This window comes from Ylistrum balloti, unplaced genomic scaffold, assembly GCF_031769215.1.
Source record: "Ylistrum balloti isolate Yb309-2 unplaced genomic scaffold, AGI_CSIRO_Ybal_v1 Utg370820, whole genome shotgun sequence".
Taxonomy (NCBI): domain Eukaryota; kingdom Metazoa; phylum Mollusca; class Bivalvia; order Pectinida; family Pectinidae; genus Ylistrum; species Ylistrum balloti.
In genome coordinates, this window is record NW_026782474.1 from 65,402 (window position 1) to 137,490 (window position 72,089).

Consider the following 72,089-nt stretch of genomic DNA (forward strand, 5'->3'; position numbering starts at 1 on the left):
CACAGTCACAATGACTAGTAAATAGAACAAAGTATTAGTGTTACAGCTAGTATATAAAAATAGAAATATTAGTGTCAAATGTCAAGAGTTTGGAAAGTAATATTCATTTAGATAAAATAATTGAAATAATTTTGTATAGAAAGTTAAAAGAAAGTTTAAAAGTTTGAAATCACTGCTGTTTTCGCTTGCTAAGATCAATATACCTGTTTAGAACTATGTTCAACTCCTATTCTATCTGTTTCTCTGTGAAAACTTTAACACCACTCTGCTTAGAAGATTTTGGGATTGGAATTTCCTATCAGGACTGTATCTATGTAAAACTACACCAGAAATGCTATAAGATGGACAGCTCAAATAGTTGAAGTTTTGACAAAATCAAATTTAAATTTCATCAGATCTTGGTGATCTTATTGCTGTGAAAGTTGGCGATAAAAATGGAGATGAGTTCTGGCACAAAGATCTAGTCTACGGATAGAAAAGCATGCATGAAATTTTGTCAAAAGTTCAAGATTGCTATCACATATTTCAATGCATTATACGTGAGGTTCCTGGCAGATGTGTGCCTAGCTGTATACGTTGTTAAACAACGATGTCGGATCTTAGATGTATGTGAAATTCTCTTGTCAATGAAACAAGAAAAAACTGTCACCTTTTGGAATCATGAATAAAAAAGTAGGTGTTTTACCTTACACATAGGTGAGAAATTGAGTTTAGGTATTCAATACTATCTACAGGTGTGTTGAAAGGTCACCGTTAACTGTCTGATCCCTGAACACCTGCGAATGCATTGATTTTTCATTGTCACCCAGCGGTACATTTATTGTACAAAAGTTCAAATCTGATGGTTGATTCAAAAACCTGTACTTTCATTCCCTGTTATTTGTTAAAGGGGCTGGCTGCAATATTGCTAAAACACCTGATGGCATTAAAATTGAATGTGATCGGGGAGGTCTGAATGAGGTAAAGAGAGTCAGTTACCTTGCATGATGGTCTCTAAGTTTGTTATATTTCTTGGCTTTATGGTGACAGTTCTGCAATACTTATAACCATGTTTAAGGGTAAATTTCATGAATACAGATAATTATTTAATTTGTTAAAAGTTCGTCACAACCTAAAATTTCATTTTGTTAATGGGATGTTGTCTACTACAGGCATATATTTAGCCAGACATGGGAGCCCTGTGTTCAGGAAGCACAATTAGAAAGAGTCTAATGCCTGGGGTTCTTTATTTTAATTGGTACCAATAAAACAATTTTGATATCAGTTGAGTAAAGTTTATTGCCCAATGATCAGAACTTTTCTAATAAATCAGATTCCTTGGTTTGGACCTTAATGAGTTTTCTGTCTAAAATAATTACAATTATCCATATTATTCTTGAAAAGACATGAAGGGTTCTTGTTTGTGGACATGTGTACGGAATATTACAGGAATAGGCATGGCAAATTGGATTTTTAATACAAGTCAGTAATTTGATATTAGATAAGGATTTATCTGGACAAATTTTACTACTGGAAAAGGGTAGTATTCCCCAGGCAGTATGTTTTCCCCACAGAATATAAACAAATTTCAAATCAAGAAAAGATACTGAGGTTAATAGGGACATTTCCTAAAGTAGGGAAAATGTTCTCTAAAACAGAGCTAATTAATGCGTTTTTACTTTCAAAATATGCAAATCATGAAAAAGAAATACCAATCTAACCTCAACCTTGTCATATTCTATTCATGTAATCTTCATGTATGTTATAGATTTAAACTCTATCCTTCTTTTGAATGCTGATCAGAAGGGCTTTCCAAAATTTCACATTTCTGAAAATAATCCCAAAAATTCCCCCTTTTTTCAATGGGTAGTATCCCCATATTCTAGATTAATCCTTGTTAAATGGGGCCATGATGGCTAGAGAGCGTTGGACTTAAATGCAAGCTCAAATGAAGATCTGAGGTGTTTCATGTTGATTCCTACCTATCCTATAGCTGTTTGTGTTGTTCAGAAGACTGAAATTATGGACCATATGTACAGTCATAGTACTGATACTTCTGGCTTTCTGCATGAGCGAGGTAGCCAACTGCAGCTACTTCTTACAAAAGGATTCCCAGTGTTCAAAATGACACATAGCAAACAAACAATAGATATAACACAGCCATATCAAATGCTGGACAATTCAGTATATAACATAAACATCCTGTAGGTCCTATACATTGGTAACTTCTGTTCGTGAGAAAATGAATGTCAATTCAGAAAAGATTTAAAGAAGAAATTTTGAAATCCATTGATTAAACTTCTTGTTAAATGATTCCTCATTACCACATGAACAACTCTGTCCTTCAATACCATTTTGTAATGATTCCTTACTAACGACAACACTTTTTGATATATCATAATATAACACCAAATGTCATTGTATAGAACGCTAGTATTGTAACAAGGTTTATGTTTAATTTTTATTTATTATTTTTTGTACAAAAACATGGGGGAAAAATCAATTAAATTAGATGAAATAGGCCGACAATGATATAATTGAATAGACAGGTGCTCCATCTTTACTGACATGAAGAAAACCAGCGTTATTATAAATGTGGACTTGTCAGCTGTAGGATATGTGGACTTGGCTCAATGTTATCCTTTATGGATCTCCAGACCACTCTGTCATCTCATTGCTGTCTTGTGGCATTCACTGGGAATTCCAATCATTTGGTACCAGCTGTCCAATGCCCAAACCTGTTACAAAAAGAGTGATGGTTCTATTACAACAAAGGAAATATATATTTGTAGTGCAGAGTTCACACAGAGCTTTGGAATCACTTTTCATCATAGTTATTTTGGAGAAACGGAATGCATGAGTAATTATACACTAATTAGGGTGTACAAAATATAATGGGCTTAATGCTACATAACCTTTGCCTCTGTTAGTTTAAATTCAACTCTGAAATCTTCAGTTAGTGATTATACTCAGTGTGTTTAGATCTGATGGATTCATTCAGTAATTTTCACCCTAAAGGTGTATTTCACTATCTTGTTCACAGTAAGATTTTCTCAAGTCCTGAGATAAGACATGTTTTTAGAGAAGCAGAGTTAAAATAAAAATGAATGTGAAAGTTTCTTTTAATGGTCATATATGGGGTTTACCTGTTGTATTTATGAAATCAGTTACATCCTTTGCAGCGTAACCAATGTAGAAGTTCTACCTTATTCAAGTGGCAAACATAACAACTATGAAAGCCATCGCCCATCTGTTGAAATCATAATCAGCATGGTTTCATTATTGTTTGATTACATAGATACAATGGCCAGACACCCCCAGGAATTTATTTGGTATTTGTTTCAACAACCATGAGCAATAGGAGTAGATTTATTTCAACGAAACAAAAAAAACAAAAAAAAAATATTGAAATTTCTGTGAGATATAAGAGTTGAAAGTGCATTTTGGTGAAAGTGTTAGATTTGATGAGATTGTGAGGAACGTGGGTAGAAAACAAGTGGTTAGTATAGTGATAAGTTGAGTGTATACCCAACATTGCCAGACTTATATTCGGTTAATTATTTGATTAGGTGATTTAGGTTGGCTTGCTCCAGTTCAGTGGTATAAGGCGAGGTCTTTGAGTGTGATTAATGTGCTATCTCCTGCCACTTTAGGATCTCTACCTCATAAAAATCTTGTGTTTTTAGTTTATATGCCAAAATTTTTACTTTATAGAAATTTTGTTAAATTCCTGAAACAGTGGAAACGTCTGTCTCTTAATACTTTTTAAAATTGATGTTTTGAAGATAATGATGTAAACTTAGATGGTTAGGTGCAGCAGTGGTAATGCACAAACCTTTCATCTAGTGGTCATGGGTTCGATTCCTCTAGTAGATGTGAAGGAGTAAACTTTGGAATCACCTGCCCTACAAGGGGGGCTTTCTCCATGTACTCCAGTTTGCACAATAAGACCCCTGAGGCCGAGCACATGGTTAACATTCCAACCCGGCCAACAAGAGTGATTAATATAAGCTGTTAGCTTATTTTCCACTTTTTGAAAAATAAGAAAAGTTTATATTAAATGATTTAAATTAGGGGCAGCAACTTCATTATAAAATAAAACAATTTAAAAATGATTATGAAAAATAATCAAACATTCCTAGGACATGTTCTTCAGGTCTTTTGGCCCATACAGCTGTGAATTTGGAAAAAGGGTGACAAATTCTATAACGGGGAAAAATAATAAAACAAAGACTTACGAAATGAACTTTTTTGATATAATTCTTGTATTGAGCAAAGCTATTTTTGGAAAGGAAAATGATATTTGATGGAAAAAATTTGGGACACCTGTTAAGAGATCGTGACTTGCGACCTTCAACCTGGTGAAATCAGTAATTGGAAGTAACAGCAGTTCGAAGGATCATTGAATTGGCGAATGGTCAAATATCTTACAATGATAGCACAAAACTAATCACCAATACAAACCCTATCGTGTGGTCTGACCAAATTATACCTGTCAAGTAGCGGTCAGTGTCATTCAAAGTCAGGCTTAGAGGTTCGATAATATCATTGACAATGGATTCACTCGTCCAAATCTGTAGGGAACTACATCTGTGTTCAATTCAATGAGAAAAATTAATGTCAGATAATCAATCGGGTGTTTTTACAACCGGAGTTCATTTCCTAAGGATTTTGACATTGAATAGAATATACCACATGTCTCCAGTAAGAAATTAAAGACCTGATAATATTTTTTTTTTTCTAACATTATTTAAAAACAAAACATATTTTGTGTCTCATGAGCCAATAAATTGTTAAGACAGTGTTATTGTGGTAGATTTTTTTTTTTACAAAGTTGTGTAAAATGTTACATGTAAATATTTTGTTGTTGTATTAATTAGCATATTTATCTGACATTAAGCCCTTATACCTGATAATATTAAAATCCTCCAATATCTTTTTTCTCTTCAAAAGAATTAAAACGATCAATTTCTCATTATCCTTCTATAGCAACAAACTGCTGCCTCAGATTTTAGTAAAATGTTTTGTGTTGTCCTAAGGCACAGTGCAGAGGGAGTGCAGTAAATTAATTACGTTGTATAATACATTGTTCTTATAGAAGGAATGTTTTATACACCAATGAAATATATGATCAATGCATTTTGACACTGTTTTGGCATACTGCAATTAAATTTTTTGTCGGACACAAAAGATTTTAAATAATTTGTCTAATAATCTATATAATATGCTCAAATTGAAATTCCTGGGGTCTTTTTTTCTGTTAAGTAGCAATGCAAACAGTAATTTGGTAACTTGAAATCGGTCTTATTTTATGTTCACTAATGAATGCTGGGTGTCCGGTAACATAATTGCACATAACCAGTAAGAAAACTTGTATAATTTAATCAATAAGATATATTACATGTTATTGAAGTAGATCTGGTTCATGGTTCTATAATGCAAAGCAATACGGTAGATTAGGTCTCAAATACAGACCAAACACGCCCTGCCGTCGTACCATGCACACCAGTTGTTTTAAACTTTGGGGTGGTCTATTCATAGATATGATTTACTTTCCTTTTTGTAACTGTGAGTCTGATTACAATTATACCTACAATTATATATGCCCTCCTTTGGGATAATTAAGTAGGGGGGGTAGTGTTGGCGACATATCTTTATGTATCAGGTAGGGGGTATATATAGTATATAAGATATACATTCTACTTGTGATGTAAACACTTAAACACCTGGCCCCCTCATACATCACATACCTGGCTTACCGTAAATGTTCTGTGCCTACGATAGTTTTATCCTGTTCTGCTTTATTTTTTCAGGTAAATTTTCCTCACGTGATCATTTTCATGCTCCTAGAAAATTTTCAGTGAAGCATTTAGTTGCTACCTTGTCCATCTGTCCGTTTGTCTGTCCGTCATTTTGTGTCCTGGGCATAACTTTGCCCACAGTTAAGCAACCATCATGAAACTTGGTGTATACATTAGTCATACTTACGAGCATGTGCAGTTTAGCAAATGTAGGGCCTGCAACCCCTTAATTACAGAATTATTGCCGTTAATGGCTCACTATTGAGTTACCGTATATATCCTACACTACAACCAACCTTAATGGCCCCCTCCCCTCCCCTTCCCATGTATTCAATTTGTAAAGGTAACAGATATTCTTCAATTTGATATGATTAAATGAAGAAAACTTGTGCTTGAAGAGTCTGGCAAATTGATTTTTTTTTATTAAGTCATCAGAAACGAAATGTTCTTAGTCTGAAGGTAATATTTTCTGGTGTGGTACCTACCTGTTTGTTATACAGCGGGCTAAAATCAGATGAAGTGGTCTGCAGTATTTTAAAGGGGTTGTCGGGATATTAAGATATGGTTAGTGATACCTGTAATCCTGGTCAATCCCTCGTTCAGGTGGGAGAACAGGTGTATATACCAGTCTCCAGTGACATGTTCGTTGTTATGATGACAGGATACAGTAACAAAATGGGGCATCACAACATACGATTTTATTTCAAACACGTGATATTTGTAAAGTACAGAATTACTACATGCTTGTGTAGAATGACGTTGGAGTAAAAGGCTCTATGGTTTCTTCATGACCTTGTGTAAAATAGATGTCTAGATACTATTTCTAATGGCCGAGAGTGTTGAATTCTGATACAAAGGTGTCCATGTTAAGTACATAGCATTCAGGGTTTGTATGTACTGTCCATTTACAGTGGTGTTTCATAAAAATATGATACCAAATCTTATCAATTAGCAGCACCTGTTTCAGACATCAAATTTCACACTTTTAACAGCTATATTTTTCTTTTTATATCGTGTTTCAATATTGATATATAGCTTCGAACACAGTTGGTGTGTTATTGATACTTCAGAGATGTATACATGTAATAAACATGTATTAAATGAGTAAACTTTAAGTGAAATTTAAAATTGGTCATTTAATCTTATTGAGATGGAACATTTAAGGGACAAATTTTCCTTGCCAGATTTTCAGTATGTATTACATGACAACATGTGGGAGAAAATATTTAATGTTATATATTAGTTTTCTGTTGTCAGGGACCTAGCTTGAGCTCATTCAGTTAAACTAAACCAACTTACATGGCTTGTGATATATACCCACATTCTATCATAATTGTGAAATTGTGTTAATTTTGTCACAAGTTGTCATATACACTTATGAATTTGTTTCTATGATTTGAAAAAAAATTATTACAATGTATTTTTTCTTTGATGTTTAGCAAATATGACTTAACACTGTGTTAAAGCAATTGTAAGCTTAACACCAAGGGGATGGGAGAAGGTTAGGAGTCGCGGGAAGGGGTGGGGAGGTTTTGGGGCTGAGAATGCAGTTAATATTATAAATGTACACAGTTTCAACAGTTGAAAGGAATCATGAGTGATCACATAACATATATTTCATCCACTTCTCTTGCAAAATCTAATAGTCTTGATTGGCTGAAGTGACATAGAAAATGTGTTGGACAAGTAGGTTTATCATTTGTAATGAAAGCCGCCCTTAGACAGGTGGGGCACACAGTAGGTAATTGAGGTTAATTTTTTCCTGATGAATGAACTAAAAGACTGGTATAATATCACGGAAGCCCATTGGTGCAAGATAAGAGAAGTGGAAGAAATATATGTATATTGTAGCATACTAATTTAACCATCAGCTAAGTTAATATTTCAAATTAGCTATTTTCTAAAAAAAAAAGTGTGGATTTTGATCATGCACTTTGGTGAGGATTATATATGTTATGTGATCACTAATGGTTCCTTTCTACTGTTGTGACTATTGTGTATTAATCGTAGTAACAGAATTCTCATATCTACTGCTGTTCGGTGTAGTAAATGTATACTATTTCAATGTCCAATAATAAGCCCACCCTCCGTCTTTGAGTGCTTAGGTAATGCGTTGGCTCTGATGGATTTTTATACCCCTATTTGGATCCAAGGGCAGTTTTACATCTATGTTGTGTCCATCCTTCCACATGTTGTGTCCATCCTTCCACATGTTGTGTCCATCCTTCCATCCTTCCACATGTTGTGTCCATCCTTCCACATGTTGTGTCCATCCTTCCATCCTTCCACATGTTGTGTCCATCCTTCCACATGTTGTGTCCATCCTTCCACATGTTGTGTCCATCCTTCCATCCTTCCAAATGTTGTGTCCATCCTTCCACATGTTGTGTCCATCCTTCCACATGTTGTGTCCATCCTTCCACATGTTGTGTCCATCCTTCCATCCTTCCACATGTTGTGTCCATCCTTCCACATGTTGTGTCCATCCTTCCATCCTTCCACATGTTGTGTCCATCCTTCCACATGTTGTGTCCATCCTTCCACTATCTTGCCCAGGTTCTCCTACACTTTATAGTTACTGGAACTTTATACTTAGGTATTGATTCACCAAAACTAGGTCACTCTAACCTACATTTTGACCTTTGACCTACATCAAAGAAAAAGTCAAGGATCTGTCTTCTACACTGCTAGCTTGTATATTAAAAACAAGACCTTCAACCAATGTCAAGGAAAGATTTGTTTTGCATGTAATTTCACATTTGGTAGGGGACTGTAATTTACTGAATTTACAAGTTAAATACAGTATGAATTAAATTTTGAGCTGATTTGCTCTTAAAACATCCCTAAATAAGGTGATGGTTTTCCTTCATGAATAAACAATCTGAAGATAGGTGTTAGTTTCTTGAATTTAGCAAAGTTTAATTTTTAATCAGCTTTCTATTCTCAAATGACCCGAAGAATAATCCACCAAATTAATATTGACCAAATGTACAGGTGCTTTTCAAATGATAATTCTTTAGATAACTGATAATTAAGAAATCTTGCCTGTAATAGAGCTGAAGTTTCTGAAATGTTGTAACTTCTTTTCTAGTCAAGGTGAAAAAAGGGTAGATGAGTTGTGCTTTTTGGAAAGTTACATTTACTTAAACCGTTAGAGTAGATTATCTGTTGCCAAGAACAAAATTATGGGAGATTAGGATAAATAAATATATTTATACCCTCATATAGAACTTGAAGGTGTGACATTACATTTCATTAAAATTAATTTCCATGATAATACTTCCTCCTCTCAACATTTCTTGTGATAATTAAATACCTTGAATTGATTGTCATGAAGCTGCTTTTGCCATTAATTGCTCATCAGCGACGCATTTACACACGTGCTACAGAGTGTTTTACAGGTTTTTGCATGTTACCAGTCATTCTGCTGCCAAAAGCAATATATAAAACCCTCAGATACCAAACCTCTCGTATGACACGCATCTACGAATCTTTTCACCACAAACACTTACACAAACAGATTACCGCATTTCTGTGGAGCAAAAAGATGTTATCAGAAACACTCTCAAACAATGGCGATGGATGGTTTTGGACCAAGTTATATTTGAGTTGCTGATAGGTAATATGCACAGTTATCACTAGTGTGCAGATGTGCATCAACGAGGTCTTGTTTCATATTGATGTAATGATAGATTTTCCCCTTAGGGGGAATGCATACTGTGTCCACGTTTTTCCTTTGAAATGGATTTTTACTTTTAGTGCCAGACAGTAAATCTCTGGAGTTTCTCCGAAGAGGATACGAATGAAAACACAGATGAAACATTCACACAGCTTTTTTTTTTATATTTGAAATATCTGAAGTTTTATTTCTATATAAATGTTGGTATGTGCCTGAATGTGATAGGAAGGCTTATGCTTGCTTTAGTGTGGGAGGGTCATGCAGTGTGTTATGGAAGCCTAATCCAAACCGAGGTAGCATTCTTTAGTATATACTGTGGATTCATTTATTTTCGTTGGGTTCAATTTTCGTTGTTTCTACAAATTAGACAGTTTCGTGGACTCATAAATTCGTGGATTTTTGATTCTGTGGGAAAAAATAAAAACGTTAGAATTTTCTCTTTTTGCTTCCAGTCGAATTTTTTTCTGTTTGTATTAAGGCTATGTTCACAGGAATTAACACTAATGACAAGAATAAAAGAACGTGTTTATCGCATTAATATCAAACCACAAATCAGTATATATCCTGGCGTGTAATCAATCGGTAATTATCAGAAACAATTGTTTTCAGTGGATAAACATTGTGTGCTGATCAGTCGGTGTACCGCAGTCATATGAAAACACCACGCGTATCGATGGGACCATGTGTGTAAACAGGTGTGTAAACAAGATCTGCATTATTAATAATTATTGTGAACCTGTAGTCGGATAGAAATACGGATCCAATCTTCAATCGACAGGATGGTCCGATCAAGCCTAGTGTCCACAGTGTCGCTAACGACTGCGATCCCATCATACTTAGCATCACAATGGTACTTACCCTTTGTTATGTTTAATAATATATAATCATATATCGTTGACACCAATTTAGCGTATCCATGTACTACCCGACTCCCGACTAATTACGGGGCTTCTGTCATTACCGGTGGACGTTTCCGGTGTCGGCAAAGATTACTTGGTCAAATTTCAAAATTACTTTAGTAAGTAGTTCATATTTCGTTGTGTTTTTAAATTCGTGGATTTGCTCATTCACGAAAACAACGAAAATTGGACCCCCACGAAATAAAATGAATCCACAGTACATCACTGACATCTTTGAGACAACATTAAAATTCTTGGATCTTGGGATTAAAGAAATATAAAAACACGTATTAAAGATATAAAAAAAAATGTTTTTATTTGTTTTTATTTTTTGTGATATTCTAATGTTGTTTATCACCTCTTAGTTGTCAGACAAAATAAATGAAAACTGTGCCAAAGATATTTATATAAAGACAAAAACAGGAAATCCACTTTAAAAGTTATTAGTGCTGAAAAACCAGAAAGTATGTCGCAAGTCTTTAGAATGTTACCACATTTACAGCATGCTTTTTATCTGGCCGGAGTGATCATCCTGCTTAGGACTTTATATTTTACTGACTTGTATGTTATATGGTCTTTTATCTTAGTTTGTCCTGTTGTCTGACAGTTATGTACTTCTCTATAAAATACAGTAAATTATAGTGAGTACATTTCAAATCGAAAAAAAAAACAATGTATAAAATATTTTAAGATCAAAGTAATCATATTGAGAAAAAAACTGAATAGATGATAGTGCACGTGTAGATTTAGCGGCAACATATACTGATATGTTAAAACATTGACATATCAAGGTTATTTGAAGGTTATCAGTAAAGATCTACAAAACAGACAATGGTTTCCTTCTGTTCATAGTGAGTGTGATTGGAACTGACAGCTCAAACCATAAAACAGATCACAACTGTCTGAACTGTATATTCCTGTTTGTTTCTGTTAAAAACTTTGAAGGTCGGATATAGACAACAACATCACATCTAAGCTGGTGTTAAATGGAAGTCTAGATGCAGAACTTATTTGCATGGAAGTTTTTGGCTATCAGATTTTACATGTCTGTATAACCTTGAAATCATTAAAAAAAGAAGACTTAGTAATCAAATGCGTTTTAATTCTGACTCATCAGTGATGGAAGTTTGAAATTTCTTTTAAATGATGACACAATCACTGTTCAGTTCGAGAAACTGATGGAAGTTAATATTTTTTCACCCTTTTGAATGTAACGTGATATATGTATATGCACAGACTCTTTAATTAAACTTCAAATTGGGTATATCATTTGGAGTATGATTGTTTGACTGATTTTCAACTTTTTATAGAATTTCATTTTCAGTTGCATGTTGGAAATAATAACTCTTGATATCCATATATTTTATATCAAAGTCTGTAAACTACATCTGGTTTATTGTTGACCAACTTTCACTTTATTAGGATACAGTATTTTGGTATTGAGCTCGGTTTACAATGCGATATATAACTGCCTCGTTCTTTAAGCCAGAAATGTATCAACCTTCTGCCAAGTGCGTGTTTGTTCTCATCTACTGAATCTTAAATTTGATAATTTGATGTATTATTATCAACCGGAGTTTATTGTGATAAAGTATTCGTCTAAATATTTTTTTTTTTTTAGAGGTGGATGTAATAAGTTTTATACTATAACATATCATGCAGCTGCAACATGGTTTTTTTCCTTTTTTTTTTTTCTCCAGAGTTTCAAAATGTGAAGAAGCACAAAATCTCTATCTATTTTGAGAAGGCAATAAAAGCTTGTGTCTTGAATATGTCAAGTTGTTAGAAGCAGTTCTTCTGTAATTAACTTAATGGATTTTGATTACAGAATGTGCACACCTCCTAATTAATTAATCACATATGCATGGGGAGTTTAACAAGCCAGAGAAGTTTTACTTGTGTTGGCATTTGTTATTGTGTGTAAAGCATTCTTGGCCTAGGGAACATTGAGTCGCAGCCTGCAGTGTATAATTATGAAGTCTAATGGAAAGAAGCTACAGACCTCAAAATGCTGCCTGGTGTTCCTGACATGTGTAGAACTGAGTTTCAAGGCTTTCAACAAGTTTCATTACTCATATGATGTGAAACTAATTGTTGTATTATGTAAACATTTGAAGCGATGGCATCCAGATTTGACCTCATTGTTTCACATTTATAAACGTATGTTACACCACAGTGTCACATGCATGTTGTTTCCACAAGATGGAGAAGCCCCGAAAAACCAGCAGATGTTTCAAAGTAAAATCAAGTTATCCTTGTTTATTGCGATTAACCCCTCATCATGGTTTGTTTCCTTAAGAGATCTACACAAGAATTTCTAATTTTCTTTTGAATCTTGATGAATATGAAAAATGCATTAATAACTGGCTTGTGGGTTTAGGGGGGGATTCATTTCAGTACAAGATTTCCTGACACTTACTTAGCATGACATTGAAAACAAATTTTTATATCGACTACTATTTTGATGTTTTTTTGTCTTATTTTCCAGTTGCAACTCAAAATCTGTTTAACTGATCTCATTTAAACTTCATATGAATATCAGCCTGGTGCTGCTGTTGCTATTGGTGTGATCTCAGTTTTGATATTTTCTCTGTTTCAGTTGTGGTAATGTACAACGTACAAAAAAACTTAATGTGCATCTTGTGCATACATCATGTGCATGCACACGCTATACTGTATGGTGCGCACAACTATGCGATAGGATCACACATTTTGTGCTGTTTGGTAAAAATGGTTGGCTAATATTATGAATTTAAAAATTATGGAAAACTCTTGTAGTTATTACAAAATAGCGATCACAGAAATATTGAAATAGATCGGTGATTACATCATGATGAAGGGAGGCAAGGGTGAAACCGGTAGATGGTACTAAATAAATAAAAGTATGTACACTGATGCTGTTGTGATTGATATTTCTGACTTGATTTCCCCTACTGCTCAGCCACCCTGGATACTCCTGGGTTTCCAGCTGAAGAGTTAAGGAACCTACAACCTGTACTACTAATACGAACAGCATTGAGTCTACTGCCTAGATCCTTGTATAATGTATAATGAGTATACCTACTCTTAGGCTGGTCACGTGTGGCACTTTAATAAAAAAAAGAAAAAAAATTTTAAAGTACGAGTGTATCTAACAATTCAGTCTGTATCTGATATATCTTCAAGTGTCCAACCTATATTTTAATGGCTTAACTAGGAATTATACTTAGTTGTACTTATGTATATTTAGAAAATAAAAACCCTATCCCACGCATATCTGTAAATCATTTCTAAATGTATATTTGCCATGATAGAATGGCACATTTGTGTGATAGAACCACACAAAGCGCGCACAAATATGTGATAGCTTAGTTTTTCAAGTTTACTACTGTGCGCACATTGTGCAGACATGCGCACATTGTGCAGATATCGTATGCACATTGCACATCATGTAACATTGTGCAATTCCACAACTGCAGAAGGGAAACATAGTCATTTTAACAAAATTTTCTGTTTGCAAGCTTTTTCCTGGCAATGACTTGAAAACTATTAAGCTAATCAGTACACATGTTTAACACCAGCAATTAAAGACACAGAGAATCTACATCAACATGTTAACACAATATAAGGTAGACTATATATATATGATCATTTGTCTGTTTGGATGTTAATAGCCAGGTGCAGGGGATAATGCTTTGCTCTACTGCTCCTTCTTTATCACATTTTAAGCTGTGCTCATACTGCTGGACCAATCAAATTTCCCTACATCTGTCGTCAGTCTGCCTTCCTGATAGGCAACCATATTGGGTTTTGACAATTAAAGTTTGTTATCAATATTTTTTTGAGAAGTACTGGATCTTTCTCACATTTCATATGTAGGTTTTCCTTCATCTTTAGTTGTAGCTGTTTGATTTTGGGATAGGCAGCCATCTTGAATTTTGAAAAGGAATGATTGTTATTGCTGTTTTTTTCAGAAGTGCCCAGTTGTTACCTAGTTGTGCCTGTTGGATTTTGGGTCTGATCAGAAAAATAATATGGTTGATATGGAGCAATCTTGGATTTCGAAAATTGCAATTTTCTTCTAATCATTTCTTATCTTATTTGTTATTGCTAATATTACTTCACAAGTAATGTTATGTCTTTTTCAAATTTTACAAAAATTTAGGACAGTTCAGAAAACAAAACAGTTGGTGGTAAAATCTTGAATTTTGCAGTTTGATATCATTTTTTGAGAAGAATTTTCAAATTTCATATAATTTAAGGCAAAAACAGAGGGAAATAAGAAAAATATGTGAAAATATGAAAGTTTTAAAGTGCAAAGAAAGATCAAACTCCGATGGGATCTCTTGTTAATTTGAATATATCAGCTTTATAAAAACTAATTAATGTATCGAAACAATTATTGAGTCATTTTAGGGTTTAGTTTCCTATTACAATATCTCACTTAAAGTGTATAAAATGTAGGTTCAAACAAAAGGGCTCTGTGTCATGACATAAATGCAGATAAATGTAAATGAGAATGAGCAATGTAGGTACTAAACTGAGGTCGTTTTGATATTGATCATGACCTTTTGCCTTTGACCTGGAATAAGATTGAGGTGGTCTGGAATGAAAATGTAAGTTCAGCTGCCATGGACAGATATACATTTATAAAGGGAGATAACTAGAGCACTTTGATAGCAGTGAATTGATGATTTAAAATGGATGTAGAGGTATCTGTATAAAGTTACCTAAAGAAACGGCAGCAATGTTGGATCTACGGTTGATGCAGTATTGACTGTATAATGTAAGGTGGATCATAGGCACATGTTAACAGTCTGGATGAGAAAGTGATGTGTCCTACACAATTAGTGAATTGGCTTGCATGTTGCTGTGTAAATGTCTATTGGTAATTGCTGTACTTACTGGTAATAATGTATAATTGATTCACCATTATGCCTGTGTGGGTCCTTGGATGACCCATATCATTTACTTTTACTGCGGACTTGTCATTGACCCCAGTAATTTACCTGTTAGAAAAATAAATACCAGTTGTTATACATTATGGTCCTGATCATTGTCTATTTCTCATTCAAATGATGTCTGGGAGTGTCTAAACCAAATACTTTACCACTGATTAACAAACTGTTGCATTAAATAGATATGTCATGTCAGATTGTGTTGTAGCAAAATTTAATTTTCACTCTCTAAATGTCATAACATTCAAGTTCAGTGTCAAACTGCTACAACATTAAACTCCCAGTATTTCTACCTTGAAGTTTTAAGCTCTCAAATGCTAGAAGGTTTTTACCAGCTCTATAATCTTTCCAATGTTTATGGTACCGGTTGATTTTTACAATTCATCGCCCCAGAAATACAGCCTGAATGTACATCTATCATCCATTGATAAGCCAAACTGTCATTGATGGTGTTGGTGAGCAAAAATGAAGAAAACTCCGATATCCTAATGTAATAAAAGTGTATCTGTGTAATTACTACTGTCCTTCACCCAAATGTATAAACAAGTTTTTTATTGGGAAACCTGCCAATGTATTATCTCAATTTGCAGTGAGTATATTGCACTAAGCATTATCTCCCTTGGCTCGGTTCAATTGTTGCGTGAAACCTAAGCCAGTAGGTCATGTATGTCTTTGTTGATGCAACATCGAAGGTGTCTGATGGCTTTTGTATGAGGGTTGGAGTCAGGCATCATCTTTCCTTTGGTGGAACATGATGGGCTTCAGGCCATATACATGCACCAATAGTGCCACCCATCTTTAAAAGGTCCTCAGAATGAACCCACTGGCCCTTTTACAGTATATACATGGTAAATTTCAATATTCAACTTCATCCAAATGTGTGGAGTTGGGGCAGGGTGGGGGGGGGGATGTTTAAGATATTGTTGAAATTTCTTATTGTAATTTCTGTGTGAGGCCACGTGAATATTTAAAATATGAAAGTTTTACAATTGATTCTATTTGATACTTTCCATCTGAATCCTCACAAAATGTATAATAAAAATTTCTTATAAATGTTTATATTGACCTTTGGTCATTATAGATAATGTATGTACAATTTACTTGTACTAAATCAAATTTAACTGAACAAAGATTACCAATCAAGGGAAATAACTCCGATACAGAAATGCTCTTTATAAGGTAGCATACATTTTTGAATCAACCATGACGATTCCTTCAACATATTGCATTAAAATCCTCAAGAACTGGAAACAATGTTGATGATAATAACCATCGGTTATAATTGAGATATATTATGTAATTATACGTTTACCCTATTTTTATTTCTTCAGAAATCCGAGGTTTTCCATGTACCTGTCCACCCCACCTGTTCTCCTGTGGGAACTGTATCTGTATCCCAGAGAGATGGGCATGTGATGGGGACAATGACTGTCAGAACAATTTTGATGAGGCACATTGTGGTAAGTATAATTCCACTTCCTGTCTATACTACTGAGATGTACAAATTTACCTAGACCATCAAAAACTCTTACTAATACACTCGCCAAATTATAACAAATATCCGTTTATTGGACTGATGACTTTGAAGAAGTGACTATGTAAATGAAATGCATGATATTTACAAAGATGACAAAATGATGTGGTTGGTGTATTAATAAAGGAAGATATGGACAGAATTTAAGTAAACTTAAATAAAAGAAAAGTAAAACGTTTTTGATCTTGCAGTATCTCAACTAGAACCTTTTATTTTATGTCCAATCAAAAATGTTCAGTTGTCCTCAATATTTTATGTCTGTTTCAAAGATTGAAACATCCAGATCACAATTAATGTGTTAAGGATCCAGATCTAAATATATAGCAATTAGGATGTCATGATTATTTATCAGGCACTCATATTGTATTCATGTGACAATGAATACCATCTGATGACATTCATTGGTTGTATTTATATTTCAGATTTTATTTAAAACATCACCAGGTCTTTTTTTTTCTAATTTGAAATTGATTTCATCAGTGTATGTTCATCTGTGGCCATGTGCAACAGGTTGATGTAACATATGTCAACATGGTGCCAAAATGATGTCATGTTATTGTCCTGTGGTCCAGACTGCATCTATACTCCTGTGAATATAATCCAGATAAACACTGAGTTAATGGGAGACCATCATGTCAGATGTAAATATAATGCTGTGAAGTATATACAGAGACATTTTGGAAGTCTAATATCCTGTCAAGTTGTCTTTTTGGTGTCTTTAATGTGGCAGTTACCCCTTTTATTAGCCTGATGTATGATGTAACAACATGCGGTTCTACTTACAACACAATAGGTACAACAGTTACACCAGCATCAAAGAAACGCCTTTGTTGTAGCTAGGTTACAAATCTACACTATCATCTTGATAGAATTGGAGATTTAATGAAAAGGAATCAAATTTTTATTTTTCGTTATTTAATATGTTCTCATATTAAACATGTTTACATGTTTAATTTGTTTGCCCCGAATTACTTTTGAAATTTGAAACATGACCCAAGAAACACTTGCAAAGTCATAAAAAGATTTTGTAACTTTATCATCAACAAATAAAGCTTTGATTTATCAAATTGATTCCAATTTCATACGTCTAATCCACTGTTGAAATGTAACACTCCCAAATTATGACTTAGATAATAACAGTTAAGAGTAAAATTTTTTGATTTTATTTTTATTATTTCAAGATATTTACTTGACTGGCTTCTTTACTGTAGCGCAGAGAACCTATATAGGTTTCTTGTGATTTAATTGACTCTTAGCTCACCAAAAAGTTACAAATCACTTTACATTGATGTCAAATATTACTTAAAATGGACTTCATTATTCTAATGTAATGTACACACGCTTTTAAGAAAATATCGGTTTTATTCAGGATTGTATAATTATCTTTGTCGGGTTTAATGATATTTGAATTTTTAACTAGATTTAATGTAAACATATTTTGTATGTGATTTCATCTGTAAATTATCAAGGGAGTTTTGTAGGGTGTTTTTTCTGTGTATGAAGTCACACTAGCTGTAAACGGTTTTGGTTAGTAATCAGGTTTTAGTGTGATGAGTTTTATTATTCAGAATCGGTCTAATTTGTCCGCCCAACCCAAAATGTCTGTGGGCTTTTAATGAGGGGGTTGTATTGAAGAAAAGAGGGAGGGACTCTTTGAGGCAGAGTTGTTTGATCCCAGTAACCTAAAGAGACAAGGGGTATTGAAGTTCATTTTGAAAACATTAATACCTGTTTGATGGAGCTGTGAGCTTTATAAAGTTGTTAAGATGGAGGTCGTTTGATACGGAGTACTGTGTAGTTTTATTGTAGAATTAAGATATAAGGCAATCCTTGATTCCTATTTAAGGTTAATTAGCGATAACATCCATTGAAATTTTTTGGACAAGTTTTTTTTCATGAATGGATGAGCAAGTCCAAACTTTGTACTAATAACACTTGATATAGAGGTGTATATATTGGGATTCATCTTGTCGGCAATATTTCAGGCTCCATTCATCTGGAATTGTAATTGAAGTTTTCAGAGTTCAAGAAGTTCTAGGTGAGGGTTTAATCTGATCTCAGAGAGAGGGGCAGGGCTCAATATTGTAAATTTGTTATTGAAACTCTCAATATCTTAACTTTGGTTTGTAGTTATTAAAGGGGCTAAATGGTTAGATTTTCATTTCATAACTTTTAAAAAACATTATAACATTCAAATATCTGTTAAATGTTGTGCACTTTCTGTTAATTGTAACATTGAAAAGTTTGCATAATCATTTTATTAAAAACATCAAAAAATTAAAAATGGAACAGGAGTGTTCTAACACTAATTCATATCATTATCATTTGGAGTATGTAAGTGTGTGTCTTTATACAATTGAGAAATCATAACATAGCAGTGGGTAAAAACAATGTTCCAAAAGGTCATGTGATGAACTCTGCTACCTCCAATCAAAACAGGGAACGGTGACAGTAACAACAACGAGAGTCAACCAGAATTAGTTTGAAGTCTTAAAAAGTGCCATAATTTTATGAATTGTCTAATTTTAAGTACTACAACGCTTGTCAAATATCAAACACTTGGAAAAAAATTAAGAAAGCACACTGTATATTCCCCTTAAATTCTGTGAATTTTAGAATGTTGTCCATCACAATGTTGATTGTAAGATTTACTTTCATGGAAGTTTTTGTGATGTTTACATCTTACTGTGCGGGGTTATATAGACATTATTATAGTACAGAAGATTCTTAAATGGAAGTAATTTTTGGTTCCAATTTTTTATAACTGGGATTCAAATAAATTTGTTAAGTGGTTAGTCTTTAGTAGATATATCAGCTTCTTTAATTAGATGGATAAATTTCATATCACATGGACACATGTGTAAGATTTTGTCTCTTAACTAATATTTATGAAATATAAGAAAACCTTACAGTCCCAGATCATTCTTCAAACCTGTTGCTATCTTACTCACTAATTGTTGAAATAACTCAATTCAACTGAAGTCCTGCACTGGGTGCCAATACAGCAGTTCTTATTTAAATTCTGGAGAGAGCGTTGTTATAGGATAATGGATAGCATGGTTTTATCTAAATGGAGATATATGTATGTATGGATGGGCCTTTTGTCTGGTAAATACTGCTAATAGAAATGATGAAGGTCTTTAATAGATCAGTGGTGTAACTTGTCTCTGTAGAGTCTCTAGAACAGTTATGTAATTCAGACAATAGCAGGAAATAGCCTTATTACCACCTGTTGGTGTATTGTAGGGTAAAGGTGCAATCATATTGATGGTACACGATTTCTATAGGATTATCACACATTGGCGTATGGGGGGTAAAGGTGCAATCATATTGATGGTACACGATTTCTATAGGATTATCACACATTGGCGTATGGGGGGTAAAGGTGCAATCATATTGATGGTACACGATTCCTGTGGGGATTATTACCACCTATTGGTGTATGGAGGGGTAAAGATACAATGATATTGTTGGTACAAGATTCCTATAGGATTATCACCCATTGGTGTATGGGGGGGGGGGCGGTAAAGGTGCAATCATATTGATGGTACACGATTCCTGTGGGGATTATTACCACCTATTGGTGTATGGAGGGGTAAAGATACAATGATATTGATGGTAAAAGTTTAATTATAGGCTTATTACAAACAGAACAATAAGATAAAAAGCACCTGTTAGTATTTCTTCTAATTGTAATGGATATCATATTGGCTTATACCAGGTGTTTACATATGACAAGATGAAATGATCTATATTTCAGTTTCTTTACATTGTTGAAAGGAAGATATTAGCTCTGATTACAAATTTTAAGATGAATTTTATAGAATCAAACTTAACACCACTCTCTTTCTACTCAAATTTTAAGAACAAAGACATTTTAATGTACCTCAAAACACTACATCAGTCTTAGGAAGGTTTAGACAACTGCCATTCTAAAATTGATGAGCCAGCTGTACATATGTGTAATATAGGTATATATCTGACATCACTGCATGCATAGATATACTGAGTTTAAACTACATCTATGAGATTCCTGGAGGAAAACTCATTAATAGGTAGAAAATACAATAAAATACAGTATATATGTAATATGGATAAATTTCAGCAACACAAAATCAGATATCAAAGATGATAGAAACTGGAAATTTTTTGAAGTCAGCAAAATAAGAAAAAGTCATCTTGAAACCTCCATTAATATATAAAACCACGTGCTCCAGAAGGGTTTGATAAATAATTGACCAGATGATCACCTTATATCTACAAACAGACAGCTACATGATATCCATCAGCTATACGTAGCTGTAGATAGATGTCAGTCTAAAAATATATCGGGGAAGTTGCCAGTAAGTTGTAGGGATCTTAACAATCAAAAATCTGAAACATTCACATAAGACCACCTGTATATACCTTGTAATCATTATTCTCATTAAAAATAGTGTTTATTATGGGGGAGCTTGAAAGTTTTATAGATATGCATTTTTCTTGATACTTAGTGTGATGTCGTTAGCAGGTGATACACACCTGTGTAAGATTCTTCATTGTTATGGTATGTGACTTAACACATTCATTTTTTTTTATGTTAGATATAATTATAATTATAATCGTCTTTACCTGTATTTGTGAGTGATGAATTATCACAAGTTTATATATGATATCAAAATATTTATTTTTGAATACTTAAATTTAAGATGGTGCATTAGTATGTAGTTCAGGACTTCCTACTTGTATATGGTGTTCTCAGAGAGTTTATATTAGTAACCTATCTGTCTATGCTATTGTGATTGTGTCTTCAAGGAATACTTTTACCTTTATTGATCTGGATAGCATGCGATGGACCTCAGTATGTTGTTCAATGAGAAGGGTACCATCTACTTTAAGGATACTTCACCTCAAAATGGCTCTTGTTATTTATTTGGTTATAAACCCACAAATGACAAACCCTAGCCATTTGTTATTGACCTTGATCAGAATGACCATATTGGTTGAGTAAATCGCAGTCTAGCCAAAATTAATCTTGAGAAATGATATAGTGTTACATTGTGTAGAAATTGTTAGGCAAAACAACCCTTGGTTTTGTGGAAAATACAGTAAGGTTTAGTTGACATGTTTATTGAGTTGGTTGAGTGGGACATTGGCTAACAAAGACATAGACCAGAACTTTTTGGAGCCTCATTGGTGCAGTGATTATAGCATGTAGCAGAGTGAGGAAAACTGTTTGATGTTATGATACTGTGTTAAGTAAGAAAGGGCCGACAAACCTCTTTTACATTGAGGTTGGTGGCGCAGTGGTATTCACACAGTCGCCTTTCATCTAGCCGTCCGGAGTTTGATTCCGGTAACGGATGTGAAAAGGTATGGGGTCACCTGCCTGACCATGTGGGTTTTCCACGGGTACTTCCGTTTCCACCCAAAGTAAGATCCCTGTCAACCATCAGGGCCAACGACAGTAATTAATGTAAGCTGATAGCTTATTTCACAACTGTTGTAAAATGAATAAAGTTTCTCTTTTTTTTTTAACTTTTTGTTGTCACTCACAGTGTTGCAATGGGTATTCCGAAGGGTAGGCAGAAGTTTTGTTGGTTAGTGTTGCTGTGGGATTTGAATGGCAGTCATATCTCTTTTAGGTTGTTTGACTGGTGCAGTTGGTAGTAATGGGTCATTAAAAATTGCTTAAATTGTTTGAGTTGTGCAGTGGGTTATGAAGGTTAGTCAAAACTCGTTTGGGTTGGTTGAGTGGTAGATTGGATAGGGAGCTCATTCTTAACTGAGATATGTGCAGTTTTATTATAAGAGTTCAAATCTTTGGATATTGAAGGTATACATGGACTGAATGACATAAGAGGTTTTCCTCGAAATACTGTTGATTTTCTCTAATCATCTATTTTACTTAGATTTTCTCTCATCATCTATTTTAATTTGATTTTCTCTAATCATCTATTTTAATTTGATTCTCTGATCATCTATTTACTTTGGTTTTCTCTGATCATCTATTTTACTTTGATTTTCACCTATTTTAGTTTCACATGAAGACTCCAGATAAGGTTAATGTGCACACTTCAATCTGGGTCAACAGAATGATTTACAGCAGTTTATTCTTAATCATTATAAAATTAATTTGAAAAAAAATTAAATTATAGTTATGAGGATAAAATGGAAAATATGACAAAGTAGAAAGACTTTATCCAATACAGTATATCTGATATATACCTTTTTCATACATCTTCACATCTGTACCACTTTTTGTTGGGATTTGTGAATAAGGATGATAATGTCAAGGTCTTGAGGTGACCTTAGTGAAGTTGGCCATTAAGATACCCTTATAAATATTCCTATGTCAGGCCATTAGTGTTTTATTCTCTGTGATCTAAAAACAATGAGTTATTTAGCTGGTTGTTGTGTTTATAATGTGCCTCCTTATCTCACTAACAGAGCTTCAGTTTTCAACTCTCATGTGTGAAACTATACCCAAAAAATGTTAAAATTCTACTATGACTGACACTGGAATTTTCTTTTTTTTTTATCCTTCTGTCAACTTCAGCATTTTTAGCTGGCTCAAATGAACTATTACTATCCCTTTCCATTCTTCAAAGAGTTTTTTATTCTACATCTTTACACAGGTGCCTGGTCATATTGTAAAATTTAACATTACATATTAGAAGTAAGGCGAACACATACTGGTATAAGAATTTCATGATACAGCAATTTTTTATATGTTTTGTCAACTAATCATAATGTTTTCCTATTGATCATTGCAGTCAGTTCTGTTTAATGGCAGCTGCTCCAGGCAAACACAATTGTCAATAAAGTGTATGATGACTGATAAGTGAGGGTTAAATAACTTCTTGGATACCTGTCAGTCCATGAATTCTCCTTCTTAAACTTGTTTCTTATCATGAATGCCTAAATTTCTAGCTTCTTTGATAATTACTGTCAATTATAACCATAATGTTGTTATACAAAAGCTGCAACCTAATTGTATCTTTATTACAATTTCATAAAATTTGAATATAATCTCAGTATTTATATCCTATCTCAGTATAATGTAAGCCAGAATTATTCCATTCTCATATAACGTAAGCCAGAATTATTCTATTCTAAGTGTAATGTACGCCAGAATTATTCCATTCTCATATAACGTAAGCCAGAATTATTCCATTCTCATATAATGTAAGCCAGAATTATTCTATACTAAGTGTAATGTAAGCCAGAATTATTCCATTCTCAGAATAATGTAAGCCAGAATTATTCCATTCTCATATAATGTAAGCCAGAGTTATTCTATTCTAAGTATAATGTAAGCCAGAATTATTCCATTTTCAGAATAATGTAAGCCAGAATTATTCCATTCTCAGAATAATGTAAGCCAGAATTATTCCATTCTCAGAATAATGTGAGCCAGAATTATTCCATTCTCAGAATAATGTAAGCCAGAATTATTCCATTCTCAGAATAATGTGAGCCAGAATTATTCCATTCTCAGTATAACGTAAACCAGAATTATTCCATTCTCATATAACGTAAGCCAGAATTATTCTATTCTAAGTGTAATGTATGCCAGAATTATTCCATTCTCATATAACGTAAGCCAGAATTATTCCATTCTCATATAATGTAAGCCAGAATTATTCTATACTAAGTGTAATGTAAGCCAGAATTATTCCATTCTCAGAATAATGTAAGCCAGAATTATTCCATTCTCAGAATAATGTAAGCCAGAATTATTCCATTCTCATATAATGTAAGCCAGAGTTATTCCATTCTCAGTATTATGTAAGCCAGAATTAGTCTATTCTAAGTATAATGTAAGCCAGAATTATTCCATTTTCAGAATAATGTAAGCCAGAATTATTCCATTCTCAGAATAATGTAAGCCAGAATTATTCCATTCTCAGAATAATGTGAGCCAGAATTATTCCATTCTCAGAATAATGTAAGCCAGAATTATTCCATTCTCAGAATAATGTGAGCCAGAATTATTCCATTCTCAGTATAATGTAAGCCAGAATTATTCCATTCAGATTTAGACATTTTCTAAAGTATTTTAAGCATTAGATGGTAGTTTGGGAATGAAATTTTTTACATTCCCATCATCTTTTAAAAAAAAGACAAAAATGTTAGTTTAAGATATAAACATAGCATGCATCGATCATTTACTTTAAAAAAAAATTGATGTCAGTACAAAGAATAAGGAGTGAATAATTCCAAGTTACAATGAAATCTTTCATAAGCAAAAATAAAAATAAGTAAAGGATGGTTATACTAAAAATAGAGCTTCATAAATCATTACTGATATATCTTTACTGTAAAACATAAGTTACTCAGTCTTGAGTTTCCTTAAACCTATATATATTCAGTTCTGAAAAAGCAGTGTTATGCTCTATGCGTGTTTTAATTCCAACAGTTCTATGATTTTCTTGAAACCTGTCATGGATGTTTTTACAAGAACCTTTCAATATCAATGTTGATATGAAAGATTATCTCCTTGGTGCCCTTCACAGGGGTCTGGGCAGATTGGACGTCTCATTGTTGGAGGGTGGGGGCCTCAGATAGACAGATTTTCTATTGGGAAGGGTGGAGCTCTTTTACAAGCCATCTGTCATCAGAATGCCAACAAATATCCGCCTTTATAAATTTGTCTGCACATGCAAGTGTCTATACTTTGATAACATGTCAGAAGAGAGAAAATATACATGGATTTGAAGTGGATGGTTGATATATCTAAATATCTGCTGAATGTTTCAGTAGTTATGATGATTAAAATAAAATATATATAGCAGAAAAATGTGTCTTTCTTCCTAATTGTGTCTAATTTCATTTGGAACAATTTTGAATAATATATACATATAACTATGAGTCATGCAGCATTTTTGAAGTTCTTTACCACTGCATGTTTTTGTAGGTTCTACACATGTCTGTCATGGTTACCATTATATACAACCTTCATTAGAACCATCACATGTCTGTCATGGTTACCATTATATACAACCTTCATCAGAACCCACACATGTCTGTCATGGTTACCATTATATACAACCTTCATCAGAACCCACACATGTCTGTCATGGTTACCATTATATACAACCTTCATCAGAACCATCACATGTCTGTCATGGTTACAGTAATATACAACCTTCATCAGAACCCTCACATGTCTGTCATGGTTACAGTAATATACAACCTTCATCAGAACCCACACATGTCTGTCATGGTTACCATTATATACAACCTTCATCAGAACCCACACATGTCTGTCATGGTTACCATTATATACAACCTTCATCAGAACCCACACATGTCTGTCATGGTTACCATTATATACAACCTTCATCAGAACCCTCACATGTCTGTCATGGTTACCATTATATACAACCTTCATCAGAACCCACACATGTCTGTCATGGTTACCATTATATACAACCTTCATCAGAACCCTCACATGGCTGTCATGGTTACCATTATATACAACCTTCATCAGAACCCTCACATATCTGTCATGTTTGAAGTACAGTATATAAGTAACATTTAATCTTCAGAACTTTACATATATATCATTGATACAATTTTGTATCAGTTTTATAACAATTCTTTGTCCATGAACACTCAAAACTTTTTGATAGATTTGACCTTCACACGCCTTTCACATTGTTACCAATACAGTAATGATTGGCCTTCCATCTCAGAGTAAACCCTCTTTATTGGGCCGACTGGACAACTAAATCAGAACCCTTTGATCACATACCGTGTCTTAAAATTGGCCACATGATTAATCCTGGCTCTGTAGTCTTTAAGTGGTAGTTGGTGTGCTCAAATTGAAGGTTATGGTACTGTGGACATAACCCTATAGCAGAGAAGATTGAAAACAACCATTAACACTAATTACACAGAGTCATAAAGGAGATGAAAAAAGGTATTACCAAGGTATTTATTTTGATGCTTGCCATCAGCTTTCTCTGATAGGCATCTCCCACAACGAATGCCCTGTTGACGAATATAATACACCAATAATGAACAGCCAAAATCACTTTTCAGATGGAGTGAAAAGTTACACTGTTGGAAATGTCAGAACAGGGTTCACATCAGATAGCTACCCAAGCTTAAAGTGTTTTTTTGCGTCGAGGTTGTCTGTGGATATCATGATGATCATAATCGCTGTTATTTTATCTCGAGGGGAAACTCTTTTATTGTTTCCAACTCGTTTTACCATCATTTTTGGTCTTTCAAGGGATTTCCGGCTTTTCTTGTTTCTGAAACATTAAATAGTTTACATTCCCCCTGAACCGTGCATGTGCTGTTAAACAACTTTTCTCATTTTTTTTTTTCTGACATCCATTTTTTTTTTCTATCCTTTGTAAATGCAATTAAATGATGTATTGTGGGCACAGGAAATGCAGATAAGACATGGCAGACTGAGGTTATTGTAAGTGTACATGTACCATGGTTTCTGGAATTGTCATCATATGTATATTTCCTCTCATATTGAGGCTTGCTGAGCGGAACAGCTCCAATGATCAAACAGTGTTCCAGCATTCAACAATAACTTGTTGACTAGTAGTGTCAAGAGATATACATACATATTGATAATTTACTTTTACCTTAACAGAACTGATTTTATTATCTATATAAATCTATGATGGATATCTAATCATAGTACTTGAACAATTGGCAAGATATCATTCATTGTGCTACAAAACCATGCGTTGTATTATGCCATTGCTTGTCCAAGGTATTGAATACAATGTACCAGGAACTGAAAACCTACTGAAGCCATAACGTTGTACTTTAGGAACTTAAACATCTGAATATAATGTAAAGTACTAGGGTAATTTTGCAGCATACTGCATACTAAGCATAAGTATACTGCAAGTATACTTTGTATTCTGTAGTGTAACATATATACTGAAGATGTACTGTACTGTACAGGGTCTGTAAACACACTGAAAGAATACTGTGTATTAGGTACTGTAACATATATACTGAAGATGTACTGTACTGTACAGGGTCTGTAAACACACTGAAAGAATACTGTGTATTAGGTACTGTAACATATATACTGAAGATGTACTGTACTGTACAGGGTCCGTAAACACACTGAAAGAATACTGTGTATTAGGTCCTGTAACATATATACTGAAGATGTACTGTACTGTACAGGGTCTGTAAACACACTGAAAGAATACTGTGTATTAGGTACTGTAACATATATACTGAAGATGTACTGTACTGTACAGGGTCTGTAAACACACTGAAAGAATACTGTGTATTAGGTACTGTAACATATATACTGAAGATGTACTGTACTGTACAGGGTCTGTAAACACACTGAAAGAATACTGTGTATTAGGTACTGTAACATATATACTGAAGATGTACTGTACTGTACAGGGTCTGTAAACACACTGAAAGAATACTGTGTATTAGGTAGTGTAACATATATACTGAAGTTGTACTGTACTGCACAGGGTCTGTAAACACACTGAAAGAATACTGCATGGAGTACTACAGAACATACTGAATGTATATTTAATGCCTTCAAAACGTACTAAAAGTTTACTGATATACCACTAGGGCTGCAAGAATTCACTGGAGATGTGCTGGTGTGTGTGTGTTCTTGTATGTCTGTGTGCCAGAACATGTCCGTTTCTCCTGATAAATACAAATAAAACACTATCCTAGCTCTCATCAAATACATGCCAATCTTGGCTTTTCCTTTACAAAATGTACCAGACTTTTCTATAGGCTTGTAAAACATTTTCTTACAAATATCTCCTAATTGGCTTTAAGTTATAAAAACATCCAGTTATCTTTCAGAACCAAAATAAAAAGGCATGCTCAGCCCCCACAAACTTCAACACAGCTGTTAACTCAACCCGAATTCCAATCAAAATTCAAAATTTAAGGATCTTTTTGCCTGAATATCCTTGCTTTCTTGATGAAAAAATCTTTTTATCAGCGTGTGAGATATGCACTCATGTGTTTGAAGCTGATAGGCCTGCTGATAGTAAGCTGCAACGTGCTATAATTTGTTGGTGGCAGATCTAACCCTTAAGACAAGCTTTTAAAACTTGCATATTCATTCTCATATAGACCAAAAAATAATGATATTATTTTTGAAGTTGAACAGATGTTGGTCATAGATTGACAGTTATAGGACACTGTACTCTACCAAATGAATTTGTATGGTGAAAGCAGATGTTCATAAAATGGATGGCATGTATTAGTAATTTGTGCAGAAAATGATCCTCATCTTCCCGTCTTAATACAATTTGGACCAATTAATTGTCCAAGAATGCTATAATTGTTAGTAATCAATTCAAACAGCGAGAACAAAGAATGCCATTATTAAAAGTGCAATAGGTACGAGTTATGTAATTATCGTTATTATCATTACCATTGGTTGTATTTTAGTCACTGGGACGACGCCCACGTGTCCAGCCAATCACTCACCTTGCGACAATGACAGGTGTATAAGTAACGACTGGATATGTGATGGTGACAATGACTGCGGGGACAACAGCGATGAACTCAAGTGTAGTAAGTTCATATATGTCCTGATTCAAACAATTTTCTGAGATGAAAAATGCTGTGGTAAAGGTTTACAATGATTTAAGAATAATATTAAGGCACAAAGTTATCAATTAATTAATAGGAAATTGCACATGTACAGTTGAACCTCACTTTCTTGTACTTGTATAACTCAAAGACCCCCTTTATTTCAAAGCATTTTGTCGGTCCCTGCCTATCTTTACACAGTGAAGTTGAAAACATAAGAGAATTTAAGATAAATTTCAGTTATAAGACATTTCCTGTGTTTTGTTTTGTAGCTATTTCTACAGGAAGTTGTGATGAAAATGAGTTCCGCTGTGACAACGGTCAGTGTGTGCCTACGGGGTGGAGGTGTGACCATGACAACGACTGTGGTGACAATTCTGATGAAAAATGCTGTAAGTTATCATGATAAAAAAATTCATAATATGAAAAAAGAGACTTTGGAATAGTAGGTAGAAAAGAGGTTGGCTGTGAACACAGAAGCTTAAGATGTATCCATTTCAGACTCCCAGTGCGATTGGAATCTATCCTGATTCCTCATTCAGACTGTGTTGGATCTCTGTAAAGGCCTCAGCTGACTTCAGGTGTTAATTAAAACATAATTGTTGAGATGGTTATAGCCCTTAAAAATAAGTGCTGAAGTGATAAATATTCTTGAAAAACAATATCATACCATAGTCAAACGAGTCATTACCTGTGGCCACTTGTCTATAACAACCAATTTTTGCTTCTTCCTGGCATAGTCATCAAAATGCTTTATTTACCAAACATGAACTCTTTGTAATCAAACACTCACAGGAATTAATTATGCATAAATCTTCCTTGAGACCAAATTGAACCAAAGATTTATGAAACATGTTATAACCACTTGTACCCTGTATGTAGATTCACTCTAAACAGCAGGTAAAGTAGTAATTGTCATAAAACAATGAATGTTAACTCTGGAAATTAATTTTCATTACCTGTGTTTTTTTTTTTTTTTTTTTTTGATCTTTAAAGAAATTTTGTTTACAGTATCTCCAGAAAATTGAGTTGCTGACCTCTTGAGATAAAGTTAATGATGTGTACAGTAAAATTATTTTTCAGGCATCATAGGTGGTACTCAGGGTTTTATTTCTATAGTATCAAGTATGGGTTTTATACTGTCTTGTCTTTTAATTGATTGGGAGGTGGGGTATATGATACATGTACAGTTTTTACAGTCTCCATCCATCTAGTCCTGTTGCATCCAGATCCAAATCATTCTTATATCTTAAATAACCTGTCAACACATTTGGTTCATATTTACTCAATAGTATCATATTAAATTGTACAGAGAAATTTATATATGTAGGATCAGTGGCACTCGTGTCTTTGGAGACATTATCATGTTTTGTTGCAGTGTTTCTCAAAGAATGTATGGCTCTAATAGATAAATGTTTAAAAATTGTCATCATTACCGGTTTTGCGATAGCAGATTCCACTAAATCTATTTCCGATATCTTTGTGTCTGAGGGTGCATGCTGCCAAATACTTAAATTTATTACAACAGTGTCAATGAAAGAAACCTGTCCCATTCTTCTTTCTTAAAATCCTTTCAGAGATTTTCTACGATTTTCTACGATTTTTCCCTATAGGTGCTGTAGATTATGGATTTTGTCATTTGTTCTGATATGTTACAAGTATGTTGATGATATATTTTCAAACATCTTGGAAATAAAAATTATTTATACGTAATACATTTGTATAAGGTTTTGGATAGAATTACGTCTGTTTTCAATTTGAGCTGTTATCTGTATAAGATGATCTCTGGTTGTGTGGTAATATATCATTGGAGTTTTTAAGTTAGTGATATACGACCGGAGGTTCTATCGCTGTGGCACATATATGCCAGAATTACATAACTTCACATGTAACAGAAGTTGAAAGTAATTGATTTTGATAGTTTGATAAGACTCTGCCGAGTTTTAATTTCGGTGTAACCTCCTTGTGACTTACTGTAGTGAAGTAATTGTAAGCTTTGCCCCATCAGTTTTGAGAGCTGTCAGATTTCAATTCTATGTGAGGCAGAACACGCAGGCTTAGGATTATAATGTACTGGTTTATAAAGGAATCATCTCCAACTTCACAACTTTTAAAAATAAATTAAGGAACTTTGGCAAGACATTGATAAAATCTTTCAATTCAAAATATTTGAATAAAAAAGAATTTGTTATCCTTTGTTCTTCTGATTTCAATATAGCTTTAGAATGTCATCAATTGTAAACATTAACTATTTATCAATGATTGATTTTTCTTTACTCGAAATGGAAGTTTTGCAGAAATACAACATGTAGAGGTAATATATGGTCTATTTAACTGTTGTGTAAAGTCTGTCATTAATGCAAAATTAGATGCAAAGAAACCATGCTTATAATTGGATGTCAAGTATTCGTCAAAGTCACTGATCTCTCTGACTCTATCACTAATTACATATTCTTAAACTGCTTCAGGTGATGGATTTGTTGATAATTTGTAAAAAAAAAAAAAAAAAATGTGAAACCTAAAATAGTTTTCCTAGAATACAATTTTGTGCAAAAAAGTTTAATTGAAAATTTTAATTGGTTTTGAAATTCAAACAAGTAAAGAAATGGAGAAGACATTTACATGGGATTCCATTTGGTTTTTTTTTACTACATGTATTGTATACATGAAATTTTTGCCTCAGTTTAACTTTTGGGCCATGAGACAAAAATTAAACAACGGTGAAGCTTGAAGTTAAAGCTGAAATGAATGCTATTATGCTTACATGGTGATGATAAACATTTTGATAGGCAGGTGAAAATAACCCTGGTCAAATGTTTCTCTGTAGACTGTATTTCATATGATTACTTAGGGAGGATTAATTAATACTGCATTACATATAGAATTGTAATGAAAACATAAAAACATTATATAAAAACAACTTCTCTTGATCGGTTGTCAGACTAGTAAGCCAGAGGTCCTGAGTTCAAATCCTAGTAGATGACCTGATATATTGGGGCCCATGTAGAGACTCTGGAATAATTAGCATTACTTTCACAAGTATCTCAGTATCTCCTGGAAACTTAAGGATGAGATATTTCCTGGGAGAGGAATATGTAACCCAAGTGTAATACAAACTGCAATACACCACTCGGCTAGAGAGAACTTCTCTTTAGTTGGATCCAGGGGTCCGGGGTTCGAATCCTAGTGGAGGCATTGGAATAAATAATGACCTTTGTTACATGCAGATGTATGACTTAATGAATCACACATACATACAGATCATTACCTTGAAGGTCACAAGTTACTTTAGTTCATCAAATCAAGGAAAACGAAGTCAGAGCAGATTTCGGTTCGGTACAAATAAACCTTGTTTGTATAGATATAAATCATTATTTTTTATACTCTTTGATTGCTTGTACAGTTAATGTTTTTTTAAATCTTATAAACCAGATCAGGCTTTTTAGGGTACATCAGAACTATGTGTTAACTGTCTGGAGGAAATCTAGACAAACACTGAGGAGTTTTTGCTTGTTTCTGTTGCCAATGATAACATAGAATATACTGTTCAGTTTCTTTCTTGACATTTTATACAGCTACCAGAAATAGATGTAAAAAAAGAAAACTCTTTTCTCTTGAAATTCTGCTTTTCATCTCTAATGCATTTGTATTTGTGAAGATATGTATACTCTACATGTACTCTAAATGAGCCTTTTTGATAGTGAACAAACTCTGGTCTGGGTCAAATACTTCAGCATATGGTTTTCTAGGAGATATTATTTTTTCAGACAATAAATGGAAATGTCATGTGACTTTATCTATTTCATGCAATAAAGGGAATATCATGTGACTTTATCTTTTTCAAGTAATAAAGAAAATGTCATTTGACTTTGTCTTTTTCAAGCAATAAAGAAAATGTCATGTGACTTTATCTATTTCAAGCAATAAAGGAAATGTCATTTGACTTTATCTGTTTCCAGCGATGAAGAGAATGTCATGTGACCTTGTTTATTTCCAGTGAGGGGGAAAAAAATTTGGTCTATTTTACAGCAACAAAAGAAATGTCATGTGGTCTTATTTTCTGGGACATTGGTAATACCACTGTGACAATTTTAGCTACTTTGGTAATGACATGATATGTTTGTTTGAATAACATAAGTATCATCATGTGACCTTTGTTTCAGTGTCATAATTATTACCCTTTGACCTTTGTTTTAGTGACGGAGGTTATGATGTGCAGTAGTAAACAATTTGAGTGTGGGGATGGCTCGTGTATTCCACAGTCCTGGCGCTGTGATAAAGATCCTGACTGTACTGATGGAGCTGATGAAAAGAAATGCAGTAAGTTGTTGTCATGTCCTCTTTTGTTTTGTTTCCTCGTAAATATATACTTACATCTTATATCTGTCAGTCAGTTACCCATTCCCACACATCTAGTGTGCTGTAGAATTATTTCGATAGTTTTATAGATAGATAGTTATAGATAGAATGTTTACATCTATTTCATGTCTGTATATGATCTAAATGAAATATCAAGGCTGTCCACTTGAATTGTAAATTCTTCTTACAGTAATTTCTATTTTAACTTATGAGATATGTGTGACCATGAAAATGTGATTAGATGGCTGTTAATGTATTAATTAAAGATTCTGATAAACATTTGTACAAAATATATTTATTCATCATACTTTGTCTGTCCATCATGAAATTACAGCAGCAGTGTTATTGTTTTTATTTTTACAGACAAAGAGAAACTATTTTGTGGGAAAGATGAGTTTAAGTGTTTACATTCCTTCACCTGTATCCCGAAACGTCTGAAGTGTGACCTCAACAACGACTGTGGAAACTGGGAGGATGAGGCTGATTGTGGTATATATACTACAGACATTATAATTTGACAGAATAAGCTATCATGTTAACCTCTCTTTATGATACAGATTACAATCGAGTCAATATGGTATAGACCAGTTGTTTTAGGAAAATAGTCATCAAATTGTTACAGTTTAAAACTCGTAGTTGTGGTCTATACATCCAGCTTTGAGCATTATCTAATGTATGGTGAGATTGTTTAACTTAATTATTCCAGGTAAAGTTAAATACAACAGGTTATATCTGTGGTTGGATTATGATATCAGTGTCATATCAATTTCTGTTTTTGTATTTTTAATAGCAAAATTAACTGTTTTCAATTATCCTTACAACATTGGACCAATATTGCTCTAAAAATCATTATATTCCATGTATGAATCATCATGTGAACATTGTATATTGAAAAAAAAATGATTAGAGATACTTAAAATTGACCAAATTTTGATAAGATAGAATATGAGTGTAATATACATTGTCAGCTTATAGTTACACTTTACTGAGTTATCATGTATTTGTTGAAATATTCCCACAATTGGACCAATATATACTGGTACTAAAACACACTCTGTATATAGTATACAACACTAATGATTTACTGCATTGTCAGCACTGCTTGCCTTCAATCTTGTTTCCTTTCAAAAGGTTCTTCATTTAAGTGCAAAACAAATTTCAACATGCATAAAAATGCTCGACTGTTTTTATTGTATGTTTTTTTTTTATTAATGGAAATGGATATCACCGTCACATTTAGGTAGCATATAGCCTTAAGTCAATGAAAAATAATTGGTACACTTAATATCCTATGTAATCTACCTCCTAGGCAGTAGATTGTGTTTACCTGTCTGGCGTATGCTTTAAAAGTACGATAACAATTTAATTTTTCACCAAATTTTTGCAATTTTCATTTATTCTTGTTTCATTTTATGACAGTTATAGAATTTCTCAAACGTTTGTAATCACATTATCAAAAGCCATTTATCTCATTTGAAATATATAAGCAGCTCATAATGTCATTTTAACTGGATACCGACTCGGTAGCAATGTATTACTTCTGCCAGAAAACTCCTAATGGAAAGCCCTTTTTGTTACACAACTATTTCTCATTCTTTTGTGTATGAAATAGTTGTGTCATTAAATTGCCCAATTTAAATGGATTGAATTTCACAAATCTAAATAAATGCATTTGCTATATGTTGTTGCGATTTTATTTTAAAATCTAAGCATGGGATTTAAACTGAATACTCTATGAGTCTAGATATAGATCTTGAATAGTCTGTAATCTTCCTGCATTAATATTTTAAATCTAATGATATCAAAATTTTTAAGTTTTTAAAATTTTTGGGAATAATATGACATTAGCATGTTATTATGAATCCGAATAATATGATGAAGTAAAACTTAATTTAAGCAAGTACATTGTACTGATGTAAGATTTAACTTGAAAGTTCTTTAGTATAATACCATTCATATGTTTTTTCCAAAATCTTGTTTTCATTACCAAGCCAAACTCGAGATCAGATTTCATGTATTCATTGGATATCAATTTCAGCCACCATAAATGCCAAGTACATATGTACTAGGAAACGGTTAAAATTGCTCTGTCAGATTGCTAAATTTTGAAGGAGATGAAGGAATGTTGTTTTTTTTACCTACATGCTAATATGGTTATAAACTTCTTACATTTCAGCCCTATTTTCTGAGTGTAAAGATGAAGAGTTCCGTTGTAATGACACGATGTGTATCAACAAAGAATGGAGATGTGATGGTGATATAGATTGTGATGATCGCTCTGATGAAGAAAACTGCAGTCATTGTATGTACATACACAGATGTCTACATTTAATTTTTGGAAGCTTGTGATTTTCACTTCTTTTCAAGAAATGTCTGTAAGAATTATATAACATAGGTGTAGCCAGGGTGGTATTTTAAAGGAGTATATAAAGTCTTGTCTTAAGAAAATTGAAGAAGATGAGTGTTAGATTTTTTTAATATAAAAATATGAAATAATTATCCAACAAGTTGCTGTTATATTAAGTCTCTTTCCTATAGGATCAAATGATGTAGAAAAAAAACTGCCAATTTGCACTAATCCTATTTAATCCTATGTAAGAAATAGTAAATAACATAATATAGAACCCGTGATGATATGACTTTGCCCTAGAGCTGAGAGGGTGCCCATTGATTACCAACTTTTGACTTCATATATGAATCATATTGTATTTTCCTCCAAGGAAATGGGAGATGATATGTTCCATAATAATTGATACTTCTTTAATAATATTAATTAATATCCCCGATTTGTAATAATCACTTTGCCTCTACATCCGAATGTCTAGGCATCCATTTGGTTTATTTGAAATGTTATTTGAAACCTTTGACAGATTTCATTTATACTCACACCATAATATTCTACCCTAGATATTTGATCGGTCAAGGTCAAAAGTCAAAGTTCACTCTTGATTTCTGTTAGAATAGAAGGCTTTGTACGAGGTATCTTGTGAACCCTATAACAGATAAAGTCAAAAATAGAAAAGACGAGGGAGTTGAGGATGTAAGCTTTTGGAACAGAAGGCTTTGTTTTATGTAAAGTATCTTAATTGTGAACCTTTCAACAGATTTATTAAAAAATTAAAATGATCAGGGAGTTGAGCCCCTATTTACTTTCTGTTTCAGTAAGGTTCAAAAACTGAATGAAAATCATGATATAGTTGAAATTTCCTATTTTCAAGAAAGCATAGTTATATTTTTAAATTGAAAATGTACAAAAACCTATGTAGGTAAGATTAAGTTTATAGACATAGAAGTCAGATTCGCGTTCTATTCTTCAGCCACAGTGTGCGAGACAGAAGAGTTCCGTTGTGATACAGGGTTATGTATACAAAAAAGGTTCCACTGTGATGGTAACTACGATTGCCCAGATAACAGTGACGAACGTGGCTGTGGTAACTACACTTTGACTTTCTACTTTTCATTTTCCTTGGCAACATTGTATATATATACCTTAATTGTTTAAGGATGGAAAATACACCCTGTATTTGGTGTTACTTTTTTGGAGATATTTTCTGATACTGATAAAGAATGACATAAGAATTAGTGAAGTTTTGTTGACTTAACCATGTTAGTGATAAAAATAACTACCAAAATGATAATTTTATGTTGTATCAGTTTTTCGTAGGATTGTGCACATAACCTTGTGCTTGATGTATAAATAGTTTTGAAAGCCTGAGGCTAATGATGATAAAACTATTCCCACATCATGTTATTTTAGAAAACAATTTTCAAAACTCATTATCCATAAATACTACGAAACTTTTTTGTTTTATTTGTTTTGGTTGAAAAGAATTGAAACTTTATTTGGATGTAAGGGTAAATTAAAGTGATATGTGCATGGTTTGTAAATAATCTTGGTCTATATTGACAATTTGTCTGTTTATAGCTAACAGTAAGGAATGTGGTAAAAGACAGTTCCAATGTATGAACCATAACTGTATAGCTAACAAGTTAGTGTGTAACGGCGTCGATGATTGCAAAGACAACTCTGACGAACGCAACTGTAACAATGGGAAAAGTGAGTAACAGAATCTTAAAGTGTTGGAATCATACGACTTGATGGTTTATCATGATATGAATAATATTTATCAAATAACTACCCTGTCCTCTGTGTAATAACACCAATTACCCGAGTGCGCACTATACCCGCAAATTTACAGTACATAAATTTTTGTTATGACATACGCGTGATTTGGCCGAGTGGAGATGTGATTATCTGAAGGCTTCCTTTGTGATGTCATGACTTTGTAGTGTCATATCCAATGTGGCATCGCCGTAGAAAGAGATCGAAATATGTGTCGTTGATTCTGATGGGTGTAATCAATTACTTTAGTTTTTTATATAATTACAAGTTAAAATCAAAAAGTTTTTTCTATTTAAATTTTTTTTTCAATGTCATATTTAATGTATATACTGAAATTTGCATATATATTTTTGACAGCGGGGGCTTGTGGGATTGCACAATTTCTCTGTAAAAATAAGCAGTGCATCGGAAACAAGAAAGTGTGTAACTTCATTGATGACTGCGGCGACAACTCTGATGAGGAAGACTGTGGTAAGTTGAATCTTTCCTCATGATCAACTTTCTCTTCACAATTTTTGCTTCAATAGCCCTCCTTCTTGCATCTGTTTCTGGTATACTTATAAATTGTGGTAGAGTTATCTCCCTTCATATACTGTCATACATTGTATGACATGACGCCTTACTTTTCCCTGTCAGTTTGGGGAATTGAACCCCTGACACATTTATGAAAGGCGAATGTGTTACCACTGCAGCACCCAGCTAGCCTTAGACTATGAGTACTTATGATTTCTTTACTGCTTGCAGAATTCCCTGGTGCCTGTAACGTCAACAACGGTGACTGTGAACAGTTCTGTACAAGTACTGTTAAAGGACCACACTGTTCCTGTAAGCTAGGTTATCAGCTGAAGGAGGACCGCAAAACCTGTGAGGACTTGAATGAATGTAGCTGGGAAGGCACTTGTAGCCAGATCTGTCAAAACCATCCGGGGTCCTACACCTGTCAGTGTGTGGAGGGGTACAAACTCAAGCCAGACAAACGTGGCTGTAAGGCTAGAGGTAAGATAACATACAATTATAGTGACCATCCTACACTTGTCAGTGTGTGGAGGGGTATAATCTCAAGCCAGACAAACGTGGCTGTAAGGCTAGAGGTAAGATACCATACAGTTATAGTGACCATCCTACACTTGTCAGTGTGTTGAGGGGTATAAACTCAAGTCAGATAAATGTGGCCGTAAGGCTGTAGCAAAGATGAATGATTCTTAAATATGCCCAGTGTTGATGTAAAGTAAAATGTATTAAGAAATATTTCATCCCATTACCATTTGAAAAATTAAAAAGTGTTGACTACTTAGCTTCTTGTTCCCTATTTCAGGTGGTAAGGCATACCTGATATTTGCCAACCGAGTAGACATACGTAAATTGCTGCCAGACCAGTCCGAGTTTGACTCCATCTTAGAAGGTCTACCAAATGCTATTGCTCTGGACTTCCATCATGAAAAAGGACTGGTTTTTTGGTCTGACATTGCTCTTGACAAGATCAAACGGGCTTACATCAATGGCAGTCAGATTCGTGATGTAGTCAAATATGGATTGGAGAGTCCAGGTAATTATTTGTTCTCGAGTTATCTCCCTTTTACTTGAAATGATGAAATAAGTTAAATTCTTTTCTTTTCATCATTGTTTGTTAATCAATGCTTAATGCAAATATTTGATTTAAATTTAATTGTATTAAAAAGAATAATTAAGCAATCTAAATCAGTATTTCTAAAAAAAAATTTAACAAAATAAAAATATTTCAATTTTTCAAACAAGTAGTCTTTGTAAGTTTTTATAACCTATTTTTGGTGCTTATCAGAATAGAGAATATATGTCACCAGAACACTGGCTTTAGGCGATGAGGCAATGCCTAGAGATAGGACGAGTCAAGGAGACAAAAACCTGTCACCAACCATAATGAATATTGTGTTGTGTCATTGAGGTCCCTTATTTCTGACTTGTGATCATGTTCCAGGTGGGATCGCGGTCGACTGGGAACACAATCTTTTGTTCTGGGCTGACTCAGGAACATCTACAATTGAAGTCACAGATTTGGAAGGAAAGTATCGCAAGGTTCTCTTCTGGAACCAGATGGAAAAGCCAAGGGCCATTGTAGTACATCCTGGTCAAGGGTAAGTTAGAGATGTAAGACTTTCTTAATAGCCCATATACTTCTCTTCAGAACGGATGTTTCAGATGTTTGTAAATGAAAATATGAAGTTAAGAGTTTTAATCACATGACTGAATAAAGATTTCATTCTGCCAATATTCAAATGTAGAGCTTGATAAAGATTGGAAGAAAAAATGTTGTTTAAAACTTTTTTGGGATGAGTTGTCTTACAGGTAAATGCTGTTTTTACTGTAACAGCTAAATTATCACGGCTTTTAATAGGACTAATAAATGGTTACAAAATTGATCTAGAGAATCAGAGGGTTTACAATACTATTATTGTTTTAGTATTTCCTGTGTTAGGAACAAAATTTTGATTTTGGATTTAAGTAATGTGCTTTAAGATTCTTTTAAATAATTAGAAACAATCGAAGTATTTATTTTGTGTGTGCAGATCGATATTTTGGACAGACTGGGGAAGTGTTCCAAAAATTGAGCGAGGAAACATGGACGGAACTGAGCGAATGGTATTAGCGAACACATCACTTTTCTGGCCTAATGGTCTCACTCTGGACTACGCCACTGACAAGCTCTACTGGGCAGATGCCAAGCACCATGTCATAGAATGCTCCGATCTCTACGGCAAGAACAGACGCACTGTTATAGATCGAGGTAAAAGTCCACATACATTTAAAAATTGATATCTTTTTTTTTTTATTATTTACACCATTGGAAATCAAGTTGTTACTTAAATAGTATTTTTACACTTAACTTTAAAAAAAGGTTGGAGAAAAATAATCAATTACCTCTGTGTGATGTGAGCAGAGTTTTCTCAACCCTTGGTTAACATTGGTACTAATACTAGTAGTTTATTTACAGGACTACCCCACCCATTCGCCCTGACTTTGTTTGAAGATGAACTATACTGGACAGACTGGCATACCAAAAGTATAAACAAGGCCAATAAATTCACCGGCAATGATGTGGAAACCATCCGCAATCGTCTCCACTTCCCCATGGATATCCACACCTTCCACCCACAAAGACAACCCATGTGTGAGTACCCATCCCATAACTGGTGTTTCTACATATCTGTATATCCATCCTGTTACCTCTATATTACAGGTACCTTATTTTTGTCGCATACTTGTAGTTTCTACTTATCAATATTTCAGTGGTTGAAAATGATCAAGAAATATAGAAATATTGATCAATTTTGTGCAGATTTATAGGGATCTAATTTATACATATTCATAATTTAAGGAGGAAATGTATCAACAGGGATCAACCTTATGAATATATATCTATATATGTAATTGTGTTCTAGTTGAAAATCACTGTGGATTAAACAATGGAGGATGTAGTCATCTGTGTTTGCCAAATCGTGAGGACTATTCCTGTTCTTGTCCCACTGGTCAACACCTGTCCAAAGACCGACATTCTTGTATACAGGGTGAGTATATACTGTCCCAGGGGTCAACACCTGTCTTAAGACAGACACACCTGTATACAGGGTGAGTATTTACTGTCCTAGGAGTCAACACCTGTCTTAAGACAGACACACCTGTATACAGGGTAAGTATTTACTGTCCCAGGGGTCAACACCTGTCTTAAGACAGACACAACTGTATACAGGGTAAGTATTTATTGTCCCAGGGGTCAACACCTGTCTTAAGACGGACACACCTGTATACAGGGTGAGTATTTACTGTCCCAGGGGTCAACACCTGTCTTAAGACAGACACACCTGTATACAGGGTGAGTATTTACTGTCTCAGGGGTCAACACCTGTCTTAAGACAGACACACCTGTATACAGGGTGAGTATTTACTGTCCCAGGGGTCAACACCTGTCCGAAGACAGACACACCTGTATACATGGTGAGTATTTACTGTCCTAGGAGTCAACACCTGTCTTAAGACAGACACACATGTATACAGGGTGAGTATTTACTGTCCCAGGGGTCAACACCTGTCTTAAGACAGACACACATGTATACATAAATCATGCATGTAGGGATCTATACCAGTATAGTGTACATGTTTACAGTAAACAGTATGTATCAGGCGAGTTCTTTGATCTAATTTACCTGGTATTACATGTAAGTTTGAGTTATCTCATTGAGCATCTGTTAAGAAATTAAAATAAATCACACGCCTGAATGGAAGCATTCAAGGGGTCCTACTTTGGGAAACAATCGTACCCAAGGAAAACCAAAGTGAAGGTGCTACCTGACTGACCAATCTCAACTGTTAACAGGTTCAAATTCAAGATAAAACATTTAGACTGGTTCCATTGTTATTTGTAAATATGTATACATATCTACATGTATTTTAATGTTTTAATGTTTGTTATTAGAGTCTGCAGAATTCAATTGAGTTAGGTTGTCACTAACAAACTCAGCCTTACCTTAACTTCTGTTTCCTGTAAGTTTACTGATGTCTTACATATTGTTTTTCCTTAATACTTTTCAGCCATGGAGAATTTCCTGGTGTTTTCTACCAGATCAGACCTGCGACGCATCAGCATGGACACACCGGACAAGACTGATGTGGTCATCCCATTGGTCAATGTTGTCAGTGCAGTAGGAGTGGACTTTGATGCTTCCCTGGACATGATATACTGGACAGACACGGGAACTGATACTATCAGCAGGGCTCATTGGGATGGATCTCAGGAGGAGGTAAGACCGAGAAATCAGGTTGTTCATCTGTTCAAGAAACTGCTGGTTATGCTCTGTTTTCTTCCTTTTCTCCAAGACTTGATGTGCAAAACTTTAAAACTTCAGTAAAACCTTGTCATCCATTTTCTTTTCATTTTGGAAATGAAAATGCTTCTGTGAATTGTCAAAATGTTGTCAAGGTATATATTTAAACACGAATATGTGCAAGGTTCATCAAGAGATATTTTTCTGGAACTGAAATGTTATTGTAATCTTTCTCATCATTGATATATGTATCAATGTAACACCTGTCCGAGTCCATATCAATACAACACCTGTCAGAGTCAGTATCAATACAACACCTGTCTGAGTCCGTATCAATACAACACCTGTCCGAGTCCGTATCAATATAACACCTGTCAGAGTCCGTATCAATACAACACCTGTCCGAGTCCGTATCAATACAACACCTGTCCGAGTCCGTATCAATATAACACCTGTCCGAGTCCGTATCAATATAACACCTGTCCGAGTCCGTATCAATATAACACCTGTCCGAGTCCATTGTCTGGTCAGTGTATCCTACAGAGATCATGAACAATTGGCCAATAATACAATATTTTCTTATTTCCTATTAAGGTGGTAGTGGGTAACTGCCTGGAGTTCCCCACTGGACTGGCTGTTGATTGGCTGGGCCGAAAAATGTACTGGACAGACTCTGAACTAGATGTCATTGAAGTGTCAAACCTCAACGGAACCGTTCGAAGTATCTTGATTTGGGAACGTCTTGATCAACCACGTGACATCATCGTCGACCCAAACAAAGGGTAATAAGCACTGTAGAAATGAATGATGATAGGTCTGCAATCTTCAAATAGTTGGTCATTTTCTTAAACATCTGAATAAGTGTCTTGTTTAAGGAACTTAATATAAAATATTATATATATTTTATTTTGTATATATAAAAATAATATAATATATAAATATTATATTATATTTTATAATACAAATAATATATATTATTTATATTATAAGATATAATGCAGTGTAATGAGACACACTTACATTTATGAATATGTGTTGTTTCCTATGAAGAGAAATCTTAGTGCTTTTGATGCTGTCAGACATTGCACTATATTGTAGTTGCTTTAATTGTTTGGTATTTTTTTGTTTTGTTTTTTGTTTACATTGTTGAAATCTGATAATGACACTATTTGTGGAACTTGTTTACACATTATCATATTATCAAAGTTATTGGAACATCTATCAAACAACCTTTCTAAAGCAGAATCTTCCACCAGAGAGTATTCTGATGGGATTTATATAATATATATCTTATTTAGGTTCATGTATTGGACTGATTGGGGTAAGAATGCCAAGATAGAGAAGGCAGGCATGGATGGTAAAGGGCGTCACGCTCTGATTAGCAGCAACCTGACATGGCCCAATGGTCTAGCACTGGATCAAAGGAGGAACAGAATCTACTGGACGGATGCTGGACGTAAAATGATTGAATCGGCTACGACAGAGGGACTGGAACGACAGGTACATATTATTTGGGGGACATGGGTCTAAAAATATCACTTTAAACTGTACACTCATTAGAAAAAAACCTCGCTCATAGATGTATTTCCAGGCATCTGTTTATCACAACCACCTTTGTTTAATACTGATGTCAGTAGATTACAAAAGTCACTGTTGATGTCCTATGCTCAATGTAGAATGTGTTTTTGCCTTTATTTCAAATATGATACCTAGTGCTGTGTTCCATCAATATACAAGTGCTGATCTTCATCACCATATATCTATTTACATTGTATATGATGCTCATGACTCTCTACACAATGCTGTGAAGCTGTTTGCTTATGTATCTCATCAACATTATCCTTAATAATAAAAAACGTAAAACAGATATGAGGGGCAATAAATTGGTTTGACTGGCTGCAGTTTTTTATATTTACTTTCTGAGCAGTTAAATATGATGTTTCTTTACAAAATTATTTTTGCTTATATAGAAATAACACATTATTTCAAAATCCAAACTTTTTTCATCAACAAATGAACATTTTTGTAAGAAATGAAGCAAAGGTAAGCAGAAGACAACAAATTTGACATCTTGTCATACATCATCCTTGTATCAAAAATGGCATCTTCTGAAATTTTTTTTCTTAAGTGGCTAGGTTAGATTGACCATTGAGTGCTGACCTCTGGTTTATGACCCCTATTTGATGGCTACCATGTATGGCTTAGTGGACATAGCTTTATGCTCGCCCACTGACCATGTAAAAAAGTATGATAAAAAGGAACTATTCTGCAAAACCTGTTTGTATATCACAAACTGTCATAAATATGAAGACCAAAGAGAATGTTACAAAAATGTCTTATACTGTTGAAAAAAGTTACAAAGGTCATTTTATTTGGAAAGCTTTTGACTAGATAGTGTTGTATCCTTAGGGGTTAAGGATGGGGAGGGGTTGAGTATGTATTAATGTTCCATAGGCTGTATGATGTTTCATGGATCTAAGTCTGAGACAGGTTTAAGCTACTGATGTTTAAACCGTTCTGACCATAACAGTAATAACTTATTCATCCTTACTGTATTGTCTAGGTAATTATTGCTGTGGACTTGCCACGCCCGTTTGGTCTGGCATTGCACAACAACCAGATTTTCTGGACTGACTGGATTGATAAGGGTATCCACATGGCCAACAAATTTGACGGATCCAGTCGCAAGACGCTTCGTAGTAATCTCGGACATGTAATGGACGTTCGTATGTTCCACAAACCCAAACAGAAAAGTAAGTCATTTTCATGTAATTCTCTATATTACTTTGAGCAAGTAGTAGACATCCATATATTCTACAAATGAGAAATTTATGTCATATCCGTGGGGATATCTTACTTCAAACCAGATACTGTATAGTTGATAAATTTCGTTCTGCCAATATTTGGCGGTTGTCCTGGTTTGTGATACTTCACAAGTATTAAATTTGCACATATCTATAAACAAGTGTTGTTGTAAACAGGTATAACAGGTATTTTCTGAGATTTTCATTAATTATAGAAATGCTTCGTGGATACTTAATTTTGTGTTATCTTTATTGACGTTGAATAAGGCAAAATTAAATTTTCCTCAAATATTACCAACTATACAGTATTTTGTAACAACATCTAGACTGTATTGAAGTTTTGATCTAGAAATCTTGAAATTGCTAAAAGGAAACATATGAATTTACTTGGAAGCCATTTACAGTCTAGTGGAAACCTACAATTTTACTGTACTTTCTGTGTTATAAGCTGCACAGGTTTATAAGCAGCAAAGCCATTTTTATATGATCAACATATTAGCCACACCGAAATAAAAGTTGCACCCTTTCTAATGATGTGGTAACCATTATTTTGACCAATGTTCGTTGATATAATAGGCAATGGAAGGCAATTTATCAAGATCCTCAGTGAAATAGTTAATACAAATTTGCTATTGAAAATAATATTTTATTTTATTGATGTGTTTCAAAAACATAAAATAGCATTTATCAAACTCATTTGGCTTTGGAGCCTCCAAAGATTTTTTGTTTTTCTTCACTGCCGATTGTTTTTTTGTCCACACATAAACTACACTGGTATATAAGCCACACATCTGACAGTCAAGGACAAAAGCTATGGCTTTTAATCCGGAAAATAAGGTAATCCATACTTTTCTTAGCAAGTGAGGCTGTATTACCCTAGAAATGCTTCAGAGAGTTCAGGGAATCTGTATGCAGAACACATAGATCAGCTGAAAAAGCTGTGATTTGTCTCGACCAAGAACATGGATGTAGAGTGCTATTTTTAAATTTGACAGGACAGACACCATGCCAGGTAAACAATGGAGAATGCAGCCATCTTTGTTTGAACAATGCTGAGCCACAGCGATACAGCTGTGCTTGTCCAACTGGTGTGGTGATGAAATCTGATGGGAAAACTTGTGAGAATGGTAAGTAAAAACTAGTCTAAAAATAGGCCCATCTAATTCCATATTTAGATTGTGGGTTTTCTTTATTATAACTTTAGATAACGAAGATAATTATGTCACTGTGACCTACTTTTTCAATTTCATGCAGTTATTTGCTTATAGATTTTTTTCTTGTCATATTTTTTATTTATCAGGGTGGGAATGGTGACATTTCTATGTTTTACAACAATTTTGAATTCATTTTGTATGAAAATGTTTTGTATTTGATTTGTTCAAAGTTGTGTTTCAAATTTATGATTAAATTTTGTTAATTGTGTCCATGGTTTGTTACAGATATGACAAACTTCTTGATATTTGCACGTCGCACGGATATCAGAAAAATCTCTCTGGAAGTGGAATACTTTGCTGATGTTGTGATTCCACTTGGAGAATTAAGAAATGCTATAGCAGTAGATGTAGACTCAGTTCGAGGTGTGTAACTGGATTACTGATTACATTGTCACAGACACTAAACCACAGCACAATAAAACAGATTACTGATTACATCATCACTGACATAGATGTTTCAGATGAAAACAAGATTTAAAGTGCATTTACAAATTTCATTTGTTCTGCTGTGCAAAGCTTTCAAATTATTTACTCATATTTATTTTGATATTAATTCACTTATATATTTTACCTGAAATATAATAAAACTGTTCTGCTATTGCAGAGGATGTAACCCCATGAATGATATTATTTATTGCGACCTTGACCTGTTTGTATCCCTGTAAGGTGCAGACAATTTATAAATTGATTTCGTCTTTTCCTCTCTAACATGAAATCCTGTAGGAATACACGTTTTATATTTTCCAATCTTCAGGAAAGCTGTACTGGACAGACACAGTTCTAGACAAGGTAATGCGGGCTAACCTGGACGGGTCTCAAGTTGAGGAGGTCATCCGAAACGGACTTGATACACCAGATGGATTGGCTGTAGATGAAGTAGGGGGGAAAATATATTGGACTGACACTGGCCTCAACAGGATTGAGGTTGCAGACATTGATGGCACCATGAGAAAAGTTCTGTTTTGGAGAAACATTGACAAACCAAGGGCAATTACTCTCCATTATGAAGCAGGGTATGTTTGTCAATACGGACAAATTATCACAAAACTGGCTTTTCAATTGTCAGTGTCAGTGTTTAAGCTAAAACTGCAAAGGCATATACTTAGAGGCTGGTTCTTTTAGTCTAAAACTTTGACAGGTTCTTTGAAATGTTAAAATTATTTTTTGTTCTAAAATGTTTTTTTCTTTGGTGCTGATCTGATAAGGGATATCTGACCATATGCGTTTGAAAGCTGGTCTCAAGATAATACTTCTAAAATGATTGAAGCTAATATGGTTGAAATTAAGATCATTGCAGTAAATGTAAATCTATAAACATGTTTTTCTACATAAAGATTCCTGTATTGGACTGATTGGGGAAAGAACCCGAAGATAGAAAGAGCTGATATGGATGGTAAAAATAGAGTGACTGTCGTCAAGGACAGACTGGGCTGGCCAAATGGACTTGTCATTGATAGACCAACAGCAAGGCTAATCTGGGCTGATGCCAGGATGGAGGTAGGCGTTTGTTGGATTATTTTATACAGATGATCCACACTTCAGAATTTTTATTGTTTCTTTGGATCTACAAAGTATCCAGGATTTTTTTTTTCCTTTGAAGTTCCTACATTTTATTGAATTAATTTCAAAATAAAAGTCTACAATTGTACTTTCTTGACCACCCACTCTTTTGTGGAAACATTACAAATTTATGAATGTTTTAAACATGTATTTTATAGACAAAATTATCTATTTTATATTGTTTGCCTTAGGCAGCTTCTGCAAATTCTGATATTACTGTGACCTTTTGTAGGTGATAGAGAGTACAGATCTACATGGACAGAACAGAAGAGTCCTTGTGTCAAAGATCAATCACCCATATGGACTGACCGTAGCTGGAAATCATCTTTACTGGACAGATTGGCTTAAGATGGCCATATTCCAGGCAGACAAGGACAGTGGTCAGAATCAAACAATACGCCGTAGAAACATGTCTGGTCTGATGGACATTCATGCTGTCCAGCTCAAGAGGGATGGTAAGTCTGCCAATTAGGGTGTGTCATTGAAGTTAAGGTAGATAATGTAATGAGGCATAAAGTTATCAGGAGAGGCAGTCAGGTCTTGCAGAATAGCTAAAGGAAATGATGTTGATTCACTAAGTCAATGGTTACTCTTGGATAGTGACCTGTTTGCTGTTAGAGTCAAGTTTGGACATCCCAGCTGTTAATTTAAAGATAGAATGCAGGTGCATTAGCGATTCAGCCATATCAACAGAATCAATCATTTTGTTTTACTGTTTAATGTTGAATTTTCGTATAGTGGATCTGTTAGCAGTCCAGTTTTAACAAAATAATCATCTGTTACCCTGATAATTTTCTATGGCTGCAGACAATAAGAATCACCGATACAGAATGTTTAACATCTACTTTATGCAACCAAAGTGTTAAAATGAAACCAAGGACAACTGAAATAAAACCTGAATATGGATCTGGTATTGATACTTGGTGAAATATGACTTACCTCCCTTCATACTGGTTTTGCCTGGTATTACTTTTCAGGGACAACTTTTTACTTATTAAAATTTCCATTCTGATCATTCAATGTCTTGATATATTTTCATGTACAAATTAGTTTGTGATTCAACAAAATATTTGAAATGTTTCTTCTTTGATTAAACATGTAATATACCTTTATCTAATGATAAGGACTGTGAAATTCCTTATTCTGAAGGAGGTTTTTTGTCCCCCTTTTAGTCGAATTGTTTTTTGTGAATTGCTTATCATATCCATGCTAGGTTTATGCATTTAAAATTAATTTTCATTTTTATTTACCTTTAACAGGCAGCAGTGTGATAAACAAGTGTGGGAAAAACAACGGTGGTTGCAGCCATCTATGCCTTCCCAATCCCCGGGGATTCTCGTGTGCTTGTCCCACTGGCCTACTCATGATGGAGGATGAAAAAACATGTAATGCAAGTAAGTATATCTCAACTACAGAAATCCAAATGTAAGTATCACAAACCAAAATGTATAAGGAGCTAAATTGGACAGAATCATAGTAACAAAAAAGATCTCAACAAGTTGGTTTTTATGCAGAGACAAAAGAAACAATATCTCGTAATATTTTCTTCAGGTTGGTAATTTTTAAAAGAATAGAATTTCTTATAACATTACCAGTAGAAGATTTCAATGACTCCAGCATAGCCTAAATGACTACAGTACATTGTTACCATTTTTGTGAAATTTTTGGTCTATAATTTGTTTTCCATCTCATCACCCTATTTTTGACCTTTGTGTACTTGTGATTATAGTGCAGCTGAAAAGGGTGGTTGATTCTGTTCCATCTCATACACTACATACATTAGTGCTAGTATGCTCCATACTGGTTATTTGTCTTATGAAGGTGACTGTGTAGTCATCAAAACGTTACACTCAAAATCTGATGAAGGTGACTGTGTAGTCATCAAAACCTCGCACTCAAATCTGATGAAGGTGACTGTGTAGTCATCAAAACGTTACACTAATCTTCTACCGGTTATGTTATATAAGAACTTCTGTTCTATATTTTGTAAAAGAAACAAGTTAATATCTTTCAGCTATATTGTTCTTGCAAACTGGTGTTTATATGATCAACACTCCTTATATGTACTTTGTATATTTGGTAAGATGGTATATTGTAAAGTTGCCAAACTAGGGCTGACGAGATAAAGAAGGAAGGCGGAACGCTTATCTGGACTAGGTTAATCATCTTGGACTAGATAACACTTGTAGCTGGAGATTTTGTGTTGAGGTTTTAGAGTTTCTTCTGCAGGGCCCTATCTTAACAGTCAATCATTTTTTAAATAATGATAAAGTAGAACTTACTAGGAATGTACAATTGTCTAAACTTAACCTTTAAATAGAAACTTTAGTTTGTTGAGGAGACAAAGGTTGAAAACATAAGTAAATCTGAACTAATAATGATGAAAACATAAGTAAATCTTTAGTAAATCTGTCAACAGTGACAAGATGTCATTGTTGGAAAACAATTTATTCAGAGTTTAGAGAAGTTTCCAATGTTCAGATCCCATTCTTGCCTATGAATTTTAGTCTTGTTGCAAATTAATGCTATACATATCAAAATAAGTTGAACAGATTGCATCTGCATATTCTAATACATGTAGATATTTGTAAATGATACTGTAAAAATTGCACCTGCCTTTTCCTTGATGCTACAGTGCCGAGCAAGTATCTGCTATTTGCAAGTCGTGGAAGTATTCGTCACATCTCCCTTGATACGACAGACATGACCGATGTTTATCTTCCCATGAATAACCTTCATAATGTCATAGCATTGGATTATGACATACAAGACAACAAGATGTACTACACTGACGTGCTCCTGGACGTCATCAGGTAAGTTGTACAGACCAGTGTGAATTATTGTTATTCAATTAAATAATCTTGTCTCAAATTCATTTCTCTGTTAAAAATCAAAAGCTGGGATGTGAAAAAAATCTAGGCTTTTTATGATAAAGTAAATACAAGTGGTTATTTTAGAAATAAACTGTGGATTATTAAATTTACTTGGTAGAAATCTCATTCAGTGAAATAAGCCAAGCTATTCTGTTTGAAGCAATCTCATTATGGATGTCAACCAAACTGAAATGAGATGCTGTCCCTAGAAGTCTCTAAGTTGGCCCACCTGGGCTTATTGGAGAATATATCTGATATATTAATTATCTTGTAAGCCATAAAAAGTGGTTATAATATTGTCTTGTTGGTGACTGTTACAGGCGTTCTAACCTAGATGGTACAGAACCAGAGACTATTGTCTCGCAGAATTTGGAAACAACTGATGGGCTGGCAGTTGATTGGATTGGTCGCAATCTTTTCTGGACAGATACAGGTAAACACATGCTTTTTTCTGAACAGAAACATGTAAATACATATTTATTTCTGTATATTTCTGGGCAGTTAATCTTTAATTTTATAAATTTAATTTAGCAATTTTTTTTATAGAAAAAAAGACAAATATGGCTTTCTTTTATGTGTCTTTTGTTAATTCTATTACAATACTAAGATAGCTCTGTTACAATACTAAGATAACTCTGTTACAATACTAAGATAACTCTGTTACAATACTAAGATAACTCTGTTACAATACTAAGGTAACTCTGTTACAATACTAAGATAACTCTATTACAATACTCATATAACTCTATTACAATACTAAGATAACTCTATTACAATACTAAGATAACTCTGTTACAATACTAAGACAATACTAAGATAACTCCGTTACAATACTAAGATAACTCCGTTACAATACTAAGATAACTCTGTTACAATACTAAGATAACTATTACAATACTAAGATAACTCCGTTATAATACTAAGATAACTCTGTTACAATACTAAGAGTTAAGATAACTCTATTACAATACTAAGATAACTCTATTACAATACTAAGATAACTCCATTACAATACTAAGATAACTCCATTACAATACTAAGATAACTCTGTTACAATAATCATATAACTCTGTTACAATACTAAGATAACTCCGTTATAATACTAAGATAACTCCATTACAATACTAAGATAACTCTGAGATAACTCTGTTACAATACTAAGATAACTCTATTACAATACTAAGATAACTCTGTTACAATACTAAGATAACTCTGTTACAATACTAAGATAACTCTGTTACAATACTAAGATAACTCTGTTACAATACTAAGATAACTCTGTTACAATACTAAGATAACTCTGTTACAATACTAAGATAACTCTGTTACAATACTAAGATAACTCTGTTACAATACTAAGATAACTCTGTTACAATACTAAGATAACTCTGTTACAATACTAAGATAACTCTGTTACAATACTAAGATAACTCTATTACAATACTAAGATAACTCTGTTACAATACTAAGATAACTCTGTTACAATACTAAGATAACTCTGTTACAATACTAAGATAACTAACTTGTTACAATACTAAGATAACTCTATTACAATACTAAGATAACTCTTTACTGTACTACTGTTACAATACTAAGATAACTCTGTTACAATACTAAGATAACTCTGTTACAATACTAAGATAACTCTGTTTACTAAGATACTCTGTTACAATACTAAGATAACTCTGTTACAATACTGAGATAACTCTGTTACAATACTGAGATAACTCTGTTACAATACTAAGATAACTCTGTTACAGTACTAAGATAACTCTGTTACAATACTAAGATAACTCTGTTACAATACTAAGATAACTGTTACAATACTAAGATATCTCTATTACAATACTAAGATAACTCTGTTACAGTACTAAGATAACTCTGTTACAATACTAAGATAACTCTGTTACAATACGAATTTCAGGTCGGGATGTTATTGAAGTGGCTTGGCTGGATGGTTCCTACAGAAAAAGACTGATTTACAAAAACCTTGATGAACCTCGTGCTATTGCACTTTTTCCCAGTAAAGGGTAAGAGTTTCATTGTTCAATATATGACCACCAGTTGGACTATGGGTTCCGTGGCTTCTGCTGGATGTGTTGAATGAAAATGAATATCCAGTTCATACCAGCTTAAATGATATGAATCTGTATATTTGGAACTTGATATATTATCTGTATCTAAATAAAAGTCCTTTATCACCATCTCAAAGTTTTGTTTCCTAAAACGATCTTGAATTTTTCAAGGATTTAGGAAATAAGCAAAAATAATGTTGATCTAATTGTACCCATCGTCCTATAAATAAAATCTCTTCTAGTAGTTTTTATATTAGAAATTTGGATGAAAAGTAAATATATTCTACTGACTATTTGACAGATTGATCTACTGGACAGACTGGGGAGCAGAACCAAAGATAGAAAAGGCTTTCATGGATGGCACCAATCGCTCCGTCATTATAAGAACCAGTTTAGGTAATAAAGATTGTTCAACTGTGTAGATAAGTAACAGATAGTCCTACTTAAACCTTGTAATGAACTGTTTACAGTTTTCCACTTTATGATAGACTGTTTTGATTTTAATGTGATTTTGTTTTTAACATTACTTGTAAAGAAGCTGAAACATATATGGTTATTTTTTAAATTCTTGTTTGAAAACACCTTATATATTAAATTGCATAATGGGGGGGTCAAATGTGGAAATCTAGAGATCTTTACTTTTAAAATCTTTCAAGTGGAGATTGATGCTCATAAATTCAATCACAACCACAACACCATTTAGAGTAACCATCACAGTTTAGGAATTTAACAAAATACTTAAGTGAAGATAATTGATTTCATCTTAAAAATCTCTGGTTTTGGACTAAAATCATTTAGTTCAATATTTGAGAATGTTTATTAAACCTTAGTCGATACCACGTCATACTAAGAATATGATATATACCAACTCCTTTCAGTAGTTAATAATTGAAACAATTTTTTTTTTCAAATTAGGTGAATTCTAGTTGATTTGAAACATCAGCAGAGTTTGAAGGTGACAGAAATTTGTATCACTACCTGATAGAAATGGTTTTCAAATTTTGTGATTTTGGTTCCAGGCTTCCCTAATGGTTTGTCTATAGATTATTCTGCAAATAGACTATACTGGGTGGATGCTAAACTTGACAAAATCGAGACTTCTGACCTGGCAGGAGGAAATCGAGTGACCCTAATACAACACATCTCCCATCCTTTTGGCCTGGTTGTGGTAAGTGTCTGTTTGCGTGCAAATAAGATAGACAACTCTTCATAAAAAAAATCTGTTGAAGTAATATTGTCAAAAATATTCTCGACAAAATTTATGGATTGCCTCTTCTATTTTCTGAAATGTATCATGGAAGAAATTTTGTAGAAGGTTTCAATCATGTTTGCATCAATTGATTTGGTAGATTTTTAGAGTCTCCCTTCTCTGTTGTTAAGTACAAAATACTGGAAGATTTGATACATGTACTGCCTTGATTAAATAACATCTACATCTTATTCCTTTCTAAGGAGTAAATAAGATTCTCTTTACAAGAAGTTCAGTGTGTAGAAAGGTCTGGTAAAACTTTTAGCATTGACAATACTGGTAAGAATCTGAAATGTGTTGACATTTTAGATTTGATCAGTTGGTAAAATCAATATTTACAGTTAATTTCTTTTAGAAAAAATACATTTTTTTTTTTCAATTTGAAATTAAGATAATGAATGCAGTCATGGTGGATGGAAAAGAGAAATTAAAGAATTAAAAAAAAAATTATGTTAATTGTATGCAGTTATATGATGTTTTAAAAAGACATCTGTAGATTCATGTCAGTGATTCAGACATACATATTGTACATTACATTTCTGTAGTGTGTAAAATGTTTATCTATCTTGTCTCAGTATGGTGATCACATTTACTGGACCGACTGGCAAACAGAGCTGATAGAAAAGGCAAGCAAACACACAGGCAAGAATCGAGAGGTCATACAACAAAGTCTGGAGGGACTCATGGACATAGAGGTGGTGGCAGACGATAGACAAACAGGTATGTAATGGTGGTAGACGATAGACAAACAGGTATGTAATGGTGGCAGACGATAGACAAACAGGTATGTAATGGTGGCAACGATAGACAAACAGGTGTGTAATGGTGGCAGACGATAGACAAACAGGTATGTAATGGTGGCAGACGATAGACAAACAGGTATGTAATGGTGGCAGACGATAGACAAACAGGTATGTAATGGTGGCAGACGATAGACAAACAGGTATGTAATGGTGGCAGACGATAGACAAACAGGTGTGTAATGGTGGCAGACGATAGACAAACAGGTGTGTAATGGTGGCAGACGATAGACAAACAGGTATGTAATGGTGGCAGACGATAGACAAACAGGTGTGTAATGGTGTCAGACGATAGACAAACAGGTAGGTAATGGTGGCAGACGATAGACAAACAGGTGTGTAATGTTGGCAGACGATAGACAAACAGGTATGTAATGGTGTCAGACAAACAGGTATGTAATGGTGTCAGACAAACAGGTTTTACCGCATTTTAACTTGACTTTTCTCTATCAAAACCCATATTATTGTCATTAAAATGAATGTTTTTTTCTTTCGTCTTAGAAATGTTTGAATTTTGATTCTGAATGATGTATTAATGTTATGTATTCACAGGAGAGAATGGTTGCTCCAACAACAATGGTGGTTGTACACACCTGTGTCTGGCCAATCCCTATGGATACACATGTGCTTGCCCTGACAAGCAAGATAGCATCGCATGTCTTGTGTGTAAGTAACCACTCTGTCACTCTGAGATCTGTCATTTATCTACACAATATTTGTTATTGCTATTTCTCGATAAGGATCACATCTATTTCTCTCAAATTTCATAGTTCAGTTCCTCTTGGTCCCTTATGTTGTGTATTCTATTTTGTGACATATTCAAAATGAAAGGCCAATAAGTGGCCATATTGGATTTTAAAGGTCGAATCTTCTTATCACTGATACTTGTAAAGTTCTGGATGGATTTTTTTCAAATTTTTTTTTAGATTCACATTTGTTACTAATTGTTGTGTGGCTAATTTTAAAACTGATTCAAAAATAAAGAGGTCACTAAAATCCATATGTAGGATTCCTTTATTTCCTTGTTTTGTCTTCTCCATTTTGTGACTGACCAGAAAAACTAATTTTATATGAAGGTTTCCCATGATTCCTATCTGTGATTATTTCATTACTGGACCATCGAAAAAATGAAACTGGGCGATAGATGGTCTTTTTGACAGAGTTTAGTCTCAGTATTTCTGATACGTACTCAGTGGATCATTCTAAGAGTTCATTAGGTATAGGTTACCATCTTGGACGTTGAGAGTGACTGTTTGTTTTTGCTGTATCTTGAGAATATGTGTCATTTTCAGACTTCATATTTAGTTTGCTATTGGCCTGTTGTTGTAACTATGTGGATTTTGGACTAATTTGAGGGAGGGAACAAGAAAGGAAAATTCCAATTAATTAATTACTAATAACATTTGTGCTGCAATTGCACCAAGATTCCCCTCAAATCCGTTTTTGAGTAGATTTTCCAGGTAAATAAATCAAGAATTCCAAGGCATATTTATCATTAGTAGCCTATTTTGGAAATACAGCTTATTAATTTGATGGACTTGAATGAAATGAAACCTTAATACTTGAAAATGATTAAATATTCAGAATTACAAAAACTGTCAATTTGATGTGTTATAGATCCTGTGAGCATTAACATGATACCAGATACAGATCCTCACCTTACTAGACAGCCTGTAAAGTAAGTACTTTAAATTTTAATTTGAGATTTGATTGGTGCAATACTGACATTCACCAGCTCCAAAGGAGGTATTGCCAATGTTGGTGCCAATTTTCTCTTCATACAATTTTTTTTCATATTTATTCCAATCTGAAGTTTTTGTATTTTTTTTTGTATTTTTTTTTTTTTTTTTTGAAGATTTGCAACACCCAGGTACAGGGAAGATTCTTACAGGCATAAAATGATGAGTCAGAAATGTTTGTTTTTGTTTATTGTCACTAAACTTGACCATGTGTAGGTTTGCTTCCAGTACACTTTCCAAGCATACATACATGAGTGATAGCAATTAACGTTTTGTACTTTTGTGTAATTTGACAGACCTTGTTCTGACAAGGATGCCACACTGGGACTATGCGAGCAGACACCTGTAGTAGAGTCAACAAATCCAGGTGAGTGATAGATTTACCTGTTTGGAAGGCTTTTCAAAATTCTGTTGTCTAGCTACATCTAACTGGTTTTATCCACCTTGAACACGTTTTCCATATTTTCATAATTTTCTTAAGTTCTACCAGTGGAATTTTTACCTCAAACTTGTTTCACGATGGTTCTGACCAAGTATTGTTATTTTCTAAAAATTGCATTCATTGACAAGACTACCATCTTGAGAATCACACTTGAAGTTCTATTTGTTTCATTGAGCTGAAAATTATAAAAATAAAGCAGAGAAAGTGATATGTTCAGCCTTCCAAAAACTTCCATATGGCAGCAATGGCCGACATTTTGTTACATGATTTTACAATCATGTTTCCCTGGAACAACACTTGTTTTAAACTTTCTACATAATTCTCAAGTTTTGTTATTGAGATTTTGCTCAAACTGGACTTGTGTTGTTATGCATTGGGTCCATTCTGAAATCCCAAGTTCCACCATCTTGAAAAACACATCAGTTCCAGTTTGAAGGAGCCAAAGAGCTGATTTTTTCAAGGAATGTTGATATTCTGAAATGAAGATTGTATTTGTTACCTGTACTGCAAAATATTCCGACTTGGTTTCATCATTTAGTAATTGTTCCTACTAACACAACACTTATTAGATGTTACAGTACTGAAACATTAAAACAACCTTGAAATCAGGCCCCACTTGTATAAAACATCTCAACTTGAGATTTCCTCAAGTCGAGATTTTCCTCTGCTGATATCTCCTCAAAAACGGCTTGTATAAAATTTTCTCAAGGAACTTGAGGAAGGCATCGGCTAGGATGTCCTGAAATTCCTTGAGGAATTTCCATACAAGATATTTTCAAGGAGATATTAGCTGAGGAAAATCTGGGCTTGAGGAAATCTGAAATTGAGATATTTTACACAAGTGGGGCCAGGTCAGCCAGAGGGTGCTAATGAACTTTGCTTCCAGTTACAGCAACTAGTCAGTGGAAGATGGTGGTGTTGGGTGTGGTCGTTGTCCTGCTGGTAGTAGTGATCTTTGTGGTGGCCTGCCAGGTCTACAAAAGGTATACCTCTCTCAAATCTGATACATGATCCTAATGACCTCTTTACCTCAAATATCAAAAGGACGTCATCATGTTTCCGGAGCCCAAGGGCAAGGTCACCCTTGCTTTATATAGAAAATCAGTAACTGATTCAATTTAAATACTTGTAACTTCATTCTTTAGTGGGAATGCTCATTCAGACTGTACTTTAAATTCCATTCTAATGTTTCAGGCGTAGAAGACAAGCTTACAATGTGGATAATGGGGAATTTTTGGCTCTCAATTTTGCCAATCCTACATATCAAAAAACGAGCACGGAGACTATCAACTCTGTGTCATCTACTTCCTCAAAGTTGTGGAGAATTTTTCGTTTTAATAAACATCGTGTAAGTATGCCATTCATTGATACAATAAGACCATTAATGTGGTCTGGTAAACAGTTTGTGTTGCCTGAGAAAATATGAAAACACAAAAGTTCAAAAGAAAGCATGGAACCGGTATAATGTGGTGCAGCAAATAGGTTTTTAGGTCATCTGACTGAAAGGCATCATCGTAAACATTTTCAATGGCCATGGCCGCCATCTTGAAAACACATTTTCGACTTCTTCTTAAGTTCAAATTTTGAAATCTTGTATTTGATGTCAGATGACCATTAAGGCCCATGGGCCTCTTGTTAAGTCTTCATCTTAGAAGTTGAAAATTGATATTCCAATTTGTGTAACTATGACCATGCATTATGTTAGCCAAACAATTACTGAATGCATACACAAAAGGTTTGTCCTTATTTTTATGAGAAACATATTTGCAGATTAAGTGATTATTCCGACACTGTATACGAGCAACATATATGGGAACTATTTAATTCCCTGTTTTAAATCTACTGCAGGACTTAATTAGTAAAACAGAGATTGATTTTAGAGTTTGAAGTCATTGATATCTTTGCTGGTATGGTGCTTTATATCAGTGGAAGTACTTTGTTCAGGTAGAATTGGTGTCAGTATTATGTTTAAAACAATGAAGGTTTTGTGTTGATCACAGTGTTAATATAGCACTTGATTTCAGGTTAAATATTTAGTTAAGATGGGATATTAATTGTCATTATAAGGTGCTATCAGTATCAAGAATTTGTTTCAGTCAATTTTGAAATTATGCAAAATTGTAAAAAAAAGTCCATTTTGTAAAGGTAGAATTTGTTTCAGTCAGTTTTGAAATTATGCAGAATTATCAAAAGTCCATGGTTTTGATGAAACTGTCCTTTTAAATGTCTCATTTCTTTTTTTTTCAGGATCAAGTTCAATTTTTGGAGTCATCACAAGAAAATGGACTCAATAATTCTGAGACCTGTATTTTAGTTCGACATAGAGAGGGTGGTGGTCATGTATCACAGCCTATGGCTATGACAGTAAACAGAAGTTTATTTAAAGCAAAATCTTCCAATCATTGTAAAGAACAAAAAGCAAATGTTCCATACCGACCAGTCGACACGTGAGACATGTAGCACCATGCGGCATCAAGCTCGTGTGGTGCGAACACAAATACATGACACCAATTCAGGGTCCCCTCAGGGCCAAACGAAAAAGGGCATATATATCATTTAATGTGTGCATCAATCGATGAAGGGCTGCTTCAGTCCCAGATAAAGAAATGATGTGATGTGGGTCCAGACAAATAAATCATGTGATATGGGCTGAGACAAGTCATACATTTGATGAGGGCCCAGGCAAATTAACCAAGTAATGTGGCACCAGAAATTTCAACCTTGTGATGTGAGCTCAGATAGATCAACCATGTTATGTGGGCCCATGCAGATAAACCATGTTATGTGGGTCTAGACAGATAAACCATGTGATGTAGGCCCAGAGAGATAAACCATGTGGTATGGGCCCAGATTAATCAACCTTGTGACGTGGCCCCAAACAGGTAAACCATGTGATGTAGGCCCAGGCAAATCAACCATGTGATGTGGGCATAGAGAGATAAACCATAAGATGTGGGCCCATACAAATAAACCATGTGATGTGGGCCTATACAAATAAACCATGTGATGTGGGCCTATACAGATAAACCATGTGATGTGGGCCTATACAAATAAACCATGTGATGTGGGCCTATACAGATAAACCATGTGATGTGGGCCTATACAAATAAACCATGTGATGTGGGCCTATACAGATAAACCATGTGATGTGGGCCTATACAGATAAACCATGTGATGTAGGCCCCATATACAGATAAACCATGTGATGTATATGGGCAGCCATGGATAACTGGCTGCTTTAGACTCAGACACCATTAAATGCAGGGACCTATATACATGTATATCAAGGGCTCTTAATATATGTAAATGGTTAGCTGTTTAGCTCAAGCTAGGATCAAAACATGAATTATAGAGTATATTTGATAAGTCACGCAGACATATTAGAAACCAGCTGTGTCATTTGGAACATAACCACTAAATGGACCCAACCGTATCTATTTCCTTAACATTAAGCCTTAGTATACATCATTGACCAGGAATTAAACATACTCAACTGATCACAATCAAACCCATTAGATTTATGTACAGAATGTGCTATTAATTATTGCAAAATATGTATATTGTGGAATTTCCTACCAAATGGCATGATTACTTGAGTTGTGATGTATATGTGTACGTATGGTGTAGGACTTACGAGGAATATTTATGAATGAATTTGGTATTTAAACTTTATAGAATACCAGAATGAAGATTGTCCTATATATAGGTGCTAATAAACAATAGAGACACTCTCATAGGGATTGTGTTATTCACATGTTCACTGTCCATCGCAGATTTTTTGTTTGTTTTGGATGATTGATATTAAATTAATTTATTTTCCATTCAACATGACACTCTCTGTTAAAGTTATCCTTCGAATACAGCATTATTTAATTAATGACATATGACGTAACATTCATGTGATTATGTTATTTATGACATGTAAATAGTTATGAGGTCATGTCAACATCAGTTTTATAACCTTTTCTATAAATAGTTCAATCTTTATGTAATGCAGAGTTATCTTCACTTTGGACAAGAATTGATAGTTACACCTTTAATTTGCTGGAGAAAATTATGTCATTTTCTCATGATGTTGCTCTCACAAACAAGTGACGTTGCAATCAACAGCTGCTCCCAAGAGCAGATAACTCTGCATCACGAAAAGATCAAATAAAGCAAAATTATAGAAAGCAAAATTATAGTATTCAAAGCAAAATTATACAATTTGGGTAACTATCAGTGAAATGGCATTGGTTTGCAAATTTATTGAACGGCCATATAGATGTGTCGGTTTAATACCAGACAAGTGTTGCTGAATAGGGTTTACTTGTCCTCCATTAAAAAATCAGCCATTTCATTTGTTAATGGCCTATTTAGCCCATGCCCAGTAATTGTCTACATTTACTGCAGTTATTCAAAAAAACTTACCAGTGTTATATCATTGTCCTGTAATAAGCCTTCCTCAGTACTAGTGGTTTATTAGATGTTTGTCACCTCGGCTTATTTCAGGTATGAAAGTACTGTCACATGGGAAGGCAAACATTCTGAGTAATATCTGTAAATGTTGTGATTCTATGTACTGACCATTTAGTTTGGATAAAGAGAAAATGAATTGGAAAATGAAGAAAATAATGTGTACTTGAAGCTGTGATACCTAGAGCACAAACATTCTACAGTAACCAGTAATAAATTGACCTTGTTATTAAATGATCAAAAAAGATTATAGGTATATATTGATTGATAATTTGTGTCTAAATTTCCTCTTGGCAGCTTTGATTTTATTGACTGACCTGACTACTGCATTCAACTTAAACAGTACAATCTTATCTGGATTTTAGATGTCTGTCATTATTAGAACTGATATTACTGTATATATCCAGTGATAAGCCCATGCCTGATAATAAGCCCACCTGTTTCCATTGCAGTTCAATAGAAATACTGTCAAATACATTTTCATTGTTCTTGTTATCATCCCACCTTTCTACTCCGAATCAAAGATTTGGTGTTTATTACAGGATAAACACAGTATTGTATGTGTTGATACTGATGTCCAGACTCGTAACTTTCTATTTTATTGCCTTTTTTTCTCTTAATGTGTCCCTGTATTTACAAACAATAATTATAATGTCAATGTTTATATCAATCACCTGTGATATTTGTTCAGAAACAGTAACATCTTCGTAACATTTTATTGTCAACAATATATATTTACTTACCTGGTAGGTTAAAAAAAAACGCTGAAAGAAATGTTGCAATTAAGGTATAGAAAACAATGAGAACAGTGGTTCAATTTGCCAATTTCTTTCTTATCTGCAATTGCAATTCTTATCATTTATTTTTATGTAAACATGGATGTGAAGTTTCTCTGTTGAAAGATGTTATGCCAAATTATTTTCTTTTGCCAAAATGTCATGAGTCAGATGCTGTTGGTGGTACACAATTTAACAGTACAAGCATTTTGTGGTCTCTGATCATATGTTTAAACTATTTTTAATTATTTAATATAATTGATCTGATAAGTGCAGGCGAAGGATGGATTATTTACATGTAAAGGGTCTTTCGTAGCAAGAAATTATTTCAATTTTTAAAAAAAATTGGTAAAATTCAGTCATATTACAAAAGTGGTTTGGTTAAAGTATATATTATTTCGTACTTAGCTTGCAGAACAATGATTTAATAAAGCACACCTGTGTTCCTCCCTAGAAAACTCTGGGGTTACTTAGGTTATTTAACAGAATAGGTGATCTCCTCATATATTAAAGAGTGAGTTCCATCTTTTATCAACTTTCAGTATTACATATATACAAATATTTGGCAGTCTTGGTCAGATATTTTTTAAAAGTTTTATGCCTTTAATGGTTTTCTAGAGCCAAAATGAACTGTGAAATAGACATCTTGTGAGAATTTGTCGATTAAAATTGTAAGTTGTTTTACTTCTCTTGTAAAACTTCTGTTATCAAACCTTCTAATGGTACAGCAACTGTTTGGATAATCATCCCCAGATTTAAACACTACCAATAATGATGTCAAATGATTTTGACATTTTCCATGTTCCTGTGACTGAGGTCCCTCTTTTTTCTCATTGTTTTTAGAACTTAGACTGGATATCATTTTTGACATCTGCATACAAAAAGTTAAAACATACCCGATACAAATATTTCATGAAATGTCCTTAGGCTGGTGTTTTGGATTTGACTTTGTTCATACAGACGATATCATAATTAATTTTTGTATCATTTTTAGTATTTGTTCTATTTCCCTAAGCCTCAAAAGTACATCTTGTCCTTGAGTACATGGGATACTGTTGATAGTTTCAATGTTGTCTTTTTTTTCTAAATGAATGCCAGTGTTTGGATGACATGGATAACATTGTTGTGAAACCTTTTTTTTACAATAGAAAGTGTATTTTTATTCAATGGATTCATAATGTTATATTTACACAGTTACTACTGATAATCTTCAGAAGCAAAACTATCATGACATACATTTTAAAAAAAAGTTACACTCTTCCATTTTATTTCACATCTAACTTGATTTAAGGTGGGTTAGCATCACTTTGTCTGTGTCCATGTGTGTGTGTGTCTGTCTGTGTGTCCTTGGTGTCCGTGTGTCCGTGTATGGGTGTGTGTAAAACTTTTTTTTTTTGCCCTGTGTACAGCCAGGATCATTTTGAGACGAGGTTTCTTTGTAGAAGCTGGTGGTTAGGGTAAAGGTCAAACGTCACCTTGGTCAATTTTGAAATTAAAAGTCCATGTACAAGCTATATCTTACTATTCCCTCAACAGATATCTAGTTCATATTCACATTGTAGTACAGTCCTGGGATTGTGTGATGTATGCATGATGTGTATATGATAGGAATAATGCTACATGTATGCTTCTCTACTGTGGTTAATACATATTTAGAATTTACTTATGAATAAGTTCGGGATGTGGTTGTGATTTTCTAAATACATGTAAGGTAGCGCTAAGTATTGGGATGTGGTTGTGATTCTCTAATTACCTATAAGGTAGTGCTAATTTCCTAATTAAGTTATATTTTTATAGGTCAGATACATGTACATGTAGTTCCATAAGGTATATGTACATTATGTATTCTCAACATCAGATCTCCTTTTTTGTCTCTGCTGTTAATTATCTAAAATCTTGTACTGTTAGAAAGGAAGTGATATTTACCAGTATATTCATTTATTAAGAAAACAATACTGAGATAAATTTTAAGTGTTGTGTTTGTTATACAGTAGCCAGTACAGACCTGTCATGAACATAGTCGTACACAGGTCATTTTTGTTGCTTGGGCACACCTTTCGCAACTCTGAAATGTGAAATCAATTAAATGCAGTGTCTAGTTGTATTTTGATAACAGTTGTCAAGTTCAAAATAACCTTTATAATCACTGACCAAAACTGACATGCAAATGTATAGTCACCTTTAATTAATTAACTACACGAGTTTTCCGTTTAATTTTTCAATCCATAATATTAATCAACCATTTTCACCACACAATACTAGATACTGTATGGAGCGTGTATGTGCGGATGATGTATGCTTGATGTGCACACAAAGTTTCAGTATGTTGTGTGATCCCACAACTGTAAAACAATATCATGTTCTATACACCCAAGTACTTTTCTGGTGTTCATTGGTCAAGGTTTTAGGGTCAAAGGTGACCGCCTCAACATATTTCATTAATAATGAAAGGATCAAATGTTTGGAGGGGGTTTGATACGTCTATGTGAGCCCCTGTCTGTATAAATTGAAGGATATTAGGGGTTTCAGATTTATGGTTTACAATTGTAATATTTTCATGACTTTCTCCAGTGCAATAAAAAACATTGTAGCATGACTGATATAGGTGAGGTACAAGCAGGTGAAGAATCATAATCACAATTCATCGTTATGTTACTGCTTAGATTAACACCATTTGCTGATGCATCACTGTTGTGTTAGAGACCTACTTTAAAATCACACATTTTCAGGAAGCTTAAGTTTCATAGTTTTTCAAAATGTACTATTAGGTAGATATTTGAGTTCGTGGATAAATATAGCACAGTAAAGTTTCTTATACTTGTTTATGTATCAGTTTTATGGGCTTTTTAAATTCGTGGATTAAAAAGTTTCCATGAAATAAATGAAAATAAAACTGCCCACGAAAATGTTTGATTTTACAGTATGTTAACCATTGTCTCTGTACCATGAGTATCTTGAGAATGTGATATCAGAGATAGTATCTTGGATTTTCTTCTTTTTTTTCTTTCTCTCCTTTTTTTTTTTTTTTTTTTGACCGTTTGATATTAATATGAATATAGAAATAGGATTTAGTACAACTTTGATATATGTAACATTTGTGTGTAGATTGGAAAAATATTCAAATCTTGGAATTGCTGACTTGTAAGGAACAATATTACACTACAAACCTATTTTTCAAAGTTACAATGTATCACTTATTACATGTATGTATATTTTAACTGAAATTATCTAGGAATCTGATTACATTCATACTTTATTCAACTGTGCCATTTCTATGTGCCCCCAAATTTTATCAGGAGGCATATAGTTAAACCTGCGACTGTCCGATTTGTCATTTCAGAATCAATGTAATATCTTAATAACCTTTCTACAGATTTGGTTCATATTTACCCCATGAATAATTCATAATATGACCTACACCTTATCATATGAGAGTGGTCAGTTTAACAGGTCAAAGGTCACATGCATGTTACAATGTAGCATTGCCGTTCATATCTCAGACATTTTTTTTACATCGTTTGTTGATGTTGATGTGTACACTTGTTAAGTCAATGACTATAGGACAGGTCTACAAGATTATTTCTTTAATTTTTTTTTATATTGTGAATAATACATTTACTGCATTGTTGATTGTTGATACAGAGAGTTATTGAAAAGGCATGGTGAGATACTTTATTCTTTTCAAGTAATTTGTCTGTTGTACAATTTAAATTGTTGCAGAAATGGTGTCAACAAGAATATTTAAAGATATATTAATTTCTGCATTTTCACTGTTTCTAACTTAAAACTCAGTGAGATGAAGATTTGCCTGGCGTGTGATCGGCAGGGAAGGTCATTGTATTGTAATTATCCCTGTCAAAGTGATGCGCCCCACTGACTTTGTATATATTCTGTGATTATTAAATTTGTAATGAAGACAATTTGTGTGCTTTTTTTTAATCTGTGTTTACTTCATAGCCTATAGGGCCAAGCTATTACCCTAACTGTGCAAATTGATTCTTCTTTTCTTAAATGACTCAAGTGATTTCTGTTTTGTTTGAAGGAAGCTTTAGATAAGGACCGGGTGATAGGCATGAATTTGTGAAAGCTCTTGACAAAGTTACAAACAGAAATTGGTATTGGAGAAGTGAGAAAAACTGACGAGCTTTAGTATCAGTAAAACAACTACATGTAGATAGATTGTTGGTTGGGAAGGCTATTTTGTAACTCACTGGAAACAATCTGTTGCTCAAAGAAGTAGAACCTGTAAATTTTTGCAAAAAAAAAAAAAATAGAATCTACATTCCTTAACTTGATGTAGGCTAGAGTGCTACACAAACCAAAAGTATTGTATGCCAATCACAAAACCTGATTTCTAAAGTTGAATTTTTCAACAGGAATAAGTAGTTAAAGCTTGTTTCTCATATGAAAGTTAATCAATATAAATTTTAAATGCTTAAAGTTTTGAACTTCCTTATAAAAAAATTCAATGTCTGTTTTGATAAAAAAAAAAATATGAAAGCTGAAGGTTTTCGCACAAACTGACATGTACAAAAAATATGCCTGATCAAAAAAGGGGGTTGAAGGATATTGCCATCAGGAGACCATTGGTGTAATGTGCAATCAAGAGACCAATGGTATACTGTACCATCAGGTGACCCAAGGTATATTGTGTCATCAGGGGACCAATGGCATAGTGTACCATCAGGAGACCAATGGTATACTGTACCATCAGGAGACCAATGGTATATTTTACCATCAGGAGACCAATGGTATACTGTACCATCAGGAGACCAATGGTATAGTGTGTCATCAGGACATTGAATATGTATCAAGGTTTCATCCTTCTGCAAACTGTGTTGAGCTTTTTCCAGACATTCACCTGTCAAATATCTCTATTCTAGGCCTTTTGATTATAGAGAAGAAGTCGTTTAATGTTGTTACAAAGTTGACCCCTCTGACCGTAAATATGAGTCAAGGCTAATTGTTTTCACAACTTTCTCTGGCCTCATCCAAGGAGCATATCAGGCAAATATTACGGGTCTGTGACTTGAACTTTTCGAAACGATGTCGTTTATATGGAAACGAGAGAAGGGCGTTGCGCCACAACATACTCTCAAAATTAAAATGATTTTAGCAACTTATTTTAACTAGCAGACATTTTAGTTAACCGGTAGATATATTTGATCAACCATTCATGTCGGCTTTATGTTCCTTAGTTTGGTAAGTAGATACCGAATAGATTTTCAAAAACATGTAGAAAACGCCTATATTTCGATGACTGAAAAACTGATCCAAAAGATGAAGCGTCTTTTGCTTTATTCAGAACACCCACCAAGTAATTTTTTGTCAATTCATGTTAACACTGTTATGACAGCGAAACCACCAACATGCCATTATAAGCATTGACCACATCAAACTTCATATCAGAGTTCACATTTCAGGTTATCTGTCAGCTGTCGAAACCCTCAATGGAAATCACGTAATTGGAAACAAGACTTGGAATTAATTATAATATTTACACCAAAGGACAACAAAGGCTGTTACAGTACAGGAATAGTACACTCTTAACAGGGAAATCGAAATCATCTTTTTTCAGACGACTAATTGGTGTAAAGTTGTTCCAGTTGGTTTTGGAGTAAGAAAAAATCGAGATAGGCAACTGATGTGGTGAGGAGTGCCTTGTCCTTGATTTTCAATATTGGTGGGTATTAACGATGGACGCGGTCGATAAATTCTTTGCTATTTCAATGCATTGTCAATGTATCTACAAGTATAATTCAAGGATTTAGCAATTTTGTAACTTGTTTTGATAAGGTCTTCGATAATTGAATCAACCAACATACACGGTATTGCTAAAGCAATATATGTCCATATATACCGGCTGTTACACGGTAATGATATACAAGATATACAAAGACGGCGCTGTTCGATGATAAAATGAAAAATGACAGAATGCAATTAATTTGTGTCTGTTTTAAATGTAACAATGCAATACACATGTATGACAATCTGACAATACAGTTTCTTCGCCAATATGTAACACATGTTATGTAGTATGATCATTTGTAAGAGAATGGAGATTATATCAAAATCCCAAAATCTCAGATGGCATGAAGCTACTATAACGCTGATACCGATTTTCGAAAAAAAAAGTAAAAATGGTGACCTTGACCTTTGACCCAACATCCCTGAAACTCTAACTCATTCAAGACACTACAATGAATTATATTTAAAACCATAAATGAGATGAAGCACAACAGAGATAACAAAGATAGGAATAGTGACTTTGACCCAACGAGCGAGAAACTCAACTTGTTCAAGGTATTTTGGTGCTGTATAAGAGAATGAAGTTTATTGAATCCCTTAGAAAATAATTTGAACGACTTCAACATTGACCCAACAACCCTAAAACTTAATCTTGTCCGAGATATGATAATGCTTTATAAGTGTGTAAAGTTTAATAAGAATTTCTAATTAAATGAAGCCGGTAGATGCTGCCAATTTGTCGCACGGAGACGGACAGAGATGAAGTATTGCTCTCCGCTCAGCCCAACCCCGGTTTCACCGTAAGTAGGGATTTCAAACGCGTCAGCCACAACGGGGAGCACGATTTGTTTCCGTGTTTATTACCAAACTGCACGAGGATATTGACGAACAACATTTCACGACGCACGCGACCATGTAGCGGTATATGCACCACTATTCACTTTCCTTTCAGGAAAACTAAAGTAAATTAAAAGTTATCATTACCATTCTTTTTTTCATTTTTCGCGAGCCAAATGGCGCGCCGAATACATCAACATTTTGAGATATAGACACCGTAGTAGACTTGGTGACTACAATATTTGAACACAATAATAAAACACGAGTGCGCAACATGTAACATATAAAAGTAACATATTAGAAAACGTGACCCATATTATTGGGACAATATATAGAACAGTTGACTAACGTGGATTAAAGAGTACACACACTGGGGATTGCATTTCAGGGATGTTTTAGAAAAGTACAACGTTCACGCAGGATGTGTGTGCAATACTACACGTGTAGAACACGTCAATTCAGTTTACATGTATGCTCGATTATAGACCGTGCTATCCTAGAATACATAACCGCAACACGTGCATGCATGAATAGATTCTGTGAGTGGAACAAGTGGATCCAATAACAGAACACGTGACTGCTACATACATGTACAACGTGTCAAAGATCTTCAAAATCCGTGATTCGACAGGCTACATGTCAAGACAATCGAATACTTGTACAATATGTGAGCGGATTAGAAACAAATATGTTCTTGTCAAATGTTAATACTTCAATTGGGCACGTGATGATACGAATGGGCGCAAAAATGGCACAAGCGAATGAAACATGTACATTGTATGTGCGCGCAATAAAGAACATGGTAATGCTTTCGGTTCAATATTAGAACACGTGAGTGCAACACGTGGATCTTCGCAGTAACAAAACGAAACACTTGAAAGAACACTTGTAACGGTACAATGTACCTGTATCGTGAATGCAACATGTGATGCGATTTTAGATTGTGAATTTCATCATGATGTGAACATTTGGTAGAACATGTGAATGCCATAATAACCATAACGCGGGCGATGTTGCCTTTCGATGCAATATATACGTACGTCATTGTGACGTCATTTACAGTGAAGTAACTGTATACGAATACACTTGGATGAATTGATGCACTAGGATTTTATTATTTTTTTTATAGATTTTGGTGATATGAGAAAAATATAAGCGATAAAGATGATTTAATTACAAGCTGAGCGTCTAACCCTCTGTCGCATTTTGCATTGCGATACACTTAAACGTTTTCTTATCGTGATTATAAGATTGAATTGCGCGTGATCATCAGGACGCAATATATTTGGTAGAACACCCGAATGACTAGGGGAAGATTAAATTGGAGCATATTATTGCCTTACGTTGTTTGATATAGTAAAAGTATAGAAGTTTTGTAGACAAAGCCACAGAAATAAAGGCAACCTTACGGCGACAGAGCTCTCTAATTTTGGAGGAAGAAATGAGTAGTAACTTCCGGGATATACGAACGTTTCCCTCGAGCTTTAACAGGTAGGCTTAATAATTGAATTTCCACGACCATGTTCTACATTTGTTAGATCACCTGATCTATTGTGATCGTCTTTTGCGCGTGGTGTCCATCGTACATATTTTCGATTTCCAGAAGTTCACAATCATTGAAATTTTGCGCAAACCTTCAAAGTTCCGGGCCAGAAATGAGCCGAAATTGTAGAATATTTGGTCACCTCCCCTTTGGAGCAGGAGGTAGGTCCATCTGAATGACAAGAATAGAGTTCATAGGACATGAAAGGGGATTCTACGCTACACGTGGTAAAATTTACATAAATATCTGGAATCTTTTCAACACTCGAGCTCACCCATATTAGCCAGATATGGTTAGTGGTAGAATCAAATATTATTCACGTGTTCTTGGATTGAAGGGTTTTAAGGAATACTTAACAATATTTCATTACCACAGGTTCTCACATTTTCCTGTGGAGGCAGTGGACTGTAGTTTATATATCGGAAAAATGCTTTTCAGAACACGATTTGTTTGATTTCGTTTGAAAGTATTTTAAAATTGGTTAGAATCCAAAGTATAGAATGGCGGTTTGATTGTATGTGCATGTACAAACTGTCCATGGCTGACATGGCCCACAGGTACTGATGGGTCATACCAAAAGGGTTGAGACTGACACAAATTTAAAAAATCTTCTCAACACCTGGAGATGATAGATTGTGAATTTCATAACCACAGTGCTTGCGTTTTCCTGTGGTGAGGGACATGATTTAAGTAGAATTACTATCATACAATGTAGGATAATAATTCGATGGTGTGTTATGTACATATGTACGTGTAGATTATATGTATATATGTTGATCCTGGCCCCAAGGACTGATGGGTTGGGGCCAAAAACAGCCAAATTGACTCAGCTTTCAAAAATCTTCCTTTCAAGGTCTAGATATGGTATAATAAAATAATCTTCAATGACAGAAGGGTCTTAAGCTACTTTACCAAACTATGAATTTGAGGAATCTTGGGTTCTCAAATTTTCTGTGTGGGAGTGGGTGTATTTTATAATAGTTTATATATGAATAATTTACTTCAATTGTGGTTAGAATCCTTAACAAGGGACAGTAGCTAATGTTATACACAATTTACATTTGCACTATGTGTACAATGTAGTTGAAATTATTTTACTTTTACAAGAACGAATATCATTTAAATAACTCTTGTGACCATTAAGTCCTTACATTTGGGCCTTTATTTCTTTCTGCTATTTTATCAGAAAAAAGAATAATGCCATCTTGTTCATCAGCTTGCTGTTTTACAAAAGTTTCAATACCTGATCATAGCCATCTGCCTTAATAGTGTGATTGAAAACAAATTTAAATGTCATTTGATAATATGACATAAAGGT

General features: G+C 34.1%; 1 protein-coding gene across 1 annotated transcript; it reads left to right on the plus strand.

Moving 5' to 3' along the window:
* The first annotated feature begins 16,109 nt into the window (after positions 1–16,109).
* On the plus strand, positions 16,110–59,863 carry LOC132558744 (low-density lipoprotein receptor-related protein 4-like). Its single transcript, XM_060223340.1, has 38 exons — positions 16,110–16,143; positions 16,627–16,755; positions 29,235–29,360; positions 29,651–29,770; positions 33,576–33,698; positions 34,101–34,226; positions 35,914–36,033; positions 37,055–37,168; positions 37,663–37,668; positions 38,218–38,331; positions 38,605–38,856; positions 39,176–39,406; positions 39,815–39,971; positions 40,404–40,621; positions 40,829–41,005; positions 41,277–41,402; positions 42,424–42,632; positions 43,251–43,438; positions 43,955–44,156; positions 45,220–45,409; positions 46,456–46,587; positions 46,900–47,037; positions 47,429–47,687; positions 48,009–48,171; positions 48,467–48,689; positions 49,494–49,628; positions 50,870–51,047; positions 51,428–51,540; positions 53,032–53,137; positions 53,484–53,578; positions 54,202–54,350; positions 55,007–55,151; positions 55,784–55,897; positions 56,849–56,909; positions 57,267–57,337; positions 58,305–58,395; positions 58,607–58,760; positions 59,660–59,863. The coding sequence occupies exons 1-38, from the start codon at positions 16,110–16,112 to the stop codon at positions 59,861–59,863; spliced, it is 5,493 nt and encodes a 1,830-aa protein (XP_060079323.1).
* Positions 59,864–72,089: the final 12,226 nt, after the last annotated feature.

Excerpts from the sequence above, each read along its gene's own strand:
- LOC132558744 (XM_060223340.1), top strand. The coding sequence starts at position 16,110 with ATGAACCCACTGGCCCTTTTACAGTATATACATG. Across the intron at positions 29,771-33,575 it reads CAATTCTGATGAAAAATGCT|TGACGGAGGTTATGATGTGC; the intron begins GTAAGTTATCAT and ends CCTTTGTTTTAG. Across the intron at positions 49,629-50,869 it reads TGAAAAAACATGTAATGCAA|TGCCGAGCAAGTATCTGCTA; the intron begins GTAAGTATATCT and ends TTGATGCTACAG.